This window comes from Oncorhynchus mykiss, chromosome 5, assembly GCF_057628025.1.
Source record: "Oncorhynchus mykiss isolate SJ-2025 chromosome 5, ASM5762802v1, whole genome shotgun sequence".
NCBI classification, from domain to species: Eukaryota; Metazoa; Chordata; class Actinopteri; order Salmoniformes; family Salmonidae; genus Oncorhynchus; species Oncorhynchus mykiss.
In genome coordinates, this window is record NC_143026.1 from 74,955,797 (window position 1) to 75,027,885 (window position 72,089).

Below are 72,089 nucleotides of genomic sequence, written 5' to 3' on the forward strand. Positions count from 1 at the left end.
CAAACACAGAAAATAGACATACCGACTATTGGTTTTATAAACCGGAGTGTGATTTTGAGGAGACTGACTGTCAAACATGACAGGATTTATAGCCACTTCAACAGCACCGCAGCCTATTTGATCACAAGTTTAGAGAGACTTCCAGCTCAAGCATCCAACTGCCATTCAGGAGATTCTCACAGACTCAGTAAATCCTACAAACCAATGCCTTTGAGCCCTTCAGGAGCATCAGCAGTGGATGAGTTTGAGAAATGCGTCCGAGTGAGTCCCTCTATAGAGGGAGCAGAGAGTAGAGCAAACATCAGAGAGACTCTTTAGTGGGTGGCTTTAGATCAGGTGGTGATCAGAGTGATGACTGTGGCCTCTGAAAAAAGCAATTAAATTACCTCAGGCTCCCAGCAGACTCCCAGCCAACCCAAGAATAAGGGTTAAATTAACAACAACAAAGTCAACCATTTTAACCAACTCTCAAAGTGTTTCCGAAATACCCCAACGTCAACAGTTAACCAACACGCACTTAGAATGGACAGAATAAATATCTGTTTTGTAGGTAATGAGGCTTTTATGAAGTAAAAACATGGAACTGTGATGTGAAATATTCACAGTTTGAGATGAACAGTAAAAGAGAGGGAATGTGTAACAGTCTGTGGAATACAGGAAGGCTACGGTCTGGTCATATAAAATCTACAGAGAAATAAACATAACTGCACCATCCATTAAATACATTTCCCATTTAACATACAGGATTACAAAAACAGGAATGTAAACACAAAGAAACTACTTGATCCCTCAGAATATGAAATAACCATAAAAAAAAACATTCTTCTTTTGACAAACTGTAACAGTAACTTTGACAATGGTAATGAATTGCATTTCCAGGCAATGAGTGGGCTGGAGGAAGGGAGTAGGCTGGCTGTGTTTGGTAAACATCTTTGGCTTGGAAACTCTTTGGAAAGTTTGTACCTGGTCACAATAGTTGTGGCAGAGTAAGACACCTGAGCAGAGGTGGTAAAGGCACAGCATGGTTGGCATGAGGTGGGAACCTAGAAGCAGACTGTGGGGTAGAGACTTTTTGAACTAGGCTAGTTATTGTATTGTGCTGCATAGTCTGGAAATGTCAATCCCAAACTTTCATATCAAAATGAAATTGAATGTAAATGGCAAACAGGGAGAAATTGGCAGTTTGGAAGCAGATCAGAACTGTGTGGGTCTTGTGCCTCATGCAAAAATCCCTGTGAATTGAATATCTAATGTTCATACTCCATAATTCATACGTACAGGATTTGTTTCAATATTTAAATGTATCTTTTCTATATTCTGCATTTGCATATACAGTATTTAATAGCAACAAACACTGCTTATTGCTACATATGAAATGCATAGCAAGTCATCCTGTATGTATAACACTGTAAATATAGTATACTGTATCTTTATCTTTAGTAAACTGTCTCAAATAGATGGGTTCCTTAGCCCTCTGTCTCTCCGTGAACATTCTCCATGTGCACTTTGAGGTAGTCATTCCTGGTGAACTTCTTATGGCACAGCGAGCACTCTGCCATGGGCCTGTTGGGGTTGTGGGTCAGCTTGTGCCTGCTCAGCATCTTCTTCAGACTGAACGACAGGTCACACACCTTCAGAGGAGAGAGAAGTGTGTTAGTTAGCTCTGTTAGAGATGGCAATTATCACACCTTTAATATGGTACATACAAATCTCTGTTTTAGTAGGTCTCTGGCGGATCATATTGAATTCATTCAGTCCTAAACTAAAGGACTATGCTAGAGAGGAATATTAAGCTATGAAATCCCCATTATGAGTACAGCCAGCTAATTGAACCAATCACACGAGAGAAGGCTTCAAGGCAGAACTCATATTTTTCCAGTAAAGCAAGGAGGAAATAAATTAAAGATCCATCACAAATGATACATTTTACACCCTACAAATGACTCCATCTCAAACTATCAATCATATTAATCCTGCATTGGCATGGGCACAGCAGTTCCCCACATGGACTCAGGCTTCCCAGCATGTCTTCTTCACACTCAGATACTGTATCCTCCATTCAAAATATACAAACCATGGAGAAGTACCCTAAAGTCCAGCTGCAGAGAATCTTCAGCTTCCTGTGACCGAGTGTGTGAGTGTTTCTGTGACCGAGTGTGTGAGTGTTTCTGTGACCGAGTGTGTGAGTGTTTCTGTGACCGAGTGTGTGAGTGTTTCTGTGACCGAGTGTGTGAGTGCTTCTGTGACACACGGACACACACACACACACACACCACTTGGAGTTATGGTTAGGGTTAGAGTCCAGAATAAGGTGGTTTGAGACTCACATCACACTGGAAGGGTTTCTCTCCGGTGTGGGTCCTCATGTGTTCATCCAGACCTCTCTTCTGACTGAAGGCCTTGTTACACTCACTGCATTTATATGGCTTCTCCTGCAGGGACACACAGACAAATACACACTTTACAGACAGATCACCTCTCAACACACAGCTAATCTGTATACCATGGGTCGGCAACAGGTGGCCTACGGGCCAAAACCATCCCGCAAATGTGGATTTTTATAAACTGTAAAATCACCAAGGATTCAGCCAAAAAGGAGTTCAATTTTGGAAATCTATTACCAAGTATCCCCCCCCCCCAAAAAAAAATATGTGATCGTGTCTCAATGAAATGATTGTATTTGAAAATCTGTACACAAATACTGAAACACAAATGAACTCTCTCACACATGGAAGAAACCTGGATAACATTTAGCATCCCCAAAAAGTACCAACACACGCACACTCTCATATCCTCTCACTTCACACCCCGCCGCCCCCCAGTGAGTTTATGAAGATAAGAAATGAGAAGTTGTACAGCACCTGCAGTAGGGAAGAAATGAACAGCGTAGGAACACATCTTTTTTTATTTTGTTTTTGGATCCCTAAGGAACACATGGATCCCTAAGGAACACATGGATCCCTAAGGAACACATGGAATCCTAAGGAACACATGGAATCCTAAGGAACACATGGAATCCTAAGGAACACATGGATCCCTAAGGAACACATGGATCCCTAAGGAACACATGGATCCCTAAGGAACACATGGATCCCTAAGGAACACATGGAATCCTAAGGAACACATGGAATCCTAAGGAACACATGGAATCCTAAGGAACACATGGAATCCTAAGGAACACATGGATCCCTAAGGAACACATGGATCCCTAAGGAACACATGGATCCCTAAGGAACACATGGAATCCTAAGGAACACATGGATCCCTAAGGAACACATGGATCCCTAAGGAACACATGGATCCCTAAGGAACACATGGATCCCTAAGGAACACATGGATCCCTAAAGAACACATGGATCCCTAAGGAACACATTGATCCCTAAGGAACACATGGATCCCTAAGGAACACATGGATCCCTAAGGAACACATGGATCCATAAGGAACACATGGATCCCTAAGGAACACATGGATCCCTAAGGAACACATGGATCCCTAAGGAACACATGGATCCCTAAGGAACACATGGATCCCTAAGGAACACATGGATCCCTAAGGAACACATGGATCCCCAAGGAACACATGGATCCCTAAGGAACACATGGATCCCTAAGGAACACATGGATCCCTAAGGAACACATGGAATCCTAAGGAACACATGGAATCCTAAGGAACACATGGAATCCTAAGGAACACATGGATCCCTAAGGAACACATGGAATCCTAAGGAACACATGGAATCCTAAGGAACACATGGAATCCTAAGGAACACATGGATCCCTAAGGAACACATGGATCCCTAAGGAACACATGGAATCCTAAGGAACACATGGAATCCTAAGGAACACATGGATCCCTAAGGAACACATGGAATCCTAAGGAACACATGGATCCCTAAGGAACACATGGATCCCTAAGGAACACATGGAATCCTAAGGAACACATGGAATCCTAAGGAACACATGGATCCCTAAGGAACACATGGATCCCTAAGGAACACATGGAATCCTAAGGAACACATGGAATCCTAAGGAACACATGGAATCCTAAGGAACACATGGAATCCTAAGGAACACATGGATCCCTAAGGAACACATGGATCCCTAAGGAACACATGGAATCCTAAGGAACACATGGAATCCTAAGGAACACATGGATCCCTAAGGAACACATGGATCCCTAAGGAACACATGGATCCCTAAGGAACACATGGAATCCTACTTCCTAATCCCACACCTCATCAGTCTACCAAATAACTTTTCCTCTGTGCCTTTCACAGGCCTGTCAGGGTGTCACTCAAAAGCAGTTATTGCTCTGTGGGTGTGTTATTGTGTGTGTGTGTGTGTTTCTCAATCTAGTTGTGTGTCTGACTTCAGGGAAATAGTTTTGACACTTGAAAGCTTAGTTAGAGTTAAATAATAAGCACAGAGATAGCAAGACTTCTTGTTTGGGTGTCAGTCTTTGACAAGACTCACTGATAGCGAAATCTCTACCCATTTATGGATCAGTCGTCAAGGGTACGGGGTGAATGCAGGACGTTAGGGTCCTGGGAATAGGGCTATCATGTGGGAGGGACACATTTAGTGCCCAGAGACACAGGATACAAAAGGAGGTACAGATCAGGTTCAATGCACATGTATGCATGAGTATGTTTGTGTGTGTGAGTGAGAAAGAAACATAGAGACACCTAACATAGAGACACCTAACATAGAGACTAGAGACCCTAACATAGAGACACCTAACATAGAGACTAGAGACACCTAACATAGAGACTAGAGACACCTAACATGGAGATACCTAACATAGAGACTAGAGACACCTAACATAGAGACTAGAGACACCTAACATAGAGACACCTAACATAGAGACACCTATGGGGGTGTGTGAGCTTGGGTGTGGAGGCCAAACCAGAACATAATTGACAGTCTGTGTATTGTAAAATCTGCTAGTTTAACAGGTATTGCTTTTCTAATAAAGTATCACTTTCCCACTTTGGGGAAATCTTCCCCCCTGAATGACATACAAAACCTCCCAAAAAGGATTAAAGTTCAGAGTTTAGGAAACACATGGATGTAGAGGGGTGATGTGGAGGACCCAGAATGCATCACTGTGGCCCCAGTAACATCTAACATCTGTACCTGGTGACCTTTGCTCTTCAGCAGCTGTCCACCCTAGTGAACTTTGACCTGACCCTCTGACTGGCTGGCCTCTGAATCTGGCCCCTCAGGAGTCAGTAGGGTTATGAATGGAGGGATAAAGCTCTGTTTATTTACACAGAGAGGCAGGAGGATCATATTTCATATCAAACGTGTGGTCAATGGTCATCTCTAAACCAACATGGCATGTCCTCATCTTCTGTTACCCAATACAACATGAAACCCTTGCCCCTATACCCCTAGGCACTTCGTATAGCTCTGAAAGGATTGGAGAGGTATTAGCTATATGATGATAATTCACCTAGCCTACCAGAGGGCAAAGTGGAGCACCTGCCATATTTCTAATACCCATTTCAACTGGTCTGATCACTTAATGCTGTGATTAACCAATCAGACTGCTATACTGGATCAATAGGAGCCAGCTGAAACTGACCAATGGAAAAGTATTACAGTAAAACTTTTCAAACTGAAAATAGAGGTACTTGGAAGATTATGTTGGAACTATCAGAACTCTAGGCCAAAGTCAAACAAAACCGAACTGGCACCCCCACAGAGAGAACAAGTGGAATGTTAATCAGTGTGTTTACAGTCATATCACTCTTGTCACATCACAGAACCTTAAAGAGATTAATAAAAATATCTGACAAGGCAACATGTCAGCAGCTTTATAGGAATCACATGTATTCTCATTGTTGCAGATGGTTTGGTATGTGGGATAAACACACAATTCTAAACAGATCCATCTCTAAACTATACATTAACACTGAGCTGGAGCTCCTTCAGCCAAATGACATTGTTCTGCTGAGTATTGATGTCATCGTCCAGCTCTCTGCTGTGTATCACAGCTCGGCCCATATTTCACTACTGCAGTCACCGTGCACTGAGCAAAGACAGAGCCGGGAACTCACAAAGCCATGTCTCAATTCAAACATTAACATTTCATCAAGTCCTCTCTAGAGAATTGGAGCTGATAGGAGTTTCCCGGTCCCGCCAGCTGCCTGTTTCCACTGTACCGTTTCAGGCCAGAAGCTTTACACTGTACCTGCAGCACAGGTTCAAAGGGTGCAATGAAATGGTTTGTGCTTGAGCAAACAGGAAAGGTACTTGAAACATGTCAACAAAACCCTCAGGCCGTACCCATATGAATTAATGATCATGTTAAAAGTCATAAATAAATACTGTATATATGAATATACAGCCCCATATGGCTATAACCACAAACACAAACACACACTTCAACACACATAGCTCATGGAAAGCTGTGAAGTGGTGGAGAACATCAGTGGGTAGAGAAGTAGTGCAGAGGCACAGGCAGGAAATGACCTAATGAGAGACCAGTGTGACCATGCCCTTCCTCTTACAACACTGAGCTCTGAGTCAGGTTACACGTACGGTGCATTTGGAAAGTATACCTTCCATTTTTCCACATATTGTTAAGTTACACTCTTATTCTAAAATTGAAAAAATATATATATAATCTATCTACACAATACCCCAAAATGACAAAGCGAAAGCAGGTTTTTCCCCAAAAAATGTAAAAAACGAAAGAAAAGTATTTACATAAATATTCAGACCCTTTGCAATGAGACTTGATATTGAGCTCAGGTGCATCCAGTTTCCATTGATCATCCTTGAGATGTTTCTACAACTTGATTGGAGTCCAACTGTGGTAAATTCAATTGACTGGACATGATTTGGAAAGGCACACACCTGTCTATATAAGGTCCCACAGATGACAGTGTATGTCAGAGCAAAAACCAAGCCATGAGGTCGAAGGAATTGTCCGTAGAGCTCCAAGACAGGATTGTGTCGAGGCACAGATCTGCGGAAGGGTGCCAAAAAATGTCTGCAGCATTGAAGATCCCCAAGAACACAGTGGCCCCCATCATTCTTAAATGGAAGAAGTTTGGAACCACCAAGACGCCAAACTGAGCAATCAGGGGAGAAGGGCTTTGCTCAGGGAGGGGACCAAGAACCCGATGGTCACTCTGACAGAGCTCTAGAGTTCCTCTTTGGAGATGGGAGAACGTTTCAGAAGGACATCCATCTCAACAGCACTCCACCAAATCAGGCCTTTATGGTTGAGTGGCCAGACGGAAGCCACTCCTCAGTAAAAGGCACATGACAGCCAGCTTGGAGTTTGACAAAAGGCACCTAAAGGAATCTCAGGCAATGAGAAACAAGATTCTCTGGTCTGATGAAATCAAGATTGAACCCTTTGGCCTGAATGCCAAGTGTCACGTCCGGAGGAAACCTGGCACCATCCCTACGGTGAAGCATGGTGGTGGCAGCATCATACTGTGGAGATGTTTTTCAGCGATGGGGACTGGGAGACTAGTCAGGATCGAGGGAAAGATGAACGGAGCAAAGTACAGAGAGTTCCTTGATGAAAACCTGCTCCAGAGCGTTCAGGACCCCAGACTGAGGCGATGGTTCACCTTCCAACAGGACAACGACCCTAAGCACACAGCCAAGACAACACAGGAGTGGCTTCGGGACAAGTCTCTGAATGTCCTTGTGTGGCCCAGCCAGAGCTGAACCCGATCAAACATCTCTAGAGAGACATGAAAATAGCTGTGCAGCGACGCTCCTCATCCAATCTGACAGAGCTTGAGAGGTTCTGCAGAGAAGAATGGGAGAAAATCCCCAAATACAGGTGTGCCAAGCTTGTAGTGTCATAAGCAAGAAGACTATAGGCTGTAATCGCTGCCAAAGGTGCTTCAACAAAGTACTTAGTAAAGGATCTGAGTTCTTATGTAAATGTGTATTAAGTTGTTTTATTTGCTTTGTCATTATGAGGTATTGTGTGTAGATTGATGGGGGAAAAAAACAATTGAATCCATTTTAGAATTAAGCCATAACGTAACACAATGTGGAAAAAGTCAAGGGGTCTGGATACTTTGCAAATGCACTGTACATGCTCATCATACCAACACCAACGATACCTGTCATGTTCTCCGCTCGTATACATTCAGGAACCCAATGACTGTCTTTCAATAAGACTGCATGAGATTGATATGAGATGTGGGTGTATTCTAGTCTACCATCTACATCTCTAAGTAGTCTTCATGATCCTCCCCAGTCTTAAAGAAATTCACTGTGGGAGCAGCCTAAGTGCGGGTCCTGGCATCACCGCATTGGAAATAAGACCTTCAGCGTTCATGACTGCAGAACTAGACCAACTAGACCCTGCTTGGTGGCCTGACAGAGGTGTGTGAACCTCTATTCCTGGGTGTGTTATGTTCTACAGCTTGGCTGAGCACTGAGCAGATCAACCAAAGCATAGTACTGGAGATGGAGAGATAAGACTTTACGGACACCTAGGAGTTGGTATCTCAGGAAATACTCAACACACACTCGCAAAAACAGTAGCGTGTGCAGATTTTCCTACATCTCTAAAAAGAGAAAAGTATGCTTCAGGATATTTCATGTGACTTATTGAATAGATCATAACTCATGTTGCGGTCAGAAGTTATTTCCTAATGGCCAGCTGGTTTAGAGGTTAAAAACCCCCGTCAAAGAAAACAGCTCCAAAATGTTACTGCTATTCCCTGGCTTTCATGACAGTTTTCTTTTACTCACATACATAAAGACATACATACGCGACCACACACACACACACACACACACACACACACACACACACACACAGCGTTGTGGGGAGGTGGAGGGAATGCAATAATTTCCATGCGGGCAGGGTAACACCAACACCTCAAACTGTTCCTGGAACAAAAAGAGGGAGGAGTGTGGGAAGAGTGGGTGTGGAGACTTACCCGAGTGTGTGTGCGGATGTGCATCTTCAGACCATCATTCTTGCTGAATGCTTTGTCACAGTAGGGGCACTGGTATGGGCGCTCACCTAGGGAGAAAACAGAAGGATCAACACACATCAGAGAGAAGGAAACATAAAAAACGGCCCAGAGCATACTACAAAGACAGTGTACAGATGCTTTTAATTAGTTAAGATAAGTAGTTAAGACATATATTTGTCTACATACTAGGCAGTAGGCAACAAACTCCTTGAAACACTAAATACTATATGATGATCAAACATTAGACATACAGTACATACAGTGCCTTAAGAAAGTATTCATACCCCTTGAGTTATTCCACATTTTGTTGTGTTACAGACTGAATTCAAAATGAATTAAATATTATTTTCTCACCCATCTACAACAACCCATAACGACAAAGTGAAAACATGTTTTTAGACATTTTTGCAAATGTATTGAAAATTAAATACAGAAATATCTCATTTACATAAATATTCACACCCCAAATAGGGCAGATCTGAGCTTAAAAGAAGAATTGGAGGTATAAAGAAAGGGAGGGAGAAAAACTAAGATGTTGTGCTGCACCCGGCCACATACAGACAGAGCTGGGCCTCCAGCTCTATGCAGCACCACAGACAGAGCTGGGCCTCCAGCTCTATGCAGCACCACAGACAGAGCCGGGCCTCCAGCTCTATGCAGCACCACAGACAGAGCTGGGCCTCCAGCTCTATGCAGCCGGCCACATACAGAGCTGGGCCTCCAGCTCTATGCAGCACCACAGACAGAGCCGGGCCTCCAGCTCTATGCAGCACCACAGACAGAGCCGGGCCTCCAGCTCTATGCAGCACCACAGACAGAGCTGGGCCTCCAGCTCTATGCAGCACCACAGACAGAGCTGGGCCTCCAGCTCTATGCAGCACCACAGACAGAGCTGGGCCTCCAGCTCTATGCAGCACCACAGACAGAGCCGGGCCTCCAGCTCTATGCAGCACCACAGACAGAGCCGGGCCTCCAGCTCTATGCAGCACCACAGACAGAGCTGGGCCTCCAGCTCTATGCAGCACCACAGACAGAGCTGGGCCTCCAGCTCTATGCAGCACCACAGACAGAGCCAGGCCTCCAGCTCTATGCAGCACCACAGACAGAGCCGGGCCTCCAGCTCTATGCAGCACCACAGACAGAGCCGGGCCTTCAGTTCTATGCAGCACCACAGACAGAGCCGGGCCTCCAGCTCTATGCAGCACCACAGAGAGAGCTGAGGAGGTCCACTCTGCCACTGAGCCTCCTGCTAGCTGGAGCATAGATCTGGTTCTTCTGAAGGCCCCTCTTCTCCCTCCAGCCATGCTGCCTCTGATGTGTTTCTGATGCTCTTCCATGCAGGGAAACTCTTCTTCTCCAGGATGTAGGTCCTCACAGGAACTATCGACGATGGGATTCTATGGGTCTCAGGTTTGGGGTCGAGGTTATTTTAATGAAGATGTGTTCTGAGAAGACCTTCATTGTCCAATGATGAAGCAAAGCAAACAGAACCCCCACAAGCCTTCTCAGATTAGTAAAATACCACTTTATCGTAATAAATGTAACACACATCTGCCTAGAGTTTAATCCGAGAAAAGTATTATTATTAGTCGTGTGAGAAAAGCCCCCACAATCAGTAGTACCGCTTGTCACGTGAAAGACCAGAGTCAAAGAGTAAGGACACACTACAATCCATTAGGGGTGTGAACGTTAAAACATTTAAACCAAATTGAATCTTTAACGTTAAGAAAAAAATCCCAAATTGAAATTGCAGTGCCGTTATCACAAAACTACCACTAACAGGTCCCGATCATCATCATAAAGGGGAGAATTGTAACATATAGGCCAACCTAACGCAACAAAGGTGTAACGTTAGTAAAAGTGGATGCATCTTTCAAATGATTTGCCACGGATATAAAGCGCTCCACAAATCATCGTCATTAAAATTTTGGGGAAAAAAGCGCTGATTACAGGAATGATTGCAGTTGATAAGCAGTAGCCTACTATAGTTGATAAGCAGCCAATGTCAGTGGCCTACTATAGTTGATAAGCAGCCAATGTCAGTGGCCTACTATAGTTGATAAGCAGCCAATGTCAGTGGCCTACTATAGTTGATAAGCAGCCAATGCCAGTGGCCTACTATAGTTGATAAGCAGCCAATGTCAGTGGCCTACTATAGTTGATAAGCAGCCAATGTCAGTGGCCTACTATAGTTGATAAGCAGCCAATGCCAGTGGCCTACTATAGTTGATAAGCAGCCAATGTCAGTGGCCTACTATAGTTGATAAGCAACCAATGTCAGTGGCCTACTATAGTTGATAAGCAGCCAATGTCAGTGGCCTACTATAGTTGATAAGCAACCAATGTCAGTGGCCTACTATAGTTGATAAGCAGCCAATGTCAGTGGCCTACTATAGTTGATAAGCAGCCAATGTCAGTGGCCTACTATAGTTGATAAGCAGCCAATGTCAGTGGCCTACTATAGTTGATAAGCAACCAATGTCAGTGGCCTACTATAGTTGATAAGCAGCCAATGTCAGTGGCCTACTATAGTTGATAAGCAACCAATGTCAGTGGCCTACTATAGTTGATAAGCAGCCAATGTCAGTGGCCTACTATAGTTGATAAGCAGCCAATGTCAGTGGCCTACTATAGTTGATAAGCAGCCAATGTCAGTGGCCTACTATAGTTGATAAGCAACCAATGTCAGTGGCCTACTATAGTTGATAAGCAGCCAATGTCAGTAGCCTACTATAGTTGATAAGCAGCCAATGTCAGTGGCCTACTATAGTTGATAAGCAGCCAATGTCAGTGGCCTACTATAGTTGATAAGCAACCAATGTCAGTGGCCTACTATAGTTGATAAGCAGCCAATGTCAGTGGCCTACTATAGTTGATAAGCAACCAATGTCAGTGGCCTACTATAGTTGATAAGCAGCCAATGTCAGTGGCCTACTATAGTTGATAAGCAGCCAATGTCAGTGGCCTACTATAGTTGATAAGCAGCCAATGTCAGTGGCCTACTATAGTTGATAAGCAACCAATGTCAGTGGCCTACTATAGTTGATAAGCAGCCAATGTCAGTGGCCTACTATAGTTGATAAGCAACCAATGTCAGTGGCCTACTATAGTTGATAAGCAGCCAATGTCAGTGGCCTACTATAGTTGATAAGCAGCCAATGTCAGTGGCCTACTATAGTTGATAAGCAGCCAATGTCAGTGGCCTACTATAGTTGATAAGCAACCAATGTCAGTGGCCTACTATAGTTGATAAGCAGCCAATGTCAGTAGCCTACTATAGTTGATAAGCAGCCAATGTCAGTGGCCTACTATAGTTGATAAGCAGCCAATGTCAGTGGCCTACTATAGTTGATAAGCAGCCAATGTCAGTGGCCTACTATAGTTGATAAGCAGCCAATGTCAGTGGCCTACTATAGTTGATAAGCAGCCAATGTCAGTGGCCTACTATAGTTGATAAGCAGCCAATGTCAGTGGCCTACTATAGTTGATAAGCAGCCAATGTCAGTGGCCTACTATAGTTGATAAGCAGCCAATGTCAGTGGCCTACTATAGTTGATAAGCAGCCAATGTCAGTGGCCTACTATAGTTGATAAGCAGCCAATGTCAGTGGCCTACTATAGTTGCAAGGACTGCAAGCTCCATTTGACACGTGACTCGAGCTACTGAAACAGGTGCGTCTTTCTCATAAATATTGCTTTTCACCATTTACTCCTGTTTCAACAGGGTGTTATTCACTACATAATGGGAGTTGAGACATAGTGTCCACATCACTAAGGAATTAACATGGTCCACACACACCAACACAGCCGTGAAGAAGGCACGACAACATCTCTTCTCCCTCAGGAGGCTGAACAGATTTGTCATGGACACTCAGATTCTCAAAAGATTCTACAGCTACACCATTGAGAGCATCTTGAGTGGCTGCATCACCGCCTGGTATGGAAACTGGCATTCATCTACAAGGCACTACAGAGGGTAGCGCATACGGCCCAGTACATCACTGGGGCCGAGCTCTCTGCCATCCAGGACCTCTATACCAGGCAGTTTCAGATGAAGGCCTTAAAAATTGTCAAAGACTGTTCTCTCTGCAACTGCACGGTAAGTAGTAATGATGCACCAAGTCTGGAACCAACAGGACCCTGAACAGCTTCTACCCCCAAGCCATAAGACTGCTAAGTAGTTAACCAAATAGCTACCTGGACTACCTGCATTGACCCCTTTGGCATTCACTGCAGATGTGGCCAGTGAAATGGCCAGTGAAATAAATTGCAATGTCCGTACTGTGAGACGCCTAAGACAGTGCTACAGGGGGACGGACGGACAGCTGATCGTCCTCACAGTGACAGACCACGTGTAACAACACCTGCACAGGATCGGTACATCTGAACATCACACCTGCGGGACAGGTACAGGATGGCAACAACAACTGCCCGAGTTACACCAGGAACGCACAATCCCTCCATCAGTGCTCAGACTGTCCGTAATAGGCTGAGAGAGGCTGGACTGAGGGCTTGTAGGCCTGTTGTAAGGCATGTCCTCACCAGACATCACCGGCAACAACGTCGCCTATGGGCACAAAACCCACAGTCGCTGGACCAGACAGGACTGGCAAAAAGGGCTCTTCACTGACGAGTCGTGGTTTTGTCTCACCAGGGGTGATGGTCGGATTCGCATTTATCGTCGAAGAAATTAGCGTTACACCGAGGCCTGTACTCTGGAGCAGGATCGATTTGGAGGTGTAGGGTTCGTCATGGTCTGGGGCGTTGTGTCACAGTATCATCGGACTGAGCTTGTTGTCAATCTCAACGCTGTGCATTACAGGGAAGACATCCTCCTCCCTCATGTGGTACCCTTCCTGCAGGCTCATCCTGACATGACCCTCCAGCATGACAATGCCACCAGCCATACTGCTCGTTCTGTGCATGATTTCCTGCAAGCCAGGAATGTCAGTGTTCTGCCATGGCCAGCAAAGAGCCCGGATCTCAATCCCATTGAGCACGTCTGGGACCTGTTGGATCGGAGGGTGGGGGCTAGGGCTATTCCCCCCAGAAATGTCCGGGAACTTGCAGGTGCCTTGTGGAAGAGTGGGGTAACATCTAACAGCAAGAACTGGCAAATCTGGTGCAGTCCATGAAGAGGAGATGCACTGCAGTACTTAATGCAGCTGGTGGCCACACCAGATACTGACTGTTACTTTTGATTTTGACCCCCCCCCCCCCTTTGTTCAGGGACAAATTATTCAATTTCTGTTAGTCACATGTCTGTGGAACTTGTTCAGTTTATGTCTCCGTTGTGTTCATACAAATATTTACACGTTAAGTTTGCTGAAAATAAACGCAGTTGACAGTGAGAGGACGTTTCTTTTTTGCTGAGTTTATATATGTACCTATCTACCTCATACCCCTGCACATTGACTCGTGTGTACATAGCCAAGTTATTGTTTCTCATTGTGTATTAATTCCTTGTGTTATTATTTTTCTCTCTGCATTGTTGGGAAGGGCCCGTAACGAAGCATTTCAAAGTTAGTCTACACCTGTTGCTTAAGAAGCATGTGACAAACACAATTTCATTAAATGTTATATAGTTCACAGCATTAGAAAGTTCAAATTCTTCCCATTTCAACCAGGTGATACCCGCATGTGTTTTCTTTTGCCTTGTGTTTGATTTGTGAGCTTAAGCTTTTGTTAAACATGAAACAAAGTAGACCCCTAAACTAATGAATATGCTATTTGTCTTCATCAAAACCATGTTTTTGTTGCATATTTCAGTCTGGAACCTGTCTAGGTGGTAACCTATTATAAATGGCACACTAGCAGTTCGCAAAAAAATACTAAAATAGAGGAGGCATCTTTTATTCCAAAACTGCAGCTTGTGGTTGGAACACATAATTCCATACTTCAATCAAACAGTCCAGTTTGAATTTCTGATAAAGGTGTAATGATTTGGCAAGGAATGCTGCTTGTCTACAGTTTGGTTTGACTGTTACTTCTGATTTTGACCCTCCCATCAATTAGATAATTTTTTTAGACAGTCATTTCTGTAGCCCTATAGAGCTTGTGTATGCAGCTCCCATGCGTGTAGAGGGAGCGGTTGAGTGAGAGACACGCAGCGGAGGGAAAAGAGAATGTAGGGAGAAGTTGGCTAGGTTTCTTTTTTGTTGTGAGTCGGTAATGCACATAACAAATGGAAGGAACACGAGTCAATGTGAATTAACGGTTGTCTTCGGGACAAAATTGCAGCTGCCCATTTGGGCACCAACGAAGCAGATCCAGATGCCTTAAGACTCGTACACTGATTGCATCCAACTGTAAATAACATAATGTTTAAGCATTTTAATGCACGACCCCACTGAGCATTTCTCCTTAGCTAAGATAATACATCCACCTGACAGGTGTGGCATATCAATAAGCTGATTAAACAGCATGATTATTACACAGGTGCACAATAAGTGTACAATAAAAGGCCACTCTAAAATGTGTAGTTTTGTCACAGAATACAATGCCACAGATGTCTCAAGTTTTGAGGGAGCGTGCAATTGGCATGCTGACTGCAGGAATGTCCACCAGAGCTGTCGCCAGAGAATTGAACGTTCAGTTCTCTCCAAAGTTGTTTTAGAGAATTTGGCAGTACGTCCAACCGGCCTCAACCACACACCACGTGTAATCATGCCAGCCCAGCTCCTTCACCTTCGGGATCGTCTGAGTGGGGGTAGGGGGGTGCTGAGGAGTATTTATGTCTGTAATAAAGCCCTTTTGTGGGGAAAAACTCATTCTGATTGGCTGGGCACCCCAGTGGGTGGGCCAGTCTGACATGTGGGTGAGCCTATGCCCTTCAAGGCATATTAAGAAGCTGATTAAACAGCATGATCATTACACAGGTGCACCACTGCCCAGTCATATGAAATCCATAGATTGACTGATTTCCTTATATGAACTGTAACTCAGTAAAATCTTTGAAATTGTTGCATGGGTAATTTTCAAAAAACACTCACTTGTTGATATTTAGCTAACATTATAAAAGCAATATGAACTAGAGGAGACAATGGCCTGTGCTTAAATGTTTATTTCATTACAGCTCATCGGTTTACATTGTGCTACTTTCGTCCCACCCGTCTCTCCTGTAACTTATCCCAGGCTACACCCAAGACTAGCTAGCATGATACTTGAAACCTGTGCTGTCATTTAGTCACTAGATGGGTTAAGAAAATGATATACTGTATGTTTTGGACCTTAAACAACTAAATACAACTTTTCAACTGAAAAACACTTCCGGGTCAGTTTAAAAAAATAAATGACATCGCTCAAAACAACTTTTTGTAGATAACTCGGTGAAACATTGTCAGACTGGGCTTTTTTTTGCAGGGAGGTTTTCCTCCACATTAGGAGCGTGCAACACTACATGACCATAAGATTTCCCTTCCTTGCGCATGGTGATCTTAGGCTTGTGCGGCTGCTCGGCAATGGAAACCCATTTCATGAAGCTCCTGACAAACAGTTATTGTGCTGATGTTGCTTCCAGAGGTCGTTTGGAACTCGGTAGTGAGTGTTGCAACCGTGGACAGACAATTTTTACGCCCTACGCGCTTCAGCACTCAGCGGTCACATTCTGTGAGCTTGTGTGGCCTACCACTTTGCGGCTGAGCAGTTGTTGCTCCGAGACGTTTCCACTTCACAATAACAGCACTTACAGTTGACAGGGGCAGCTCTAGCAGGACAGAAATTTGACAAAATAACTTGCTGGAAAGTTGACATCCTATGACGGTGCCACATTGAAAGTCACTGAGCTCTTCAGTACGGCCATTCTACTACCAATGTTTGTCTATGGAGAATGCATGGCGGTGTGCTCAATTTTAAACACCTGTCAGCAATGGGTGTGGCTGAAATAGCCGAATCCACTAATTTGAAGGGGTGTCCACATACCTTTCTATATATAGTGTCCTTCCATCCCGGGTCACCCTTATTTTATGACATTTTCTTATTGTTTTAATAGTAAAATATTTTTTTAAATGTAAAGAAAAATGATCTATTTGTCACATCCCTACAACCCGTACGTACACAGGCTGGCCTGGCCCAGTGTAGCTGAGCTAAGCCTGGGCCCAATGGATCAAAGGCAGGCCAGCCTAACTCCCTGAGTTCCTATCTGAGCACGCTCCGTAAGATGGCAAAGAGGATGTGACAGGCTGTCAGTCAAAGAGCCGGCAGACACGTGGATCTATTTACCCCTGAGCTGATCCTCAGCCCAGATAGCACAACCAGCACTGATTACCAACCTATATATGGAAGATGAGGTAACCCATATAAATGCAAAGAAAATAACCGTTCCAAGGGAAAATACAGTACAATACATGTAAGGAAGTATTTTGGGGTTCCACCACAGCTATGTTGCTGGTTCTGAACTATTGAAGTCAGAGGCAGAATATTCCTTTCACAGAGGCTCACCGTAAGTTATTGTTAACTACACCTCAACAGTCACGACCAGGTAACACAAGGAAACACCAAGGTATGAAACTAAAGACAGTGAAATTCGGCTCATTTCTGGGGTAATGGAATCAGTTTATTTTGGACAGAATGAGTCCCTTCTGAACAAGAGCTGCTCCTGCTGGTGTTAATGGAGCCGATCCAGGGGGAGACGTGAAACAGCTAAATGCTAACTTAATAAAACACTGCCTTAAGAGGGATACAGATGACTCTGTGTGTGTGTGTCCTTGCGGGTACAAAAATCGAAATTCTCATTCATTCTGTTGTAGCATAATCTCTCTTTAGTGACTAATTGTCAAAGAGAAAAAGATAGTTTCTTTAATCAGATAGAGGAGGAATTGATGAGGGGGATGTTTTGCTCTTGTATGTAATAAGGTTAATGACCTGAGTGTCCCAGAGAGATGGAGAGTTAACATGCAGTGATGCTTATTCAATCAGAGGAACCACAACCACCCAGAGAGAGAAAGAGTACACAGCAGAGAAATACCACCCATAACAAACATTTAGCTCTGTTTGGGTCTATTTCACCACAGACACAACTTAGACAGGTTTTAAACTGAGCTTCCAGGTGAATGTCATTCACATCCACCTTGTGCTGTACGAGATGATGTGGTTTTGGGTTAAACACTATTCCTGTCGGTCTACCAGACTTCATTGGGAGTGGACTAGCCCGCAAGGCTGCATCCTTTACAGATTCACTCATTTTCTGGGAAGGAAAAAAAATATTTGTCATGTTTCAGAATGTCAAATCTGTTTAAGTCTCCTCTAACTCAAGGGTGGGATTTTACTGGTTTGTTTTCATTTGTGTCTGTGTGTCTGCCCATTTCTTCCAACCCAGTACATTTTTATTAAAACCAGGCTAGCTATCACTTTGCTGTCCTTATAAATGTTATTTTTTTTTACTTAACCTTTATTTAACTAGGAAAGTCAGTTAAGATCAAATTCTTATTTACAATGACGGCCTACATCGGCCAAACCCGGACGATGCCGGGCCAATTGTGTGCCGCCCTATGGGACTCCCAATCACAGCCGGTTGTGATACAGCCTGAAACCAGGGTGTCTGTATTGACGCCTCTGGCACTGAGTGCCTTAGAACACTGCGCCACTCAGGAGACCCAAAACCCCATAAACCAGGAGTGGCCACAGAGGTAGAATGGGCGCACCAGACCGTCCTGTCTTATCCATCCAACATATAGCTTGTAAAGGGTTAACAACAGGCCTCATGTACAGTGTAGAATGATCACACATTCAGAAACATGAGCAGAGGGCAGCTCAAAATCACATCCCCCGATAAAATCCCTGTTCTGCTCAATTTCAGCCTCTAGGATGCCTTTGTTGACAAACAGGAAAATCTGAGTCCCAGATGTGCCATCTCTCACAGAGGAGAAATAATCTGTCTGTTATGTAGCATGATGGGGTATCAGGGTAAGGCTGGTCCTTTCCTTGGGGAGCCCTAGAGAAGGCATTTGTGTGTTCTAATATGGTTGATACAGTGTGGTAGCGTGCTCTGACTGCCTCTGCTCTGCGGCTTGCAGCGCATCCCTCTCAGTAGGGGCAGAGGAGCAGGCTGAGTATAAACTGATATACTGTACAGACACCCACACTCTGCAAACGGAGCATTAGTCCTCATCATTGTTAACAGCAGGGTACAATGTGGTCACTAGGATCAAACTTACGTAAATGTTCAGTAACGTTATCCTCCTTCCACAGTTGACTGACACACAACCCCAACCCTTTGGCACCCCTCACACCAAACCAGACCAGCTCTCTCTAACACACGCCTGACGACCAGAATACCCCAAAAAGATCAGCTCAATCCTTTACAGGATACAAACACGGACCAGAACCAATAGCGATCATTTCAGGAATAATTTCCTTGAGGTGACATGGTTCATATGAGAGGCGCTATGTCCTTTCAGTTGAACAGTAATGTAACTGGAAACCATCCACTTATTATCTAGATTGTTGGGGATTATGTGGTGAGGCTGGGCTCTGTGTGGTGGAGATGGTAACTGATTTAGTATGCGCTGAAATGGGACACCATCTCTCTGTGACCCTGGGTGTCTCTCTGCCACCCACCCCCCACTGTGCTCCTTACACCCCTTGTCTGCTAATCGATCCGTTTGGCACCCCTAACAGTGTGTGTGTGTGTGTGTGTGTGTGTGTGTGTGTGTGTGTGTGTGTGTGTGTGTGTGTGTGTGTGTGTGTCTGGTAAGCAGATGGTCTTGCTCGTCGCATGTCTGCCACACAGCGTTCGTGTTACGGAGAACGCTTTGTAGCTCCAGGCCCTAGTCTGAAAGACATTATCGCTGTCCATCAGAAATGTATTCCTGGCTTCCTCCAGTCCAGCAAGACACTGGCGCTCCCCGGCCCCTCTCTCTCTCTGCCTCTCTCTGCATGCAGGCAGGGGCCACTGAGGTAATGTGATATCGATCTGTTTTATCCGATAAGCAATTTGCCTTTGATCAGCCCCAGAAACACTCAACAACTTTACACTTGGCCTTGCCATTATTACCAGGGCCTCCAAAGACTGCTCTACTTCCTCAAACATTTCTCTTAAACTGGCCCATGTGAGAGTACCTGTATCACAGAACTTCACGCCCTGCCCTCAGCTCTACCACACACCCACACACCACAATGATCCATACCTTAAAACTACCCTCACCATACACCTTGTTCAGTGGAAACTAACCTCCTTAGGCCTTAATAGAGGAGGAGAGGAGGAGATGAGGAGAGAAACTTGTCTCTGGGACAAACTGTACTATTAGAACCAGGGGACCTCAGATATCAACATGACATCATGTCCCTACAGGCTGACAAAAACACAGAGACAAACAGCCATGAATAAGTGGTCCTCCAGTGTTTTGCAGAGGTCTGCCAGATGTACATTTGAACTGCATGTTGTGACCAGAGACACTACTGCATACTTAACAACTGTCAAGACACTGGTCTCCAGCAGAGTACATTTCCCTTAGAATTATCCATCGTTTCAGTCCAGAAGACACAGAGCCACTCCTCGCTCTGGTCTGGACTCTCAGATGGAAACTCAAGACATCTGCTTCACTGTCTTTATAATGACAAACAGTACCATATCTTTACACACATCATGCAGAGGGATGGGTCATGGGTGGAATGACTCAAACATTTTACTTCTCTTGTATCGTGCACAGACACAGATTTTTACTAAACTACTAATTAATCTCCATGTTTAACCAATAACTGCAAAGTTCACCATTTTAATGTACGTAAGTTGAGCCAATCATACATTTGGAACCCTAAATATTGCAATTCCAGAAACGTAATCCAAAATATAAAATCTCACACAAAGAACTTCTCTGTTTAGAGACACTAAATAGTTGAACTGGGTAATTCCACAAGTGACAATTTGCGAGCGTTAAACTATGACATTTGCTATGATGTCAGTAACACTCATGCCACTGGGTTTTGTAAACATTTCCTTTGGCGTAAGCACCTTGGTCAACCCCAGGACTACCATATAACATCACTGCACGCTGTAGAAAACTCAGTCACACTGACCAATTATCTATTTATGCTCATTTGCATTTACACCAGTTTTATGCCAAGATGAATCATCTGGTGAATTAATACTTAATATTCTCTGGAATCACCTGTAATGTCCCCACCCCCTTCCACTTTTCAATGTAGAATGGAAGGATTTCTGATTGGGACTTTCAGACCTGGAGTTTGGTGGAGGATGTCCCCTGGATGCCCATGACATCACCCGCAGTACTCTGAGGAGAAGTGTCCCACCCACTCTGTCTGCCTGGAATAATGCTTGTGAATCAATCAACAGCTAAATTCCATGTTACTATATGTTAGCCAAACATCCAAAATTAATGGGATGGCCATTCATTTCCTCATAAACAGGCCATACTTTTAGTGCATTCAATGGAGCACTTCGGTTGTTTTTCAATTCAAAGTGTGCTATAAATTCAATTATTAGAGTTAATACATAACCTCTCCAAAATAGTTTTTACAATTCTGTGATGACCAGAGTGTCCAGTGAAACAGTGATTACCAGTGTCCAGTGAAACAGTGATTACCAGTGTCCAGTGAAACAGTGGTTACCAGTGTCCAGTGAAACAGTGATTACCAGTGTCCAGTGATACAGTGATTATCAGTGTCCAGTGAAACAGTGATTATCAGTGTCCAGTGAAACAGTGATTACCAGTGTCCAGTGAAACAGTGATTACCAGTGTCCAGTGAAACAGTGATTACCAGTGTCCAGTGAAACATTGATTACCAGTGTCCAGTGATACAGTGATTATCAATGTCCAGTGAAACAGTGATTACCAGTGTCCAGTGAAACAGTGATTACCAGTGTCCAGTGAAACAGTGATTACCAGTGTCCAGTGATACAGTGATTATCAGTGTCCAGTGATACAGTGATTACCAGTGTCCAGTGATACAGTGATTACCAGTGTCCAGTGATACAGTGATTACCAGTGTCCAGTGAAACAGTGATTACCAGTGTCCAGTGATACAGTGATTACCAGTGTCCAGTGATACAGTGATTACCAGTGTCCAGTGATACAGTGATTACCAGTGTCCAGTGAAACAGTGATTACCAGTGTCCAGTGAAACAGTGATTACCAGTGTCCAGTGAAACAGTGATTACCAGTGTCCAGTGAAACATTGATTACCAGTGTCCAGTGATACAGTGACTATCAGTGTCCAGTGAAACAGTGATTACCAGTGTCCAGTGAAACAGTGATTACCAGTGTCCAGTGAAACAGTGATTACCAATGTCCAGTGATACAGTGATTATCAGTGTCCAGTGAAACAGTGATTACCAGTGTCCAGTGAAACAGTGATTACCAGTGTCCAGTGATACAGTGATTATCAGTGTCCAGTGAAACAGTGATTATCAGTGTCCAGTGAAACAGTGATTATCAGTGTCCAGTGATACAGTGATTACCAGTGTCCAGTGATACAGTGATTATCAGTGTCCAGTGAAACAGTGATTACCAGTGTCCAGTGAAACAGTGATTACCAGTGTCCAGTGATACAGTGATTACCAGTGTCCAGTGATACAGTGATTACCAGTGTCCCTGCTCCCAGGGGGGAAAATACCTGCTGTGACAAAACTTTGCAAATCATCCAGTGTGTTTATTGTTTATCAGGTAAATAAGTGAAGCTGTGCTGTTCCTGTGAAGGGACACTGGTAAATCAAAGAATAACAGGCGTTTAACTTTTTACCATCTAGAGAGGCTGTCAACATACAGGCTTTTGACCTCAGCTGGGGGCTTCCTTTAAGGAGATTATTGACAGGGAGAGATGCCACGTTAAAGGTTTATTTACAGAACTAGCAGCCACATGAACAAAACGACACCTAGTAGTGTACAGAGACAACACAAGTCTTTCACAAATGTCTTGTTTTTTTACACAGTTTGTTTTACAGGACATGATAAGTGTCCTTCTTTTTTAACTGTACTTAACAAAACCTAACAGACATGCTCTAGTCATACCTCTGTCTTCCTACCTGCAGAGAGATCAAATGCCACTAGAAGGGAGATACTCTACCCCAATTAAAATACCCCCATTACTGGTTCAGTTCATACAGCATCATTTGTAAGCCCACACTATGCATTCCCTGTATAGTTCATGCATAATGCTACACTAACACTTCAAAGCTGTTCTGGAAAGAACAGTATGTATGCCCAACAAATAACTCCTCAATGTAAGAGAAAAAAAGTAGCCTAGTTGAGTATTTTTTTATGGGAATAACTCACACTTTTCCTCAACTTTCTTTACACAAGAAACAACAAAAGCTTGGTCAAGTGAGTTCTGGGCTATAGAATGAGAGGACAGATTTACAGCCAGTCAAGGGTCATCCCGCTGTATGCTTTCTTGGAGTGGTCTTTTCTCTCTCTTCTCTCCTTCCTCTTTTCTTTCTTTGAGGTGTCCCCTCCGCTCCCACCCCTCACGCTGCATTCCCCCACAGCCCCGCTCTTTGGTTTGTTCTATATAAATACAAACAGCCTCATCCATGTTCCACACTGCCACACACACACACAAACCAGATACACACACACACTCTTTATTTTGTGCCTTTGGAACCTATAGAGAGGGTGAGTAGAACTGAGCTAGCAATGAAATGGTTTCAGACTAAATCCTTACCTAAATAAGTAGGAATAGGCATTAGGTTAATAGATATTTAGTCATAGATAAATTAGCACATTATAAAAACAGTCAAAAGGCATTTGATTCCTTAATCATAGAGCCCTGATTAGGTATATATGACTGGAAAACGGGACATAATTCATTCAATTGGATGGTGGTCAGTGATAGTAGTGATGGTCGTGATAGTGATTGATGCACTAGTGATTATGTGTGTACTTTGGATCTCAATGGCAGAAAAGCCCATGGAAAATCTTGTGTACTAAAAAGCTGCAAACACAATCTACAGATTATGGGGATTGGGGAATGGAAATCACCATTGTTTGTTGGGAGCTACGTAGCCTGAGAGGATGTATGTGGCATGACTGGAGTGAGGATTCAATCTCACATACAGGTAAGACAAGAGGAGAACAGGAAAGATCAGTGGGGAAAGACAAGAGGAGAACAGGAAAGATCGGTGGGGAAAGACAGGGGAGAGAACAGGAAAGATCAGTGGGGAAAGACAGGGGGGAGAACAGGAAAGATCAGTGGGGGAAGACAGGGGAGAGAACAGGAAAGATCAGTGGGGGAAGACAGGGGAGAGAACAGGAAAGATCAGTGGGGGAAGACAGGGGAGAGAACAGGAAAGATCAGTGGGGAAAGACAGGGGGGAGAACAGGAAAGATCAGTGGGGGAAGACAGGGGAGAGAACAGGAAAGATCAGTGGGGGAAGACAGGGGAGAGAACAGGAAAGATCAGTGGGGAAAGACAGGGGAGAGTCTAAGTGGGAGAGAGGCAAGAGCCAAAAAGACAAGTAGAAGTAGAGAAATAAAAAAAGGGAGGGAGGGGTAGATGGAAGGAGTGTGTGACTGTGCCAGGTCTCTGCACTAGTCTGTTGGTAAGGAAACACACAGGAATGTGTAGCGCTCCAGTTCAAGGCAGTTTAATGAACATCCACTCTGGGACACTGTTACCATTCTGAGCTCTGGGAAGCAGGCTAGCGGGCTGATAGGGTGGATCTGGTAGATTGGATTGGTCGATCTCACACCGTTTTACAGTTTGTGATGTTCAATGACAGTTGATGAATTTAACCAAACAATTAGGACAATATAGTTGAATTTGTCCAAATGACCGGTTATGGGAGGCCGACTGACCTGTATGGCTGCGGATGTGAACCCTCAAAGTTCCATTGCTGGCAAACTTCTGTCCACAATATGGGCAGATCTTCTCCTTTTCCCCTGTGTGCGTCTGGAAAAGATCAGAAAACATCTTGTTTGTATTTAGGAAAGACAATTGGAACATGCAGTGGTACAACTTTGCCTCATTACAGAGCACACAGTGATCACTGATAGAGCATACCCGTCACTTGGATACTATGAGCACTGCTAATACACTTGGATACTAAAGAGAGAAGCTCTTAAAGTCCAGTTAAATGCCCCATGGTTATATACCATTTACAAAGTATTTTTAATAAAGTGTTGGATAAATGATCAAGGTTGTTTAACATACTGTATATTGTCAACAACAACAAAAAATACTCAAAGTCGACCTCATGCAGGGTGAATTCAAGGGTGATCTTCTGACAAATATTTGATGTCAGTCATTTAACCAGAGACCCTGTTCAGCACTGGGAGCATCTACCCCACTGAAAGACCAGACCACACTGCAACTAGACACTGTTACTAGACACTGGTGTCCATGGGAACTCTACAGCTCTCCAATGGGAACTATATAGGCTCTGAACTCTACAGCTCTCCAATGGGAACTCAATAGGCTCTGAACTCTACAGCTCTCCAATGGGAACTCTATAGGCTCTGAACTCTACAGCTCTCCAATGGGAACTCTATAGGCTCTGAACTCTACAGGCTCTCCAATGGGAACTCTATAGGTTCTGAATTCAACAGGCTCTCCAATGGGAACTCTACAGCTCTCCAATGGGAACTCTACAGCTCTCCAATGGGAACTCTACAGCTCTCCAATGGGAACTCTACAGCTCTCCAATGGGAACTCTATAGGTTCTGAATTCAACAGGCTCTCCAATGGGAACTCTACAGCTCTCCAATGGGAACTATACAGGCTCTGAACTCTACAGGCTCTCCAATGGGAACTCTATAGGCTCTGAACTCTACAGCTCTCCAATGGGAACTCAATAGGCTCTGAGTTCTATAGGCTTTCCAATGGGAACTCTATAGGCTCTGAACTCTACAGCTCTCCAATGGGAACTCTATAGGTTCTGAATTCAACAGGCTCTCCAATGGGAACTCTACAGGCTCTCCAATGAGAACTATACAGGCTCTGAACTCTACAGCTCTCCAATGAGAACTATACAGGCTCTGCAATGAGAACTATACAGGCTCTGAACTCTACAGCTCTCCAATGAGAACTATACAGGCTCTGAACTCTACAGGCTCTCCAATGAGAACTATAGAGGCTCTCCAATGAGAACTATACAGGCTTTCCAATGAGAACTATACAGGCTCTGAACTCTACAGCTCTCCAATGAGAACTATCCAGGCTCTGAACTCTACAGGCTCTCCAATGAGAACTATAGAGGCTCTCCAATGAGAACTATACAGGCTCTGAGCTCTACAGCTCTCCAATGGGAACTCTATACACTCTGAACTCTACAGCTCTCCAATGAGAACTATACAGGCTCTGAACTCTACAGGCTCTCCAATAAGAACTATACAGGCTCTGAACTCTACAGGCGCTCTAATGAGAACTATACAGGCTCTCCAATGAGAACTGTAGAGGCTCTGAACTCTACAATCAATAAATTAATCAATCAATCAAATGTATTTATAAAGCCCTTCTTACATCAGCTGATGTCACAAAGTGCTGTACTGAAACCCAGCCTAAACCCCCAAACAGCAAGCAATGCAGGTGTAGAAGCACAGTGGCTAGGAAGAACTCCCTAGAAAGGCCATAACCTAAGAAACCTAGAGAGGAACCAGGCTATGAGGGGTGGCCAGTCCTCTTCTGGCTGTGCCGGGTGGAGATTATAACATGGCCAAGATGTTCAAATGTTCATAGATGACCAGCAGGGTCAAATAATAATACAGGCTCTCCATTGAGAACTATACAGGCTCTGAACTCTACAGGCACGATGCAGGCATCTCATTAGAGACAAAGAGCCAGGAGGGTGAGGCGTAGGGTGGAGACCAGATAGATCTGCTCTGCTTGCATTCCTCTCCTCCCACTTTCTCCCCTTGCTCCTCAAACACACTCAGGTCAGTCTATTCTCTGAACTCCAGACTGGGGGGCACTATACAGTGGGGCAAAAAAGTATTTAGTCAGCCACCAATTGTGCAAGTTCTCCAACTTAAAAAGATGAGAGGTAGGTACATCATAGGTACACTTCCACTATGACAGACACAATTAGAAAACAAATCCAGAAAATCACATTGTAGGATTTTTAATGAATTTATTTGCAAATTATGGTGGAAGTATTTGGTCACCTACAAACAAGCAAGATTTCTGGCTCTCACAGAACTGTAACTTATTATTTAAGAGGCTCCTCTGTCCTCCACTCGTTACCTGTATTAATGGCACCTGTTTGAACTTGTTATCAGTATAAAAGACACATGTCCACAACCTCAAACAGTCACACTCCAAACTCCACTATGGCCAAGACCAAAGAGCTGTCAAAGGACACCAGAAACAAAATTGTAGACCTGCACCAGGCTGGGAAGACTGAATATGCAATAGATAAGCAGCTTGGTTTGAAGAAATCAACTGTGGGAGCAATTATTAGGAAATGGAAGACATACAAGACCACTGATAATCTCCCTCGATCTGGGGCTCCACGCAAGATCTCACCCCGTGGGGTCAAAATGATCACAAGAACGGTGAGCAAAAATTCCAGAACCACACGGAGGGACCTAGTGAATGACCTGCAGAGAGCTGGGACCAAAGTAACAAAGCCTACCATCAGTAACACACTACGCCACCAGGGACTCAAATCCTGCAGTGCCAGACGTGTCCCCCTGCTTAAGCCAGTACATGTCCAGGCCCGTCTGAAGTTTGCTAGATAGCATTTGGATGATCCAGAAGAAGACTGGGAGAATGTCATATGGTCAGATGAAACCAAAATATAACTTTTTGCTAAAAACTCAACTCGTCGTGTTTGGAGGACAAAGAATGCTGAGTTGCATCCAAAGAACACCATACCTACTGTGAAGCATGGGGGTGGAAACATCATGCTTTTGGGGCTGTTTTTCTGCAAAGGGACCAGGACGACTGATCCGTGTAAAGGAAAGAATGAATGGGGCCATGTATCGTGAGATTTTGAGTGAAAACCTCCTTCCATCAGCAAGGGCATTGAAGATGAAACGTGGCTGGTTCTTTCAGCATGACAATGATCCCAAACACACCGCCCGGGCAACGAAGGAGTGGCTTTGTAAGAAGCATTTCAAGGTCCTGGAGTGGCCTAGCCAGTCTCCAGATCTCAACCCCATAGAAAATCTTTGGAGGGAGTTGAAAGTCCGTGTTGCCCAGCAACAGCCCCAAAACATCACTGCTCTAGAGGAGATCTGCATGGAGGAATGGGCCAAAATACCAGCAACAGTGTGTGAAAACCTTGTGAAGACTTACAGAAAACGTTTGACCTCTGTCATTGCCAACAAACGGTATATAACAAAGTATTGAGATAAACTTTTGTTATTGACCAAATACTTATTTTCCACCATAATTTGCAAATAAATTAATTAAAAATCCTACAATGTGATTTTCTGGATTTTTTTTCTGATTTTGTCTGTCATAGTTAAAGTGTACCTATGATGAAAATTACAGGCCTCTCTCATCTTTTTAAGTGGGAGAACTTGCACAATTGGTGGCTGACTAAATACTTTTTTGCCCCACTGTATGTATGCATAAAGGAGAATGTGTACAAAGAGAGGAGTGTGCTGCACCCAGCAAGCCTAAATGTTCTCACCCTCTTTCTTTCCTCCTTCATTCTCCTTCACTCCCTCTCTTTCTTACTCTCTGCTGAAAGGTAGGTATGTTGAGAATTCTGCTGCTGGCCTGATGTCAATTCAACAGAATAAACACAAGTATAAGAAGCTCAAATGCTGAGTGACAGTTTAAACAGCAGTACAACAATATAGACAGGAGTACCCCCTTTCTATCCTCCTCTTCTCTCCATCCCCCATCACCCCCTGCATCCCACGCCACCCCCTGCATCCCCCATCACCCCCTGCATCCCACGCCACCGGCGTTATGTTACATAAGCCCTTTCCTTCATTCTCCCTCTCTCTCACACAGACAGATGTCTTCCAGATGCCTCAATGTACAATTGTTTGGTTTGTTGTTTGAAGGACAAGGAGAAATATCACTGGTCTTCTTACTTCATAAAAAGCTTCATATAGTTTTCCCTATGGAACATTATGTTCCAAAACAAAACTTTTCAAGGTATTGGGGTTAGACGTAATCATTAAACCATCCTTGTAATATGGATGTGACATGAATAACTTGGCTAAAACCGCTGTCATTTCTTCACACACAAAACAAAAACAATATAGCGGTACTGTACATTCTACCATTTTACAATTGAGTCATTTAGCAGACGCTCTTATCCAGAATTAGTACATTCATATTTCGATAGCTAGGTGGGACAACCACATATCACAGTCATAATAAGTGCATTTTTTTTTCAATGAAGTAGCTATCAGCAAAGTCAGAGATAATAAAAGGGGGGGGGGGTTGAGGTGAGGAGGGGGATTATTTAAGATACTCTTTGAAGAGGTAGGGTTTCGGGTGCTTTCAGAAGATGGGCAGGAACTCTGCTACCTTCCCATGGTGCCAAAAAGGCCCAGAGGTGGCAGAACGGAGTGCTCGAGTTGGGGTGTAGGGTTTGAGCAGAGCCTGATGGTAGGGAGGTGCAGTTCCCCTTGCTGCTCCGTAGGTAAGTACCATGGTCTTGTAGTGGATGTGAGCTTCTACTGGAAGTGTAGTGTGAGGAAGGAGCGGGGTGACATGGGAGAAGCAGGGTGACATGGGAGAAGCAGGGTGACATGGGAGGAGCGGGGTGACATGGGAGGAGCGGGGTGACATGGGAGGAGCGGGGTGACATGGGAGGAGCGGGGTGACATGGGAGGAGCAGGGTGACATGGGAGGAGCGGGTGACATGGGAGGAGCGGGGTGACATGGGAGGAGCAGGGTGACATGGGAGGAGCAGGGTGACATGTGAGAACTTGGGAAGGTTACAGCGTTCTAGATAAATTGCAGTGGTTTTTGATGGCACCATCGGGGAGCCCAGCCAGAAGGGAGATGACAAGTGCCTGGATTAGGACCTGCGCCACTTCCTGTGTGAGGAAAGGTTGTACTCTACGGATGTTGTACCTGCAGGAGTGAGTCACTGCTTTGATGTTTGCAGAGAACGACAGGGTGTTGTCCAGGGTCACACCAAGGATCTTTGCACTCTGGAAGTGCGACACTGTGGAGTTGTCAACTGTGATAGAGAGGTCTTTGAGCAGGCAGGTCCTTCCCCAGGAGGAAGAGCAGCTCAGTCTTGTCGAGGTTGAGCTTGAGGTGGTGGGCCGACATCCAAGCTGAGATATTGGCCAGGTACGCAGGGATGCGTGTCGTCACTTGGGTGTCCGAAGGGGGAAAGAGAAAAGTAGTTGAGTGTCATCCGCATAGCAATGAGAAAAGAGACCATGTGAGGATATGACAGAGCCGAGGGACTTGGTGTAGAGAGAGAAGAGGAAAGGACCAAGAGACCTGGGGGACACCAGTAGTGAGGAGGAGACTATGTGGTGCAGACACAGATCCTCTCCATGTCACCTGGTAGGAGCAGCCTGCCTGGTAGGATGCAATCCGAGAAAGTGCAGAGCCCGAGACGCCCAGCCCTGAGGGTGGAGAGGAGGATCTGATGGTTCACAGTGTTGACGGCACACACTGCATGGCAGAGAGAGAGAAAACACACGCTCCATGTAGGGGAGAACGGGGGCAATTGTTAAACCTTGAATTTCTCCACAGAAACACTAGAGTGATGAAAGTCTATCATTACATCTCCATTCAGGTTCTCTCCCGGCTCTCACTATGTTTTTGACCAGCTGTATTTTTCTTTTACTGTCCTGAGCATTCATGTTCAAGAATTCAAACTAGCACCATTTTTATCACTATACTGTATGTTGACTAAACATTGGCATGATTGACATGTGTCACTATTGTTGTCTCTTGCTAGGCACATGAGGCGTTGTCATGGCTGCTGGGTTGGGGGCAATTGTAACGCAGTGTTAAAATGAACCTGAGCCAAGCAGCCAAATTAAGCTTCTTTTTTTTTACTTTAGGATTGTATGAATTACACATTCATTGTACAAAAACTAACTTTAGCCTTGGGGTCCTGTAGAGTGCCAAATAAGTTGTAAACAGATATCACTGAGCACCATCAAACTATTCAAATGTTGTGACAGGAAGCCAATGGCCATGCACAAGCAGGGGTGTTACTGTAAACACTGGTTACGTACATATAAATAATCATATTTCTTGCAAAATCATTACATGTGTCTATGATAATTCATAAACATTAATGTTTTTGAAGTGAAGTGATTTTTTGGGTTTATTTGTCATGTTCTGACCTTAGTTCTTTTGTTATGTCTTTGTTTTAGTAGGGTCAGGGCGTGAGTTGGGTGGGTTGTCTATGTTAGTTTTCCTATGATTTTCTATTTCTGTGTTTGGCCTGGTATGGTTGTCAATCAGAGGCAGCTGTCAATCGTTGTCCCTGATTGAGAACCATACTTAGGTAGCCTGTTTTTCACCATTGAGTTGTGGGTGATTGTTTTCTGTTTTGTGTCTACACCAGACAGGACTGTTTCATTTCGTTCATTCTCCTTTGTTATTTTGTTTAGTGTTCTCATGATAATAAATTATCAATATGGACACTGACGCTGCGCATTGGTCCTCACCTTCTCCCGCCAACAACGGCCGGTACATTATTTTTTAGGTGTGACATTTGGCCCCAGCCCTTGGCAAGGGGCAAATGTAACGTCTGGACATTTCAGATTGAAATCAATAATGTTATCTGACTGCTTCATGTTATAGACCTATAAATGGTATGAATGATTAGGAGACATATGTAAGTTTCTTATATCAAAAAAATGACTGGCCTAAAATACAAAACATTTGACAATTGTCCCCAGTCTCCCCTATACACAACTCTGACTTTAAGAATAATGTTGACGTCAATTGCAGGATGTTCTGAGAGGAAGACTAAACTAGGGCTGCCAGAGAAACACATCATTACTGTTGATGTTCAGAGAGGACATTCAGACTGCACCTGGAGGAAAAGAAACTCAGATGACAGGACCAAGACGATCCTTACTCTCCTGTCATGAGCGGAATAGAAAATGGAGGATAAACACTGTGCTCTCTACAGTGTTGTACAACACACAGTGCGCCATGTACTCAGTGTCTTTCCCGTCTGAAACGGCACCCTATTTCCTATACCTATATCTATATGATCTATATAGGACAAAGGGTGCCATTTGGGACACCTGGTGTTCAGTCCCAGCCAGGTCTCTTGGGCTCAGCCACCTGCCTTTAATCACTGCCGAGCAGAGCTCTCTCTCAGAAGTCCACAGTTTCTGAACATCGGCCGGCCGGAGAGAGACAACTCATGTGCCTGTCTGTCTTCAGTCCTACTGTACTAAGGCCATGTTATGTTTTAGTCTTTCTGTGGCAAGAAACAGTTTGGTCTCAATCTGATCAATAACCCAAGCGGACAATGTTATATTGAGGCTGGTAATCTGCTCTGGGATCTGTCCTGTGCTTTGAAATCCTGTGGAGCTAATGGACTAAATGTTATATTGAGGCTGGTAATCTGCTCTGGGATCTGTCCTGTGCTTTGAAACCCTGTGGAGCTAATGGACTAAATGCCATATGTCATTTACAAACAGAGACCGGATGAATCCTGGGCTGCATGGGGACCAATGGTGGAGGATGACTATATACTGTAGCCTAGTTCCTAAGAGAGATAACAAGAGAACAGCAATCTCTATTTCCTATACTTTCCTTTAACTAAAGATTGACAATGTCTAGACTGGGCTCTACAGTGTGTCAGACTGGCAGTGATTGCTGAACTCACCTTCTTGTGGCTCTTGAGAACAGAGGGGGTGACGAAGGCCTTCTCACACAGGTCACACTTGTACTTCTTGTGTCCGTCGTGTACCACCTGGATGTGCACGTTGAGCGTGTCTTTTCTCTTGAAGGTGGCATCACATTGGTCACACTTAAATGTCCTCTCACCTGGAGAAGTGACAAAAGATGACAGTAAAGAAAGACACTTTCCAATAGTCTCTTTTCTGCATCCTCTTATTTTCTAGGGAGGAAGAGAAGGATCTATTATTATGCTTCTAAACGCAGAACTTTCCCTCACAGTAGGACTGAAAACTATTTCTACGGGATAATTGTATGGGCTAAAGAACATTGTGTGTTACGTTGCTGCTCCCTATAATGTTATTTTCAAATGTTCGGGACAGTACTTATTTGTTTACCTTTTTCTAAAATGCCACTCATTTTGAATCCTTCCCTAGTAACACAGATTGCAGGAGAGGACAGAAAGAGGCGGACACTGAACATACACAGCTGCCTGCTCTTTGAATGGATCTCTTATTTAACAGCAATTACATTTTAAAAAGCAGCCAGCACTTAAATTATTCATTCATTTAAAAACATTAAAAACACCAGACATCACTCTGACATTAAACAAAAGCAGAACTCTCAGCTGTTCCCAACCAGAGCCATATAAACTGCAGCCTGGTGTTATTCCTCACGCCTTAACTCAGTGACTCCATACAACAGAGACTATTGTTGAGAAGTGCTTTACAGGGGGATCAGTGGGTTGGATAGTGTGTGTTTGCTTGGCAGAGTGAGTACTGGCTCCAAACGTGTGTTAATTCTCCCATTACAAAGAAGGAACATGATGGTCAGCACAATAAAGTGGGACACAAGTAGACGCCTGTGTCCGTTAACGCTCTAGTGGTCCCATAAAAACCTTCCACCATGAATATTCATGTCAGGGACAGGCTTCATTAATGCTGAGGTTTTAAGTCATTCAGAAACATGATTGATTATGAGAAGAGATGAAGGGCTATTGTTCATTCAATAAAGCCTTCAGAAACACACACGGATACTCAAACACACACACACACACACACCGAGGATCATAACACACACCGAGGGCTTACCACTGAGTGACATTTGACCCCACGTAAAGGTGTAATATTTATTTCAAGTTAAAATGATATGATAGCTGTTCTTCATTTTCTCACAGCGGAACACACAAGTGAACAGAGACATCACATAAACACACAGAGATTTAGTCTCTTTCTCTCTGTATATAAACAACATGTAAACTGTTGATCCTATCCTATGAGCTGAAGTAAAATATCCCAGAAATGTTCTTTATGCACAAAAAGCTTATTTCTCTCAAATGAGAGTTCTCCTTTTCCAAGATAATCCCATCCACCTGACAGGTGTGGCATATCAATATGCTAATAAAACAGCATGATCATTACACAGGTGCGCACATTGTGCTGGGGACAATAAAAGGCCACTCTAAAATGTGCAATTTTGTCACACAACGCAATAGCGTGCAATTGGCATGGCATGCTGACTGCAGGACTGTCCACCGGGGATAATGTAATGTTCATTTCTCTACCATAAACCGGCTCTAACGTTGTCTTAGATAATTTGGCAGTATGCCTATCGGCCTCATAACCACGCCAGCCCAGGACCTCCATATTTGGCTTCTTCACCTGCGGGATTGTCTGAGACCAGCCACCCGGACAGCTGATGAAATTGAGGTGTATTTCTGTCTGTAATAAAGGCCTTTTGTGGGGAAAAACTCATTCTGATTGGCTGGGCCTGGCTCCCCAGACTTTACCATACTTTCTTCCCACATGCTGTTTCTCTTATTCTCTTTGCGCTCTTCTCTCTCTCTCACACACGCACACACACACACACACACACACACACACACACACACACACACACACACACACACACACACACACACACACACACACACACACACACACACACACACACACACACACACACACACACACACACACACACACACACACACACACACACACACACACACACACACCACACACACACACCTGATACATAATACCAGTCTCAGCCTCATGGCCCAGTATCCTAGTGATTTGTGTGAATAGTGATCTGTCTCCAGAGACACAAGCAGGAAATGCCTTGAGCTTCACAATCTCTGTGTCATCGGTCTAGACTGGGAGACCATGCAGGACTCCATCCTGCCAAGACCAACTGTCTGTAGGGCTCCTCAGTCCTCAATGACCACTGTGTCTGTCTGGCTATGACACTCAGGACTAGGAGGACCACTGTGTCTGTCTGTCTGACTGGCTATGACACTCAGGACTAGGAGGACCACTGTGTCTGTCTGTCTATCTGTCTGGCTATGACACTCAGGACTAAGGAGGACCCCTATGTCTGTCTGTCTGTTTGACTATGACACTCAGGACTAGGGGGACCACTGTGTCTGTCTGTCTGTCTGGCTATGACACTCAGGACTAGAAGGACCATTGTGTCTGTCTGTCTGGCTGTCTGGCTGGCTTTAACACTCAGGACTAAGAGGACCACGACACAGAGGACCAGGAGGTTCTGGAAGCCCTCAGTATCTCATGCTAAAACAAGGTCTGAACTAAGGGCTATAGCATCTATGTGTTGTAGGGGCCCTGAACGTAGGTACTAGTGGCTACAGTCTCACATTCTGAGAGATACACAAACAAACTCATACTTACTGTTGTGGATGAGCAGGTGGCGCTGTAAAGAGAAGGGGGTGCGGAACAGGGCCTTGCACTCCTCACACTGGAACGGCCTCTCCTCTGAGTGAGTCTGGCGAAAGAACAGGACAGCATTTACGGTTAAGGTACACAGCATCACTGAAAACTACCTCTGATTTCCCCTCTCTACATATCTTGGTATAAACATACCAGTTAGCTGACCATCAAAACCTACACCTTCCTTTCTATTTAATTGACTAATATTGAGTAAATAAGTATTTAATGATGCGGTCAGTTCGTGAGAACAGCTATCAGAGCTAATGTGTGGCCCTGACACCCCCTAAATACAGTGCATTTGGAAAGTATTCAGACCCCTTGACTTTTTCCAAATGTTGGTACATTATAGCATTATTCTAAAATTGATTAAATTGTTTTTTTCCCTCATCAATCTACACACAACACCACATAATGACAAAGCAAAAAACAGGTTTTTAGATTTTTTTTGCAAATGTAACACAAATAAAAAACAGAAATATCTAATTTACATAGGTATTCAGACCCTTTACTCAGTTGTTGAAGCACCTTTGGCAGCGATTACAGCCATCGAGTCTTCTTGGGTATGACGCTACAAGCTTGGTACACCTGTATTTGGGGAGTTTCTCCCATTCTTATCTGCAGATCCTCTCAAGCTCTGTCAGGTTGGATGGGGAGAGTTATTTTCAGGTCTCTTCAGAGATGTTAGATCGGGTTCAAGTCCGGGCTCTGGCTGGGCCACTCAAGGACATTCAGAAACTTGTCCCGAAGCCACTCCTGTGTTGTCTTGGCTATGTGCTTAGGTTTGTTGTCCTGTTGGAAGGTGAATCTTCGCCCCCAGTCTGAGGTCCTGAGCACTTTGGAGCAGGTTTACATCAAGGATCTCTCTGTAGTTTGCTCCGTTCCCTTTCCCTCTAGTCTCCCAGTCCCTGCTACTGAAAAACATCCACACAGCATGATGCTGTCACCACCATGCTTCACCATAGGGATGGTGCCAGGTTTCCTCCAGACTTAACGCTTGGCATTCAGGCCAATGAGTTCAATATTGGTTTCATCAAACCAAAGAATCTTGTTTCTCATGGTCTGAGTGTCCTTTAGGTGCCTTTTGGCAAACTCCAAGCTGGCTGTCATGTGCCTTTTACTGAGGAATGGCTTCCGTCTAGCCACTCTACCATAAAGGCCTGATTGGTGGAGTGCTGCAGAGAGTGGTGTCCTTCTGGAAGGTTCTCCCATCTCCACAGAGGAACTCCAGAGTTCTGTCAGAGTGACCATCGGGTTCTTGCAGCAGACATTTTCTGGTACCCTTCCCCAGATCTGTGCCTCGACACAATCTGGCTCTACGGACAATTCCTTTGACCTATTGGCTTGGTTTTGTGGGACCTTATATAGACAGGTGTGTGCCTTTCCAAATCATGTCCAATCAATTGAATTTACCACAGGTGGACTCCAATCAAGTTGTAGAAACCTCTCAAGGATGATCAATGGAAACCGAATGCACCTGAGCTGAATTTCGAGTCTCATAGCAAAGGGTCTGAATACTTAAATAGGTATTTCTGTTTTTTATTGTAAATAATTTTGCACAAATGTCTAAAAACCTGTTTTCACTTTGTCATTATGGGGTATTGTGTGTAGATTGATGAGGGGACAAATAATTGAATCTGTTTTAGAATAAAGCTGTAACATAACGAAAAAGTCAAGGGCTCTGAATACTTTCCGAATGCACTGTACATCTCATCTATTCTCTCACTCCCTCTAAATCTCCATCTCTTCTCTTGGTTCAATCTGAGCGCTGTCTCCTGTCTCTGTGTTGATGTGGAATCAGATGTGTGAGCATTGGGGTTTGGGTTAGAGTTAGGGTTAGGCCCCATGGTTGATTTGGTATGTTGACTTGATGAAGACAAGTAGCTTGAGGGGCTAAGGTTCAAAGTACATTTGTTTATGTGTACCCCACATGTCTGTCTGAGTGACACCCTATTCCCTTAAGTAAATATGGAAGTCTTCAGGGGGAGGCAGGCCACAGACGCCACAGAAACCCAATGAACACTGAAGAGACGTCTAACAATGTTAGCTCTGAAGCAGGGAGAGTATGCTTGTATGTTAGTTTGTGTATGTATGTGCTTGTTAAGTTTCAGCATTATCTCCATCAGTAAAACTTGCATATTAAAAACCACCCATTTAAATCTGTCACATCCACCTTTTATATAGTTGAAGCATTCTGTCATTCTGAAAAGAGACTACAGCTTTCTGACCCTCCCTGTTCACCTTCTTGTGGTTCTTGTAGACGTTCCTGTGGGCAAACTCCTTCCCACACAGCTTACACTTGTAGGGCTTTTCCTCACTGTGGATGATCTTATGGGCCGTCACCTGGTCCAGACGCTTGAACCAACGACTGCAGACCTCACAGGTATACGGACGTTTCTCTAACCAGGAACAGAGAGAGAGAGAGAGAGTATACGATGTCTGAGTGTAGCTGTGTGTGTGTGTGTGTGTGTGTGTGTGTGTGTGTGTGTGTGTGTGTGCTCTCTTACCTGAGTGAGTGATCATGTGGCGCTTAAGCTGATTGGTCGAGATGAATTTCTTGTCGCAGGCAGCACAGTCGAATATCTCATGTACCTGGAGATACATAAATTAGCCAACAGACCAGATACAGGAGGGTTATGTAAGAGACAGAGATAATGGATTTCACTGCACGCTGTGTTCTGTAAATGACAATGTATGACCTTGATGTGTAACCTTTTCCACTTGCAGGCAGAGGAGTATTCACAGACACACATACACACACTCTTTCACTCCTTGCTCAATTACGTCAGCACACAGAAATATAATTAAACAGCTGAAAAGTTTGAATCCTTCTCCTGCTCTCAGCATGGTTTGAATAATAGCACATTTGATAGCTGTTCTGCCTAATGCTACAATATGCTGAGACTGAAATGCTCCTCCGCTCAGAGCTTCAAAGATTGAGCAGTCCAGGATAATTCTAATAATGACTGGTTTAAGTAGCTTTTGTGCAAACGTATCATCATGCTAAGTTGGAGTGCTCTAGTGCGAATCATAATCCTGGGTTCTGAAGTGTCTGTCTCTAGCTCAGCTGTGACATGTCTTCTGTTCTATAGAACTTTGGCCCAACAATGTTTCTCTTTCTTTGCTTCATGTCTTTTTAACCTCCGCACACGACTGTTCCAATGAAGTCTGTAACATATGAGCTGTGTAAATATGACCAAATAAACTACTTCATACAAGAGAAGAATGAATCATTGATTGAATTCAAATCTCCCTGTATCAATACACATTTTCTGTGTCTACTGTCAATGAGGAAAGAGCCTCTCTCACAGACAAAGACTGATGATTAGAGCATCAGTAATACAGGAAAGCTTATTAAACCTTTCTCAAGTTCACATGTGCCACGTATAGAATGGATAGGACTGGCACTGGCAGCATGAAAAGGTCAGAATAGGGCAATGTACTCTCCCTTTTCAAATACATTGGTTGGCAGTTTGGAGATAAGAAAAACCTGATTGATTGACTGATAGTTCTGGAACAGATCATTTAAACATGTCTAAGTGATTAACAGTAACACAACCTTTGCTGATGAAGTGTGTTCATCATGAATCTCTTATGACCCTGTTCAGTTCATTCGAGTGGATTAATGTCTTCTGATTAATCTATTGGATCAATGTTGACAGGGAACATGAAACCCCACCCAAACACCAGCTGGGTTCACGGGTCATAAATATAAAATCCTAATTTTGGATGGGAAGCCAAACCAATTGCAAGTCAATCAAATAACTCACTGCAAAAACACTCTCCAAGATAATTCACTTCAAGCATATAAAGATGCTTCACTGTGAAATAGTTTGTGATGGAAATACCTTACCTCCATTAATCTCTAAAAGTAATGTAACATAATGGTTCTGTGGTTCTGTCATTTTTCCGGGTCCATCTCTGAGAGGTAGAATCCTGCCGCCACGGTTAAAGCCTTATAGTCTACTCACCATGCCTCTTAGGTTTCATGAGAGTCTGTGGGGATGAGCTTGTGAAATTAAAACCAAACTTTCTCTACTGTCACACGGTCTGAAAATGTAACATCTTGAACATAAAGCCAACCTTCTGAGAGAGAAGAAGAGTGAGACAGGAGACAGAGCGTGGGATTAGTGGACAGGAACAAAGAAATGGAACAAAAAGAGATGGAGGGATATGGAGGAAATAGAGCTTAAAGGAACAGACATGGCCAGTGTGAAACCAACCACACACACCTGACCCAGGACACCGGAGGGCTAAGTGGACTGGGAGCCATTACAACATACACCTTACACCTATCCAGTCCTTCCAGATCTCTGGTAGGAGCCTGACCTTGCGATGTTCCTGGAGGTTCAGTAAGGAGGAACATTTCCTGTTGCAGATGGTGCACATGAGCTTCCGCCTGGAACTTCCTGAAACACAATGATTGGACAAGCAGAGTTACCAATCCTGCTCTTCATGCCTCAATCTACATTGTGATGATGTCGTGGCTAGCAATAGCAACAATGGTTAGGGCATTCCACATGTTAATGAACAGCATAATCACTCACCTCATGGCAACGCCAATTCCATCGGAAGCAAATACACACATTCTATCAGATAATCACGAGGTCAAAGTTTAACTACCAGATGTATGTTCTCTTCTGACTGTCGGGGGCAACCAAGATGTAACATAAACATGACAGGGTCACTAATGAAGGCTGTCTGCATCTATTGCCCACATATTGGTTAGATCAACGTTGTTTCCACATCATTTTGAATTTCTATGTCCCTCCATGCACCCTTTGTGACTTCTAGGAAGAGTCTAACACACTTAACCCCAACATTTCTCCAAGTTTTCACCATGATTGTAAATCCCTAGTTATTTTGTTGCTTAGACAAATTCATTTCTGAAGATGATTATTTATTTCATGTGATGAGTGATTCATTTACATCTGTCCCTCATTTTAAGGTCAACCCTGCTACACGAACTGAACTCTGAACTCTAAATATGATACAACTTTTCATTTAAAAAAAGAAAACATGCAAGAAAGATGGAGAATCTAAAAGTCAAATCATCATGTAAAAGCAGGTGAGCTGGTTCAACTCTGTTGGGCCATTTGCTGGTGTTTAGTGGAGTAAAACTGAGCAGGTCGAGCATAGCACGTCAACCATGTTACACAGAGATAGACAGGCTAGAACTGTTTTAAATATAAATAGTTTAGATATATTTGGTGAAGCTTGCATTCAATTGCCACTGCCTGTTGCACACAACAAGCTTCCATTCCCCCAGTCACAACGGGACTCATGGTTGATTTAAGGTTCACCCTGTTACGATCAACCCTGTTACCTTATTTGGCATTTAATAGGCACTTACTTTTGTAATTCATTTAATTTAACCTCGAAATGGGAAAACACATTTTTTATTAGGATAGCCATGTGCACTTTATAACAGAATGTTAACATTTTGTGAAATCAAATTTTTCTTTAGACCAAGTTACACTTCTCAAAAAGCACAGAATTGATTGAACGACCCATTTATTTACGAGTCATGTGTGCCACATTTATAGAGCTGACACCACATCCCTCTCACCTACACACTCCTATAGTGACCAGACTGTTAAAAGATCAAAACAGATACTTGTTTCAAAACTCAAAAAATAAACGTCCTCTCACTGTCAACTGCGTTTATTTTCAGAGAACTTAACGTGTAAATATTTGTATGAACATAAAAAGATTCAACAACTGAGACATAAACTGAACTATTTCCACAGACATGTGACTAACATAAATGGAAAGATGTGTCCCTGAACAAAAGTAACAATCAGTATCTGGTGTGGCCACCAGCTGCATTAAGTACTGCAGTGCATCTCCTCTTCATGGACTGCACCAGATTGACCAGTTCTTGCTGTGAGATGTTACCCCACTCTTCCACCAAGGCACCTGCAATTTCCCTGACATTTCTGGGGGGAATGGCCCTAGTCCTCACCCTCCAATCCAACAGGTCCCAGACGTGCTCAATGGGATTGAGATCCGGGCTCTTCGCTGGCCATGGCAGAAACCTGACATTCCTGTCTTGCAGGCAATCACGCACCGAACGAGCAGTATGGCTGGTGGCATTGTCATGCTGGAGGGTCATGTCAGGATGAGCCTGCAGGAAGGGTACCACATGAAGGAGGAGGATGTCTTCCCTGTAACGCACAGTGTAGAGATTGCCTGCAATGACAACATGCTCAGTCCGATGATGCTGTGACACACCACGACGGACCCTCCACCTCCAAATCGATCCCACTCCAGAGTACAGGCCTTGGTGTAACGATCATTCCTTTGACGATAAACACGAATCCGACCATCACCCCGGTGAGACAAACCTTTTTGCCAGTCCTGTCTGGTCCAGCAACGATGGATTTGTGCCCATAGGTGACGTTGTTGCCGGTGATGTCTGGTGAGGACCTGCCTTACAACAGGCCTACAAGCCCTCAGTCCAGCCTCTCTCAACCTATTGCGGACAGTCTGAGCACTGATGGAAGGATTGTGCGTTCCTGATGTAACTCGGGCAGTTGTTGTTGCCATCCTGTACCTGTCCCGCAGGTGTGATGTTTGGATGTACTGATCCTGTGCAAGTGTTGTTACACGTGGTCTGCCACTGCGAGGATGATCAGCTGTCCATCCTGTCTCCCTGTAGCGCTGTCTTAGGCGTCTCACAGTACGGACATAGCAATTTATTGCCCTGGCCACATCTGCAGTCCTCATGCCTCCTTGCAACATGCATAAGGCATGTTCACGCAGATGAGCAGGGACACTGGGCATCTTTCTTTTGGTGTTTTTCAGAGTCAGTAGAAGGGCCTCTTTAGTGTCCTACGTTTTCATAACTGTGACCTTAATTGCCTACCGTCTGTAAGCTGTTAGTGTCTTAAGGACCATTCCACAGGTGCATGTTCATTCATTCAATTCAATGTTCATGTTCATTCAAATTATCTTTGAAAGACAGGGTCCTGAAAAAGGGACGTTTATTTTTTTGCTGAGTTTACTTCATCACCAGTGTGGACTATATGTCTGTATACATGTCTGTGAGACGGAGACCAACCTGTGTGGACGTTCCCTTTGTGTTTCTTCAGAGAGTCTTTGCTCTTGAACCTCTTCCCACAACTCTCAGCCTTACAGATGAACCTGGCGTCTCCTCTGCACGCCTCCTTGTGCTGGTCATAACTACACACACACAGAAAATACAGACACAGTCACTCAAATACACAGGAACAGATGGCAGCCCCTGTATACATATTATGCTAATGTGTATGTTCGTATCTAGTTATGTAAGCCTACCTGGACTCTGAGCTGAAGGTGATGTAGCAGAGGGAACACTGGTGGTGGGCTCTGGAAGAGTCTCCTGAAGGACCCAGGGTCTCCGCACAGTGCAGAACACTGAGCGCAAAATGAAGGAGGTATACAGAGTCAGATAGGAGTAGGCTATAAAGATATGAACAGCAATACTACTACATTTCCAGGTGTCCTACATCAGAAAACTAATAAAGAGGCTGATTCAGTTGTATGAAAATGTACTGAGTGTGTTTCTGTCAGTTCCACTATATGATCCACTTGGTAGCATACTTCTGTGTAACTCAATAGAGTGTCAGGTAAGTAGAGTAGAGAGATGATGTAGGCTACACACTGGCGCTGCAGGGCTTGTTTGATGGGGAACTTCTTGCCACAGTTCCTGCACTTGTACTCCTTCTCCTCAGTACTGGGTCTCTGGTGGAGGCTCTGGAGGTGGGCTGCTAGGATCTCCTCGCTAGGGAAGCTGCTCTCACACAGCAGGCACGGGTGGTCCTCCTTCTTGATCACCAGCTCTGCACACATACAGTCATTATTACAAATTACACACACATGCAGCCGTATCAGCTGTGTGTGAGTATCAGCTGTGTGTGAGTATCAGCTGTGTGTGAGTATTAGCTGTGTGTGAGTATCAGCTGTGTGTGAGTATCAAGTATCAGCTGTGTGTGAGTATCAAGTATCAGCTGTGTGTGAGTATCAACTTTGTGTGAGTATCAGCTTTGTGTGAGTATCAGCTGTGTGTGAGTATCAGCTGTGTGTGAGTATCAGCTGTGTGTGAATATCAAGTATCAGCTGTGTGTGAGTGTAAGCTGTGTGTGAGTATAAGCTGTGTGCAAGCATTACATACTTCAAGCATAAACTGTTGGACTGACAAAACACTGTTTATGAAGGTTTAGGTAAAACTTTGTTAGGCATTTACCCATTTCAACAAGATGTTTGGCATCTTTGCTGTTTTCATCTTCATATTTGATGATTTCTTCTTCCTCCTCCTCTGACTCTTCCTCCATATCACTGTCCAGGTAGCCTATCAGCAGCTCTGTGTCTGTATCAATGTCGTCCACTGCCAGGTAGAAGATATTCTCTCCATCCTGAGAGATCAGAACCACAATCCCCATACCCCCCCCCCCCCCCACACACACACACACACACACACACACACACACAGAAAAAAAGAGTAGCTGAAGGTTGAACTCATTAAACCTAGACATTCATCTGCTGAGGCTTGATTAAGGTCGAAGGTCAAACACTCCAACTCCTAAACATGTCGTCATTAACTTCCACATCCTAAAGGTCACGGTCTAATCAAATCAAAGAGTCATTTTCTTTTGGATAAGGCATTTATAAATACACATATATATTAATTTAACAGAGAAACACAATAAATTAAACTTTTGATGTAACACAGATCTCTAACACACATGAATGACCTTTGAACAAGTGATCACTTTAGCACTGTGGCATTAATGACAGAACCTCAGCCAGAAGATCACAGGTTCTGTTCTACTTCCCTTCTAAATTCTCCCTTCTTCCACATTTTTTCTTTTTCCTCTAGCTGAGATATCCCAGGCCAAGCCCTGACTCATGTGTGTGTGTGTGTGTGTGTGTGTGTGTGTGTGTTCACGACTTTGGCCAATAGATCTGATTGTGTATGGGTTGTATGTGTTTGTGGGTTTATGGATATAATTAATCTGATCTTAATCACAGACTGACATGTTTTGTTACATTTCAATGTAAGGGATGCACAAAGCACTAGAGAAGATTTTCATAATAAGTTCAGACACTTTGAGAGAGAGTTACTTACAGCTGTGAAAGACACCTCAACTCATACAGTCATCAGACATAACCACCATCACATCTTCTTTTGATATGGCAGGCTTGATCAGTAACACATGGTGCAATCTTACAAGCTGTCTGCACAGGCAGACAAAACAAAAAAATCCACATTCCCCTTCATTTCACTCTCACTATCCATCTCAACTCACTCTCACTAACTTTCCCTCTCTTCTCTTCTAGTCTTTCTCTCTGATGTCCATCTCTCTCTTTATTTCTCTCTCTCCTTCTCCCTCTCTCTCTCCCCTTCTCACTCCGAGATATGTGCTGATATCCAGCTCTATCTGTGTCTCTCCCTGTAGATACGTCTGAAGGTGTTACTATCTTCAGCGTGGGGCTGTACCTGGATTGCTGCCAGGTTCTTCTCCTCTTGTGATGGCGCCTGATGGACAAAACGCAGCCAGTTGGCATGGCGAGGGTTACTGGCATCCAAAACATAGAGCACATCGCCTTTATTACCTCGGACCTGAAACAGAAAACAGACATGCCTATCAAGAACATGAAATACTGTTGGCTGGAATTAACGTCTCCTTTCCATACAGACCGAGCTTCTTGATCTAGCTTTGTGTTCATCTGGAGATGCTGTTTTACAAACTAAATCACAGTTGCCATGAAAAACCCTGTGATATAAAACAATGTGGTTCTATCCAATATAACATGAAAGTTATAGATTACTAGATGATTATATAACACTGAGAAAGAATATAAAATGCAACATGCAACAATTTCAAAGATGTTACTGAGTTACAGTTCATATAAGGAAATCAGTCAATTTAAAAAAAATAATTAGGCACTATGGATTTCACATGACTGGGAATACAGATATGCATCTGTTGTTTAAAAAAGGGCAGGGGCGTGGATCAGAAAAACAATCAGTATCTGGTGTGACCACCATTTGCCTCATGCAGTGCAACACATCTCCTTCACATAGAGTTGATCAGGCTGTTGATAGTGGCCTGTGGAATGTTGTCCCACTCCTCTTCAGTGGCTGTGCGAAGTTGCTGGATATTGGTGGGAACTGGAACACGCTGTCGTAGACTTGGATCCAGAGCATCCCACACATCCTCAATGGGTGGTTGACATGTCTGGTGAGTATGCAGGCCATTGTGGAATTGTGTACAGATCCTTACGACATCCTTACGACATGGGGCCCAGCATTATCATGCTGAAACATGAGGTGATGACGATGGATTAATGGCACGACAATAGGCCTCAGGATCTCATCACGGTATCTCTGTGCATTCAAATTGCCATGGATAAAATGCAATTGTGTATGTTTTCCGTAGCTTATGCCTGCCCATACCATTACCCCACCACCACCATGGGACACGATGTTCACAACATTGACATCAGCAAACACTCGCCCACACGACGCCATCTGCCCGGTACAGTTGAAACCGGGATTCAACCGTGAAGAGCACACTTCTCCAGAGTGCCAGTGGCCATCAAAGGTGAGCATTTGCCCACTGAAGTTGGTTACGATGCCGAACTGCAGTCAGGTCATGACCCTGGTGAAGACAACTGAGTTTGTAGATTCGGTTGTGCAAAACCACAGTTTCATCAGCTGTCATCTGAGACTATCAGGCAGGTGACAAAGCCGGATGTGGAGGTCCTGGGCTGGCCTAGTTACACATGGTCTGCGGTTGTGAGGCCGGTTGGACATACTGCCAAATTCTCTAAAATGACGTTGGAGGTAGATTATGGTAGAGAATTGAACATTACATTCTCTGGCAACAGCTCTGGTGGACATTCCTGCAGTCAGCATGCCAATTGCACGCTCCCTCAAAAGTTGAGACTGTGGCACATTGTGGAGTGTGACAAAACTGCACATTTTAGAGTGGCCTTTTATTGAACTCTGCACAGGGTGCACCTATGTAATGAGCATGCTGTTTAATCAGCTTCTTGATATGCCAAACCTGTCAGGTGGATGGATTCTCTTAGCAAAGGAGAAATGCTCACTAACAAGGATGTAAAAAAAATTGTGCACAATCTTTGAGAGAAATAAGCTTTTTGTGCATATGGAACATTTCTGGGATCTTTTATTTCAGCTCATGAAACCAGCACTTTACATGTTGCATTTATATTTTTGTTCAGTGTATAATTTCAGACCACACCTGAATTCTTTATGGCTGACATATAATCAATGACTTGTACTTTTAACTACACAGAAAATAAACATCATCTCACTGATCTGAAATGTAATTAAACCTGTCCCTTATCTCAGATAAATTCAAAACCTCATGATGGGGATAAAACATAATTATAACAAAGGCACACGATGCGGGTGGAGTTTGCCAAACCAAGACTCATTACAAAAACAAGACTCTACAGTCAACATCAAATCAAAATAAAATTTGATTTGATTTGAACAAGTGTATGTGCATCAAACTAGCATCAAATTAAGCATCACCTGTGCTGTATCTGAACTGCCACAGAATTCATCTATTTACCCTTTCATTTCAATAGTAGGCCTACAACGAACATAAATATTATTTATTGTATTATGTAAAAGTAAGGTAGTCTGTTTTAGTATCACCTCGAACATCAGTCTGGTGTCTGTGCTGTGACTGTAGTGTTAAAGGACTGAAGGTAGTCTGTTTTAGTATCACCTCCCACATCAGTCTGGTGTCTGTGCTGTGACTGTAGTGTTAAAGGACTGAAGGTAGTCTGTTTTAGTATCACCTCCCACATCAGTCTGGTGTCTGTGCTGTGACTGTAGTGTTAAAGGACTGAAGGTAGTCTGTTTTAGTATCACCTCCCACATCAGTCTGGTGTCTGTGCTGTGACTGCAGTGTTAAAGGACTGAAGGTAGTCTGTTTTAGTATCACCTCCCACATCAGTCTGGTGTCTGTGCTGTGACGGCAGTGTTAAAGGACTGAAGGTAGTCTGTTTTAGTATCACCCCCCACATCAGTCTGGTGTCTGTGCTGTGACGGCAGTGTTAAAGGACTGAAGGTAGTCTGTTTTAGTATCACCTCCCACATCAGTCTGGTGTCTGTGCTGTGACGGCAGTGTTAAAGGACTGAAGGTAGTCTGTTTTAGTATCACCTCCCACATCAGTCTGGTGTCTGTGCTCTCATCCAGCTCACTTGGTAGTTTCTTCTCTCCAGCAAAAGGGCCAAACTTTTCCCCCTTGTAGAAAACACACGTTGTCAGAATTTGAGGATACAAGATATTCATTTTCTTGTCTTTCTTTTTTACTAGAGGCATTTTCCATTTTGTCAGGGGCTATGTGAAGGCAATCAGATATAAATTGTGCGATGGAACAGATGCCAAAATAATGTAGTAGTAAACATTGTAAAACAATATAGGACTATAGTATTATAATACATAGTATTGTCCATGAATCCATCCTATGCGTTTCACTTTGGACCTACAAGTTGTAGTAGCCTAGTTCAAACACCCAACAAGAGGGGGTGTGGTCAAGATGTGCTCCTCGTGAATGAAGCATTCATGTTCAAAGTTTTGACCAATGTGAGATTGTAATGAATAACGTTTGGTAGCCTGGCCATGTGCAGTGTTTAATAACTTTCAGTAAAAAGCATTGTTTGCACCATTTTCAACCACCATTGTTTGTAACATTGTCAAACTTGGTTACAATATTGTGTAATAGCCTATAATACTAGACACATTTTGAGTATGCAAGTTAAATTACAGCATAGGAAACGTACATTAGAAAGTGTTCAATATGTATCAACACGTGTTACTGTGTAACACACGAGAGTTGAGTTCTAAGTGAACATTGTTATGGAGTGAGCTAGTTACAGTATCTACGTGGCACTGCACCTCAGAGCAGCATTAAAGTAGGCTATGGCTTGAGATTTTGGGAGCGACTCGCAAAAAGAACCCAAAATACGAACAGAAAACTGCCTTTCTCCCATTCACCGAATGAGTTTTGCACGTTGGTACGTTTCTTCGTGCCCAAAACATACAAAATTGTGCTGTCCAAAAAAACCAAACCTTTTTCACTTGTCTCGCCGTGTAAAGCCCGATTCCATCCTGGACATTAGATGATTTCAAAGAAAATCTATCTGGCACATACATTCCCAACATTGTCATTGCTCTGAGCGAATCCCTAATGTGATCATTAGAAACTATGCCAGCGGGGAAAGTAATGACTATTGTCTGTTTTCGCAAACACGAGAGTTTGCAGCGGGGTGTTCTCTGTAATTCGGTCCAGGTTAAATTTCCTCTCTTGCTGCACGACTAGCAGGCGTCCTGATTGGTTCAAAGTTTGTTACCAGAAGCTACATATTTTGTTAAGGATGCTCACGCACTTTGAAGTCCCTCTGTCCTCTAACTTTGGATGACGAACAGTAACCACAAACATATGCAAATCTAAAGTTGATCAGGTCTTTACATTGGTTCTTCTTATTATTATTTATTTATATATCTTTTTTATATATCTTCAATGTGCCTATGTATATATACACTACCATTCAAAAGTTTGGGGTCACTTAGAAATGTCCTTGTTTTTTAAATAAAAGCACCAGTGTCAAGGTCAACAGTGAAGATGCGACTGCAGGATACTGGCCTTCTAGGCCAATAAAAATAAAAGATTAAGATGGGCAAAAGAACACAGACACTGGACAGAGGAACTCTGCCTAGAAGGCCAGCATCCCGTAGTGGTCTCTTCACTGTTGACGTTGAGACTGGTGTTTTGCGGGTACTATTTAATGAAGCTGCCAGTTGAGGACTTATGAGGTTTCTCAAGATAGACTCTCTAATGTACTTGTCCTATTGCTCAGTTGTGCACAGGGTAGTACACAGCGTGGTACGAGATCTTCAGTGTCTTGGCAATTTCTCACATGGAATAGCCTTCATTTCTCAGAACAAGAATAGACTGACGAGTTTCAGAAGAAAGTTCTTTGTTTCTGGCCATTTTGAGTCCGTAATCAAACCCACAAATGCTGATGCTCCAGATACTCAACTAGTCTAAAGAAGGCCAGTTTTATTGCTTCTTTAATCAGGACAACAGTTTTCAGCTGTGCTAACATAATTGCGAAAGGGTTTTCTAATGATCAATTAGCTTTTTAAAATTATAAACTTGGATTAGCTAACACAACGTGCCATTGGAACACAGGAGTGATGGTTGCTGATAATGGGCCTCTGTACGCCTATGTAGATATTCCACTTAAAAAATCTGCCCTTTCCAGCTACAATAGTAATTTACAACATTTAACAATGTCTACACTGTATTTCTGATCAATTTGATGTTATTTTAAATGGACAACAAATGTGCTTTTCTTTCAAAAACAAGGACATGTCTAAGTGACCCCAAACTTTTGAAAGGTAGTGTATTGATATAGTGTATTGATATATACTAGTCCTGTCAAATATATATATACCTGACCATTTGGCAAGTGTGACCATTTGGCAAGTGTCTTCACTGACATTTTCAACTTCTCCCTGACCCAGTCTGTAATACCTACATGTTTCAAGCAGAACACCATAATTCCTGTGCCCAAGAACGCCAAGGTAACCTGTCTAAAAGACTATCGCCCCGTAGCACTCACATATGTAGCCATGAAATGCTTTGAAAAGCTGGTCATGGCTCACATCAACACCATCATCCCAGACACCCTGGACCCTCTTCAATTCATATACTGCCTCAACAGATCCACAGATGACGCAATCTCTATTGCACTGCACATTGCCTTCTTCCACCTGGACAAAAGGAATGACTGCGTGTCCACACACGACGCCAACACCATCATTACGTTTGCTGACGACATGTCGGTGGTAAGCCTGATCACAGATGCAGATGAGACAACCTTTAGGAAGGATGTCAGTGACCTGGCAGTGTGGTGCCAGGACAACAACCTCTCCCTTAGCATCAGCAAGACAAAGGGGCTGATCATGGACTACAGGAAACAGAGGGCCAATCCCGCCCCCATCCACATTGACAGGGCTATAGTGGAGCGGGTTGAAAGCTTCAAGTTCCTAGATGTCAACATCACTAAGGAATTAACATGGTCCACACATATCAACACAGTTGTGAAGAAGGCATGACAATGGCACTTCCCCCTCAAGAAGCAGATCCTCAAAACGTTCTACAGCTGCACCATTGAGAGCACCTTGACTGGCTACATCACCGCTTGGTATGGCAACTGCTTGGCATCCAACCGTAAGGCACTACAGAGGTTAGTGTGTACGACACAGTACTTCACTGGGGCCGAGCTCCCTGCCATCCAGGATCTCTATACCAGGCTGTGTCAGAGGAAGGCCGTAACAATTGTCAAAGACTCCAGTCACCCATGTCATAGACTTCTCTATCTGCCACTGCAAGCGGTACCAATGCACTAAGTCTGGAACCAACAGGACCCTGAACAGCTTCCACCCTCAAATCATAAGACTGCTAAATAGTTAACCAAATAGCTACCTGGACTACCTGCATTGACACCGTTTTTCCCTCCTTTGACGCATCACATACACTTCTGCTAGGCTAATTGGCTTGACCTACTGTACCAAACTAGCTTACCTGGGTATGGTTTGGGTCATGCCTCTGTGACAGTTATAATGACAGTTTTATGAACCCCTTATGATACAAGCTAAAAGTAATATCAGTTACTGCTGTAGGGCCAACACTGAGCAAAATCAGCAATTGTGTTTCCACTGCTTTAAAATACCCTCTCAAGGAACTATGGTACTCTGATCCAATTGCTGTCCCCATAATCCCTATATTGCTTCTGTATGTGCAAGTGTGTGTGCGTGCATATGCTCTCGTGCGTGTGCACAATAATATGATGACTTTGCTATCCTTAGATAAACATATCCCACTGGGAACAGTTCAACATTTGGTTTTGATTTACATTTGGTTGAGTTGTCAAATAATGTGAATTCAATGTGAAATCCCCCCCAACATTCACCATATCATTGGATTTAGGTTAAAAGTTGGGTGAAAAAAATACAAAATTCAGTTTTCAACATTGATTCAACATCATCACATTACATTTTTTGTTGTTGAAATTATGTAGAAACAATGCTGATTAAACCAGTTTCTACCCAGTGGGATTGCACTTTTTTGGTTGAAGATCTCATGTACCTCCTAACCGCAAATCAAATCAAATTGTATTGGTCGTGTACACGTATTTTGCAGATGTTATCACAGGTGCAGCGAAATGCTTGTGTTTCTAGCTCCAACATTGCAGTTATACCTAACAATACAGAACAATACACACATATACACAACATTTAAAGAAAATAATTCAGAATTTAGAAACATCAGGACGAGCAATGTCGGAGTCCGGAATGTAAAAATATATATAGGTATGTGATGGTGTGTATAGACATGATGGACAGTATATGACTAGTAAAGGTGAGTACAGCATTAGTTAAATAGGATGAGCCTTGACTAGGATACATTATGTGCATATGAACTGGGTAAAACATGATGTAAACATTATTAAGTGACAGTATTCAATGACTATGTACATAGGGCAGCAATCTCTAAGGTGTAGGGTTTAGTACTAGGCGGTAGCCAGCTAGTAACAGTGTTTGTTTAAAGTTCAAGGCAGGGTACTAGGCGGAGGCTGGCTAGTGGTGACTATTTTACAATCTGATGGCCAGGAGATAGAAGCAGTTTTCCAGTCTCTCAGTCCTAGCTTTGATTCACCTGTACTGTCTCTGGCTACTAGATGGTAGCAGGGGGAACAGGCCATTCCTTGGGGGCCCAAGACAAATTTCTTCAGCCTCCTGAGATTGAAGAGGCACTGTTGTCAGTGATGTGCACGCAGATGAACTTGAAGCTTTTCACTCTCTCCACTGCGGCCCTGTAGAAGGCCACGATCAGCTCCTTTGTTTTGTTGACGTTGAGGGAGAGGTCCTTTTCCTGGCACCTCTCTCCCAGGGCCCTCACCTCCTCCCTGTAGGCTGTCTCGTCATTGTTGGTAATCTGGCCTACCACTGTTGTGTCGTCTGCAAACTTGATGATTGAATTGGAGACGTGTGTGGCCACGCAGTCATGGGTGAACAGGGAGTACAGGAGGGGGCTGAGCACACACCCTTGTGGGGCCCCCGTGTTGAGGATCAGAATAGTGGAGGTAATGTTGCCTACCTTCACCAGCTTGGGTCGGCCCGTCAGGAAGTCCAGAACCCAGTTGCACAGGGCGGTGTACAAACCGGTGATTGTGTCATCCGTTTATCTGTTGGGCGGTATGCAAATTGTAGTGGGTCTAGTTTGTCGGGTAAGGTGGAGGTGATAGGATCCTTCACTAGCCTCTCATAGCACTTCATGATAACAGAAGTGAGTGCTACAGGGCGATAGTCATTTATTTTGCTTTCTTGGGTACAGGAACACTGGTGGGCATATTGAAGCAAGTGGGGGACAACAGACTGGGATAGGGAGAGATTGAATATGTCCGTAAACACTCCAACCAGCTGGTCTGCACATGCTCTGAGAATGCGGCTTGGGATGCCGTGTGGGCCAGCAGCCTTGCGATCTTCCTATCTAGGTCAGAGTATGATGAATTAACTAAATAGTATACCTTTATGTATTTAGAAACCATCTTTGCAGGAGGACTTCACACAGTCTTAGTAACTTCACACGTGAATGCTGGATGAGAGAGTATACAAAAATACATTATGCGTCTTTTCAAACTCAATCTCTGACCGTTAATGAGGGAGAAATACATCCCCCACCTCGATTGGTTGACTCACCCTGCACAACAGAGATTAGTGTTATCAAGTATTCAGGTACACTGTTTCTGTTTGTGTGTATTGTCTGTCTGAAGGACTGTGTATGTTGTTGGATGCAGACCTTGAACAAATCTCCTTTCTCTCTAATCAGCATTGTGTCTGCATTGTGATAGTGTTGTTTACTGTGTTTGTAACTCTTGCTTATCTTAATGACTTCCTACGGCATTGTGGCTCTGCGTTCCACTCTGACTGGTTCACATGACCAGTATGGGTTGGCTTGGTTACCACAGAGCCTTAAAGTCATAATGTTCTTGTTTTCTGAAGAGTCAATGAACTGACATTAATCTATGCTCTCTTTCTTTGAAAAGGGAATGAGTTTCCATGGGTAGGAACAGTTGTTTAAGACTCAGCACTCTGGACTCCATCGTCCAAATCTTAGTAAAGCTGTTGATTGTTTGTTTCCCTTATCATGTTCCATTTAATACTGTGTCTTATTTATGTAGATTTCTCTTTTAAAGAGACCAAACCTTTTTAATTTTTTATTATAACACTTTTTTTTCTCACAGTATATTCTAGTAGGAGGCTAGGCCTAGATAGACTGGAAATGGTTCTTTATTTCTGTATAACACCAGACCTGAAGTAACTCATCTTCATATTCTTTCAAATTCTTATCTGTTTCTCCATGTCTGTTTGTGTATTTGTTTCTCAGTTCACCTTTGTATTAGAGGTTGTCTAACCAGTAGCCTTGTGTCATGTTGGTGCTCTAAGACCCATTGACATTATATAAGAACAGGCCTATGAAAGTGCCAGCAGGAAGTCTAGGTGGACCTATTGGATGACGGGAGGGACAAGAGGACTGAGACGGTCGTTGTGAGCCCCCAGCCCCCCTACCCCTCCTGTCCCCTCCTGACCTCCCTGTCAGCGCCATGGTCTGGGGAGTCAGGACCGAGACGATTAAAGGCCATGACCTCTTTCTCCCCCATGCCCTCTATAGACTCGCTACCCCATTCACTTTCACTCAGCTTGACTACCCTCTAGGTGATCCAGACCAACCCTGGTCTCCTACTGTTGACCAGTGACCACACACACAAACAATGTTGATGTACCTTATTCACTAGGTGGCAACAACATTTAATTTATCTGCTAGATTCAGGTTATATTCAGGTTAGATCAGAAACAAGGCCGTGTCAGACCCTGTATCCGACCATTATAAAGGTTAATTAAAAAAACAGAGGATCACTAACACGACAACAGGACCGGGTCTTAGAACCCAAAGATTATTGAGCCATGGAACTTTGGATCCAACCATTCGCTCACTGTGCTGCCAATGGTGCCCCAGAGTGCCAAAAAGCACATAACCCACATTTAGGACATGGCAGAGGATTGCACTGAAATAAATACTTTCAGAGTTTCTTTTTTTCTAAGTAAATATTTTCACTACAGGGAAACCTCAGTTTGGCAAACACACAAATGGTTCCATACAGGATTTTCCAAATGTCTGTGCATTAGTTGAAAAACCCAAACCTGATACTGTAGGTTTAGGGGCCAGGCCACCTTTTGTTTCATGTTTCACAACCCTCCCCAGTCCCCCCACCACCCCCAACCCCCTATTTCAAGTCCGTCGTCAAACAGCCAGCAAACCATTTCCTGCAGCTCCGAGGTCACTGGATTAATGATGTTTTTGTTTGTCAACCCCTGGTCTCCAACTTACCCTGTTATAGCATGTTCTTCTGAGGGAGTCTACAGAGATTACAGTACTGATGAAGCGTGAGAAATTACAGGCACTTAGGAGTGATTTTATGAGCACAAGAAGAAATGAGGGACCACCCCTACGAGGGTCCTACTAGGGACAGGGCATTCATACTGTAATAAGAGTACACAATCACGTTGCCTTTCATGTTCATGTATTTAAATCACACACACACACGCAGCACAATCATACACAACAAGGAAAAATCATGTGCATTCATACGTATAAACAAAACCAACATAGACTTAGTACACATTGCACACATACATAGACACACTAAAACACACACACTCCTAGATGGTAAATGACTGGCAGTTAAACAGTGAATTCAGTGTTAGTGTATTATCACAGCAGCCATGCGTTGGTTGAGTCCTTCAGCTGGGGTTTGTAGATGGAGGTTGTGTGGAGCTGAAATGTCTGACTAAATCCACACTCCGTCCACATCTTTTTTTCCCATAGTAGCCAAGGTGCCTTAGCCTCATTCTGATCCACAAAGCGTATGATAGTCATCAGAGTGTCTACGGTTTCACTGCTTTCTCTGCCAAAGGGATTATCATCTCTGAGAAGCGCTCTGTGGTCTTCTTTAGTTTAAAATCTCATGAGAGTGTCATAAACAGAGGCTGTGTGTTAGTGTGTCTATGTATGTGTGTGGTGCATGGGGGTTCTGTCTCTCTGGGCCTGTATGCATGCCTGCCACACTAGCGACCGTTTCTTCTTCACAAACTCTTTGCAAGTGTCACTGAGCTCTGAGGTCAGTAGCAGGATGCACTGTACATCTAGCATAATGCATCCCATAGCAATTGTGTCTCTGACGATATAATATAGTGTCTGTCCCTGCTGCATTTGTGCTTAACTAGCAGTCCATCGGTCGTTACTCTGACTGTTGCTCCAGAGCAGTTTGCGATGGTTCACACTGGACAAGCAAACTTCCCACACCAGGGTAGTGAATTTGAAGGGCAGGCGAGTCATGCTAACCCTGGCCAGTGATCCAAGCTGGGTCTCTGGCGCACAAGTCTCACCATTCCACCACTCCTGCAGGGTCATGGATGTCTGTCTCCACTCTTCATTCAGCTGTATATATACGTAAAGCACAGATCAAAGCTCCTCGATCATTACCGTGTTAGAAAACAAACACACACAGCCCACCAGAGGGTGAGCTCCAGAACAGAGGCTTTTCTGTGTGTCTTACTTTGTGGTTTGTGCGTGCATGTGTCTGTGTGTCTTTGTGGTTTGTGCGTGCATCTGTCTGTGTGTCTTTGTGGTTTGTGCTTGCATCTGTCTGTGTGTCTTTGTGGTTTGTGCGTGCATCTGTCTGTGTGTCTTTGTGGTTTGTGCGTGCATCTGTCTGTGTGTCTTTGTGGTTTGTGCGTGCATCTGTCTGTGTGTCTTTGTGGTTTGTGCTTGCATCTGTCTGTGTGTCTTTGTAGTTTGTGCGTGCATCTGTCTGTGTGTCTTTGTAGTTTGTGCGTGCATCTGTCTGTGTGTCTTTGTGGTTTGTGCTTGCATCTGTCTGTGTGTCTTTGTAGTTTGTGCGTGCATCTGTCTGTGTGTCTTTGTGGTTTGTGCGTGCATCTGTCTGTGTGTCTTTGTAGTTTGTGCGTGCATCTGTCTGTGTGTCTTTGCGGTTTGTGCGTGCATCTGTCTGTGTGTCTTTGTAGTTTGTGCATGCATCTGTCTGTGTGTCTTTGTGGTTTGTGCGTGCATCTGTCTGTGTGTCTTTGTAGTTTGTGCGTGCATCTGTCTGTGTGTCTTTGCGGTTTGTGCGTGCATCTGTCTGTGTGTCTTTGTAGTTTGTGAGTGCATTTGTCTGTGTGTCTTTGTAGTTTGTGCGTGCATCTGTCTGTGTGTCTTTGTGGTTTGTGCGTGCATCTGTCTGTGTGTCTTTGTAGTTTGTGCGTGCATGTGTCTGTGTGTCTTTGTAGTTTGTGCGTGCATCTGTCTGTGTGTCTTTGTGGTTTGTGCGTGCATCTGTCTGTGTGTCTTTGTAGTTTGTGCGTGCATCTGTCTGTGTGTCTTTGTAGTTTGTGCGTGCATCTGTCTGTGTGTCTTTGTGGTTTGTGCGTGCATGTGTCTGTGTGTCTTTGTAGTTTGTGCGTGCATGTGTCTGTGTGTCTTTGTAGTTTGTGCGTGCATCTGTCTGTGTGTCTTTGTAGTTTGTGCGTGCATGTGTCTGTGTGTCTTTGTAGTTTGTGCGTGCATGTGTCTGTGTGTCTTTGTAGTTTGTGCTTGCATCTGTCTGTGTGTCTTTGTAGTTTGTGCTTGCATCTGTCTGTGTGTCTTTGTAGTTTGTGCTTGCATCTGTCTGTGTGTCTTTGTAGTTTGTGCTTGCATCTGTCTGTGTGTCTTTGTAGTTTGTGCTTGCATCTGTCTGTGTGTCTTTGCGGTTTGTGCTTGCATTTGTCTTTGTGTCTTACCCTTTGCGGTTTGTGCGTGCATTTGTCTTTGTGTCTTACCCTTTGCGGTTTGTGCCTGCATGTGTCTGTGTATATCAATAACAAAGTGTGAGTGTTTATATTTGTTTCAGGCTTATACCTCCTGAGTGACTAGTACAGAAAGAATGAAGGAGTGCCTTGGCTTCTTTAAAAACCCATCTACTCCCATTCAGACCTTATTCATGACTCTGTTGACCCCCAGAGCATAGCTCTAGCAGTCCCTACCTACTGGCTTTATTAGTAGGAGTTTACAGGCCTGTCCATGACATTCCCACAGCTCTCTGGGAGCTCCTCCACATTATTCCAGGGCAACTGCAGGTTAATGTAAGCCAGGTGGAGCCTCCCCCGCACTTCCTCTGAATGAGGCTGTTTGATTGACAGGGAGTTGTGGCAGTGAATCGGAGCGTTGCTGCTCAGGATCAGGTTGTGATGGAAACATGGAGACTCACAAGGAACAGCTGTTTACTTGGCCACAACAGAGACGACTTCTCCACTCACTTGTGACCATTCTTAATTAAAACGTGTGGATGTGTGTGATCAGGTCTGTGTCAGTCAGTGTATGTTGAACTCCTATTCGTCTCTTACATGTGGCAAGTATACTGTAAGTGTGGTTAAAACTGTGTTACCCTACATCTGAAAACACATGAAAACTAAACGATCGCAGACACTAATGTGACATAAGTTGTACTTTGTACCTGTGTAGACACTACAGATGTAGGATCTTAATTTGAGACAGTTTAACAACAGGTAAACTATGGCCTATTTATTGCCTTACCTCCTTACTTCATTTGCACACAGTGTATACACATTTCCTACTGTGTTATTGACTGTACGTTTGTTTATTCCATGTGTAACTCTGTGTTGTTGTTTTTGTCGCACTGCTTTGCTTTATCATGGCCAGGTCGCAGTTGTAAATGAGAACTTGTTCTCAACTGGCCTACCTGGTTGAATAAAGGTGATATAAAATAAATACAAAATCATTATGTGGATTATAATTCATGGACATTTTTGTAGAGCCTGATGCATTTTTTTTGTAAGGGAAAATCAAGTCTGAAATTTCTAAGTGGAAATTACAAACCACAGAAGCCTTTTTAAACCTCAAATACACTGCATTGCAGGAAAGTTCTCCCGCAACAGTTTTATCAAATTAAGATCCTACACCTGTACCTTTGAGAACTTTTGACACCGGCAATAAAACAACATTTACCATCATTCAAATACGTTCCTCCAAATAATTCACTCCGTCAGTCCCATTCGTCTGATGCATTATGTCCATACTAAAATGATCTTACATGTCAGTAATCGTTTGTCAACGATCATGTTATGCTTACAAGGACATACCGCAGGACTAACGTAAAATCTATAAACACTATATATCCTCCTTTCTGCTGATACACTGCTGTCTGACAAACTGCATCTATCTATGTGACGTTAACTAGCCCACAGAAGAACATGACACCCAGGGTGACACAGGGATTACTTGTTCTATATTTAGTGTTTATGTACATGAATATTGGCAGGACAACTCTGTACATGTGACAAACACGGTGATACAGTGATAACACAGACCTCCAGCACAGAACACATTTACAGACGGGCTCTTGAGTGTACCCTGGCTGAGATGCACAAGGGAATGTCTCCACAACCACAATTTCCTCATAGATTTTGAATTACTTCCTCATAAATGTAATAGTCATCATTACCAATAAATCAAACAATCAAACCAAAAGAGGCAAAGAAGTATAAAATAATTGAAATCTATCCTAAATGTGAATAAAGCAATGAGAGAACTATACAAGGCCGGTAGCTATTGTATCTCTGCAGGTCAACGGGAATTGAAACTGAAGGAACAAACCATTTTGACAAACACAAGAGTCATGCAGCAACAAAGAAACACACAAGATGAAACAGTCTCTTTTCTGAAGCTCGGAGGTCTCCCTGTTGGCAACGAGATGCTAGGTCCCCAAGCAAAGGTGACAGAGCACCTCGCTATGGATCGCCCAAAAACGTGCCAACAATGAAATGTAAACATAAATATGCAGGTTGATATCTCTACAAACAGTTCAGTCTCTGCCACAGGCCCATCAGCTGTGTGAGTAGTCAGTCTGTATTCACTCCTTAGTAGAATATCACTTAGAGTTAAATAAAACTTTTTTAATATATATATTTATAATAGATTTATTCTATGCAGTCTTTTAGCAGTATTTCCTTGTTTTCACCAGTTTGCTCTGGTATTTGACTGAGTGACCACTGTGGCCCACAACATAAACGTCCAGCAGGTAGGTCTTGCCCGGCTCTAGCCCTGTGATGGTTTCCGTGGTAACGGCCTTCTGCAGGTTAGGGCTGTGGAAGTACTTGCAGAGGACCTTCTCTGACTTCCTGCGCGTCTCGGGCCCGGCACACTGGTTCTGCTCACGGCGCCGCTGCTCCTCGCCGTAGCTCTCGGACACCTCTTTTTTGTAGACACAGTACTTGTTGCGGTCCTGCGTTCCCAGCCAGGCCACAGTGGCAGTGGAGCAGGTACGCAGCTTGTCAAAAGCCTTGATGCGCGTGTCCTCGGGAAGCGAGGGGAAGGGCTGCTTGCTGCTGGGCTTTGTGGTGGCCAGCACCTTCAGGGTGGACGCTCCTTTCCTGCTGCCTCGCAGACGGATCAGGTACTTGGCCTTAGGCTTCCCCCGCAGCTGGAACTGTCGTACCCCTTCCACATTCTGGGAGAGCAGCAACTTGCCGTCACGCCTCACCTGCACCTGGACAGAGTCCAGACAGGTGTGCACAAACAGAGTGACCCTCTGATGAGAGGAGACCGGGGCGAAGCGTAGGAACTTACTGCCCTTCCTCTTGATGAAGACATCAGACACCTTGCCATCCTTCAGCTCCACCGTCTTCTGCCGAGCCTCCTCCTTAGTGCGGGCGAACGTGCCCACGTAGGCGGTGCTGGTGTTGGTGGCAGAGTTCATAGCGAATACGTCAAAGTAGTACTGAGTGTCCGGCTTCAGGTCCGACACGGTGAAGATGTTCTTGTTACCGATGCAGACTTTCTGAATGTCCGAGGCCTTGGACTTGGCTGTGTAGGAGCGGGAGATCTTGTTGCTGGTGAGACCTCGGTCCTTGTTAAAGTCATTGTCTGAGCGGACAAAGCCAAAGTGGGCAAAGTCAAAGGGGCTGAAGTCCCGGCCTGGCTTTGGAACGGCCATGAAGGCATCGTCAGCGCTGATCTTAGCCTCGGCAGCACACAGACTTTTGAAGTTGTGCTCCTTGTTGATGACAACACAGTACTGGACGGGCTGGCCCATCAGAACGCCCGTCGGGGTGGGCTTCCAGGCCAGAGTGACAGTGGTACGGCCCAGGGCAGTGACGTCCACCCGGGGATCGTAGGGCAGCTCGGGGTAGGGCTGGTCAGACTCTGGGGTGGTGGTGGCGTACACCTTGAAGTTGCTGTCCTTCTCTGTGGAGAGCATCTCCAGTTGGTAGAGGCCGGAGGGAGAGCTGGTAGCCATGTAAGACTCCACATCATTCCCCTTGTAGGAGAAGAGCTCTGTGCCCTCATCCACTGTCACCTGCTGCTGCTTCTGCTGGTCCAGGGGCTCCGGCTTACCTGGAAAGCACACAGAGACACAGGAAGACTTAACATTACTTATTTTCATATCACAGCAACCACATCATCATCTCCTGAGATATTTTTTGTTAACATCCCCTAATGTTTTTGTTTTTTATGTTTTGTCCTGAAGTAAAATCATTTCCATAGGTGACAAATAATGACCCATTTAAAGTGTTGATCATGGTGAGGTCATGGTGAGGCAATCTCCGAGCCAGACAATTAGCCCCTTATGAGTCAGCAGCCATGCTTTCACTCTAAACATCTCTAAACATCCCAAAAGATCACAGGCCAATATTCACTTGGCCCTTCCTGGGAAGTTCTGCTACAAAGAGGCCCAGCCCTTATTTCAGTTGTGCTTAGAACCATAATATTATGTTTGTCATCCAAAGAGTGGGCTGAACGGTGTTCTAAAGGAATGATAAAAGATCCAATCTGAGTCTGAGACCTTCAGCAAACAGAGGAGTAAACAGATGAATAGATAGAGAAGTTGGGCATTTGTGGATTTACAGTGTTCACTGGAAACTCGTGCACATACATCGCCTTCTACCTATATGTGAATGGCTCCTTGGTCTACGGTAAGATGCCATGTGTAGCAAATATGTAGCACATTACTGTGTTACAGTATTTAGTCTCTATTCTGTAATATATTAGGACAGTGAACATCAAAAAAGTAGGTAGTATCAGGCAAAAAGCCCATTTATTAATTGGCAGAGACACACGTGCATACGCATAGTCATACACGTGCATACGCATAGTCATACACGTGCATACGCATAGTCATACACGTGCATACGCATAGTCATACACGTGCATACGCATAGTCATACACGTGCATACGCATAGTCATACACGTGCATACGCATAGTCATACACGTGCATACGCATAGTCATACACGTGCATACGCATAGTCATACACGTGCATACGCATAGTCATACACGTGCATACGCATAGTCATACACGTGCATACGCATAGTCATACACGTGCATACACATAGTCATACACGTGCATACACATAGTCATACACGTGCATACATGTACTTTCACACCCTCACATATGTACACTCTAAAACCACCGCTGCAGTCCATGTCTGTGCTCTAATGGGACTGGGCTTGAGGGAGTTGATTGATTTTTTGTGTTTCAAAGACACTGTCCAGATGGAGAGAGTCCGAGTGTGTGTGAATGAGAGGGGAGGGCGAGAGAGAGAGAGAGAGAGAGAGAGAGAGAGAGGGGTGGGGTATTCAATTTGAAGGGCAAAAGGAGTATATGTTAGTAGTGGACAAGGGGATTATTGTACCTAGCTATCTACAGATGTTATGGGGGATTCATGTAGAAGGCTTAATCACATTCTAAACTCTTTACTTATACACTGTATTTGTCTGCCAGCCAACCAACCAGCCAACCAGCTAATGAGCCAACCAGCCAGCCAACCTGCCAAGGGCAGTCTCTCCTATTCAGGGCTCTGTGCCCTTTTCACAGGCTACAGACATCAGGTGTGGTCAATCCAGACATCAAGTGTGGTCAGTTCATACACTGTGTTAGTTAATAACCATACCACAACCACAGCAAAAAAGCAGACCACCAATGCTGCCCAACCACAACAAAATGTAGAGTGTCTTTCCAATTTTATTCAAAACCACATCAATCAAATGTTAATGCTAGTTACTGTTCATCCTGATACATTTCTGAAATTATTGTTTATGTATTTGTTGTACCTTAATCATATATTGCACGTTTTACAACTTAATTACATTGTAATAGTCCCATTTACATTAGCTAATAGTTCCATAAATCATATTTATATGAATTCCCATTTACACTACATTACCAAAGGTAGGTGGACACCTGCTCATTGAACATCTCATTCCAAAATCATGGGCATTAATATGGTGTTGGTCCCCCCCTATGCTGCTATAACAGCCTCCACTCTTCTGTGTAGGCATTCTATTAGATCTTGGAACATTGCTGCAGGGACTTGTTTCCATTCAGCCACAAAAGCATTTGTGAGGTCGGGCACTGATGGGTTAGAGGTGTTCGATGGGATAGAGGTCATGGCTCTGTGCAGGCCAGTCAAGTTCTTCCACACCGTTCTCGACAAACTACTTCTGTATGGACCTCGCTTTGTGCACAAGGGGGCATTGTCATGCTGAAATAGGAAAGGCCCTTTCCCAAACTGTTGCCACAAAGTTGGAAGCACAGAATCGTCTAGAATGTCATTGTATGCTGTAGCGTTAAGATTTCCCTTCACTGGAACTACGGGGCCAAGCCCGAACCATGAAAAACAGCCCCAGACCATTATTCCTCCTCCACCAAACTCTACAGTTGGCACTATGCATTGGGGCAGGTAGCATTCTCCTGATATCCGCCAAACGCAGATATGTTTGTCAGGACTGCCAGATGGTGAAGCATGATTAATCAGTCCAGAGAACGTGTTTCCACTGCTCTAGAGTCCAATGGCGGTGAGCTTTACACCACTCCTGTTGACGCCTTGACATTGCACAAGGGGATCTTAGTCTTGTGTGCAGTTGCTCAGCCATGGAAACCCATTCCATGAAGCTCCCGACAAACAGTTATTATGCTGACGTTGCTTCCAGAGGCAGTTTGGAACTAAGAACTGAGTGTTGCACCCGAGGACAGACGATTTTTTATGTAGTACGCGCTTCTGCACTCGGCGGTCCCATTCTGTGAGCTTGTGTGGACTACCATTTCGCGGCTGAGCCGTTTTTGCTCCTTTACGTTTCCACTTCACAATAACGGCACTTACAGTTGACCGGGGCAGCTCTAGCATGGCAGAAATTTGAAGAACTGACTTGTTGGAAAGGTGACATCCTATGACGGTGCCATGTTGAAAGTCTACTGCCAATGTTCATCAATGGAGATTGCATGTCTGTGTGCTCGATTTTATACACCAGTCAACAACAGGTGCGGCTGAAATAGCCGAATCTACTAATTTTAAGGGGTACTCACATACTTTTGTATATATATTCTAATTGGTGTTTACCTGATCCCTCTCCGCTGGCCTCATCAGGCAGCTCCTGCAGAGTGAGCTTCCACTCCAGAGGAGCATCACATGGTGTCACCGTCACAGACAGCGGGGTATTGTCCTCCTCCACCACAAAGTAGTACCTGCAGGAACAAGAAGTAGTGCCCAGGTAAATGATAGGGTTAACTACAGGTTTAACTACTGAAATCATCTATGGTCACTGTATGGTTGTCTCCGGGTGCTAATGACCCGAGTCTCTTTCAGCAGACATTATCTCAATTACATGAACATCTCTTTCTCATCTATTATGCATTTCCTCATCCTAGTATCCATTACAATGCATTCCATATTCCCAATGCATCCACTTACAGTAAGTCATTATACAGAGCCTACAGTACTATTTAGTGTGGGAAAGCTACAATGCTGTTTGTTTTCGATCAAACACAGCCTGGTCTCATGTATTTGGTAAGATAAGACATACAGTACATGTACATGTTTGGAGCAGTAGACCTACATGTTGGTAATGGTTGTTGATAGTGATGGTGGATTTATAGCAGGTTAGTGTTTTTTGTCATGAATCTTGTTCTGGAGGTCACCAGCTAGCACAGCCACAAAGTCATACAATCTGATTTTAAACCTAACCCTAACCTTAACCCTAACTTTAGCCACACTGTTAACCCTAATGCCTAACCATAACCTTAAATGAAGACCAAAAAGCTTTGTTGAATTATTACAAAATAGCCAATTTTGACTTTGTAGCTGGCCTATCTACAGGGAAATCACTGTTCTGCCTCCAGGACAAAGCTTATGGCAATAAACGTCAACTTGCGTATTGCTATAGACCTGGAATCGTTACCTTTTAGGTGTGTCCCTGAACAAGTATCCACTGATCTCGGCGCCGTCTGGGATGACGGAGGAATCATGAAACAGGGTCTTGTCTCTGATCTGCATCTGGAACAGGCCCTCATCTCGTGTGGGCAGCTTCTGGCCAAATACAACCCCCAGCACCAGAGCCAGGCCCAGAGGCCAGCCCTGAGGTCCCAAGCACAGCCTCATCCTCCTGTAACACACAAAATAGTAATGCAGGAATGTCAGAATAGTTAGAAATGCCAAAGTACACTCTTGGAAAAAAGGGTTCCAAAAGGGTTCTTCGACTGTCCCCATAGCAGAACCCATTTTGGTTTCAGGTAGAACTCTTTTGAGTTCCATGTAGAAGCCCGTGAAAAGGGTTCTACATGGAACTGAAAAGAGTTCCACCTGGAACTAAAAGGGTTCTTTAAAGGGTTCTCCTATGGGGACTGCCGAATAACCCTTTTAGGTTCTAGATAGCACCTTTTTTTAAGAGTGTAGTGAATATTGGAAATCTTTCAATCAATACTTGGAAGAAGAACTTGAAAATGTGTTTCCAGTTTTGCCTGTTAAGTCTCAGAATGGAAGGGAAACCAGTAACATGCTGCCAAAGAGAGGAAAGTGAGAGACAGAGATGGACAGAGAGAGGCCCCATCTCTTCAAAAAGAGAGTGGAAGGCAGACAAAAAAGAGAGAAGACACTTTGGACCAGAAAGGGGGAGAAGATAAAGACAGTGGCTAGTGTGAGAAGGGTCAAAGAAACTTCATTTAAGGGGATAGAAGAGGAGGAAAGATTGGCACTGGTAGCTACAGTGTACTGTTCAGTAGATATCTCTAACAGCTATGGGATGTGACTCAGTACACGGGTCTATGCAGCTTACTGAGGCTCAGGAACACAGAGATATCCTCTGTCTATTGATTTGACCACATTGATTCCAGCTGATGGGAAAGCCAAATCCCGGCTGATTTAATCAGGGTAATGATGGCAGATTAGCCAGATACTTTACTGCCATTTACTGCAAGTGAGAGTGTGTCCTTTTAATAACCCCTCTTCCCTCTCTCTCTCTCTCTCTCTCTGTGTGTCCCTCTCTCTCTCTTCCTTGTCCTCCTTTTCTCTCTCCTTCTTTCTCTTCCACCCTAGCTCCATGTATTTTTTTCCCACAAATATAGCTCATCTTTTTTTTCTTCTCTCGCACACACATGTATAGTAATCTCTATCCCACCCTCTTTCTGTCCTTGTCAAACAGACATTCTCTCCTTCCTCTCCTCCCTCCCTCTGGAGAGACATAAGTCAAACCAGAGAACCCAAAGCTGGTCATGCTTCCATGCTACAAACATGGCTTCATTACTACATGATCTTCCTTTTAAAACACAATGCAGAGAAAAGCCTTCGGCAGCTCCTGTCAGTGTGTCCATCTCCCCTGTGCCTGAGCTGAGCCTCCCATCATCCTGTCAGACTTCAGAGAGGCGGAGGAAAGCCATCTAAGTGGTACTTTGAGGTTTGACTCACAGAGAGGTGATCCTTAGCTCCTCAGCTTGTCTCATTCCATTTCAGAAGAGTGTCAGGCGGAACAAATGTCTATTAATACTCAAGACAGCGCTGAGGTGGTATGTACAGAGCTCTACAGGGACCCCAATACACAGCACAGAGGCTCCCAAAAGACTCTCCCAGTCCCTGCTGCACTAAGCCCACGCAATGACACTATCAGACTGATGTCATCCGATATGGGATATGTGCTCTCTCAATGGTTAGTGTGGTATCGTCCATCAGATTTGCCTGCCAACATATTTAGCATAACCCAACATGCACTTGATGTGCTGTTTCCAATGTAAGCAACTTGCCCACCGCGTGTGGTAATACTGATTTAAACCAATGCCTTTGGTTTGAGTTGGTCAAAGTGCTGCAGTATCCCAAGTCTGAGAAGTGTTACCACTAAATGCTACGTTCCTCCATCCAGACTCAGATCCCATGTATGAGCCATCACTGAAAGATGACACCTTCACATTAATATAGTTGGATTTGACTGTGCTAATGTCTGGGCCATGTGGTTGTGTGGAGCAGCACAGACAGACTGGAATTTGGAATGGTTGTGCATGCATGAGACTGCTCAGGCCATGGAGTTAGCTCTCTTTACCAAAATAAAACTTCAAAAAAGCTGCATCTGGAACAAATAAAGCCTAATGTTTAATTAGAGTGAGGGATAATGTATGATGGTAATTCGGGGGAGGATAATTTGAAGGCAGAGCCGGCCACAATCGTGTCAACTTTGTTTTGCTGCCGTTTATTTATTTATTTATATATTCATTTATTTTTCACTTTCACTCCGACTGGAACTTTGTTCAAAACTTGAAGCACTTTTGGTCATTAAAGAAAAAAGCCTAATGCCTAATAAATGTGAAGTTGTGCATAGCCGCAGGAAGTAGTTTGGGGGTGGGGGTGCTGCGATTCTTTTGCCAGGGGGCGGAGAAAAAACTAATATTGCCTGCGCTGAAGATGTCTTTATCTGTCCACTAATACAATACACTACTTTTGTGAATAAAATTTGACTAAATGTAAGCCTATTTGAGTGCTTACCAGCATTTGTAACTTGAGTCTGATAATGTACAAAACAGTTAATCTGATCATACTTGTTGAATATAAAAATACTTGCTTGGTATATGTTTTCACGTTTCTTTAAATACTTTGCAAATGCAACTTATTTCTATGTGAAAACTGAAATGGTCTATTCATGACTTTTCCATTTTAGTAGATGCTCTTATCCAGAGCAACTTACAGTATTGAGTGCATACATTTTCATACTTTTTTGTACTGGTCCCCCATGGGAATCGAACCCACAAGCCTAGCAACTGAGCCACATAATCACATTACTTCATCACAAACAACTTGATGTCTCAATGTACTCAATTACTGTATTGTGCATGGTTTTTCTTCATAGTGAATAATACTGAACAGCTTATGCAGAAAGCATAATTAATGATAGAAATATAAGTATGTCTGTCACAATTTAACTGTATAACCTGTAGTAATAACTATGTAATAACCACCTAAATTATATGACTTTACAATGACAGTTAGTTCCACCTGAATTCCTATATGGCAACAAGAACATGAACCATGCAGTGTTCACTCTGTGCCTTTAACAGAACTACGTGAATGACAATTTAGCCAGATAAAAATATTAACACAATAGACTAACTATACTATCACTTCCCAGGTGGAGAGTCGTTGGAATAGCACCAAATCATCTAGTTCATATAAACGCATCAACTAAGATTAAAGCAAAGTGAAGAATAATCTCATTAACTAATCAATCAACCATTTACTCACTCAATCCATACATCAAACAACTGAGATGTTCAAGAAGTCATCCCGTGAATGGTCAGTTTGGTTGTAGGATGTAGGTGTTTGTTGTGGTTATTGGTGTGTGTGCTGTTTGCTCCCAGTTGGTGAGTCAGTGTGCGTGATTGAGCTGGTATTCCAGCAGTCAGTCAATGTGAAGCCAGCACACACTGATGACTAGCACATATAATCTGTGTATAGAGCCATTTCTGAGTGACAGCGAACATGTGTGCACAACAAAGCAGCTTACACCTGTCATTCACAGGGCACTACAGTAGTCCTACCCTCCAACTGTCCAACATGAAAGAACCATGTGGAGTGTGTGTGAGGACCTCTGCGTGCATATGTATATGAATGTGCTCACATGTGTGAATGTATAAGCATGTGTATGTAAAGGAAGATTGTGCGTGTGCATGTCTGTGTGCTTGCCTGCCTGTGTACGTGAGGCCATGTGCACCTGCAAGTGTGTATACTAGGCACCCCTTACACTGCCACATCCCCCCTCCATCTCTCCATCCCTCCAATGTGTTCTTTGGGTTGCCCTGCCTACCTCCTTCTGCAGCCTCAGCCCCAACCCCAACCCCAACCCCAGTCCTGCAGCTCCATCCTCCCTCCAGCCTCCCGGCCCCAGCTCCATGTCTCTCTGTCAGGACGGGTGAACCTCCTGCCTGCTCCCACATGGAGCTCATTAGCAGGACAGGAGGGAAAAATACACTAATTTCAACACAAATAAAGAAACATTTGGGATTCCTCACAAAGAGACGCCTGGCAGGGCTCAAAGGACCTGGAGCCGCTTTGTGTTTTCTTAAAACCTCTCTGAAGGCAGATTTATGGTCAGTAGGTCTTCGGTAGCAGACTCCATCACTGATGTGCTGTCACTTCAGGGCCAACCAGGGGATTGGGGATACAGACAGGCAAGCAGGGCTGAGGGCTCAGAGCCTGAGATGGAACCAACCACACATAACCTGGGCCCATGCTGATGGACAGCCAAACCCAAAGCAGGTCTGGTGCACTAGGAGAGCCAAACAGCTCATTAATGAATTGGTAGAGACTGTGGTTTAGGGCCTCTGTCCAGGAGCAGAACTTTTGTCTGCGCAGAATGTGAGTTTATTTGCATGTGTGTGTGTGTCTTCTAAACTGTCAAATTCCTCTCACCCAGAGTGTATATAAGTCTACATTATCCCCCACATTCTGTCTCTAAACCATCTACATCATCATCAGCCCACAAAGACTATGCTGCTGCTCCTGGCAAAATAGTATGTTCAGAAAGGGGAGCCTACTGTATTTTCCATCCTTGCCTTTCGCTCTGTCTCTCTGTTTTATGGTCCATTTCTGAGTGAGGCCTGCAGTTAGCACTGCATCCCGGAAGGATGCATGGTGGAGCATGTCAGGTCGCAGGGGCAGTTTCTATTACTGCGCTACAAATAAGACATTCAAATTAGGGGTGCAGTTCTGACTGATGTGCAATTCATTGCTGTCATTGTGAATGAAGGGCAGATCACACAATATTAGCCCTACAAAAAGCACAATGGGAAAGAAATCGTCCACTCTCTGCCAATCAGTATATCAACGATAAGGGCACAGACCAGCATCATGGGAAATGAGTCAATCATGTATCCGCTGGACAGAGAGCACAGACCCCTTCTTCAGGAGAGAGACGTCCACCAGTCTGATGGCACTGTCTCTGCTTGTGTCCATCTAAGGAGGCATAATGAGGTCTTTGCAGAGTGAATGTCCTGGACACTGGGAGAGGGTGTGGATATGATGAATAATTTAAGGAAGGGAATAAAAACCTGTCGCTATGGCCTTAATCTTCCAGCAACGACTCTGGACGTGACATCCCACTCCAGCGGTCCGCACAAAGCAAAGGCAGTGAGGAGACTGTATATACACTGCAGCCCGTCACTTCTCCGGACGCATAAATGTTGTAGCAACACTGGCGGAATTCTTTCAGCCCGGAGTTTTCATATGCAAATCACTGTTTAGTTACGGTATGCAACACAGACCTTCCCATTTTCATACTTTTGTTCATTATTCATTCTCCTGAGAAAGTACGGGAGGCAGTGTGGCTTCTCTCTGCAACTAAATACAGTTATTCAAATTCCCAGTCTATTTTGCCTATATTTTATATAGGCTACAAATTTATTTTTTAAACGAATAACACTTTTGATCAATAATATATATATTTTTTTTTTATCAACTTAAATACATGTTATTATCTACAATAAGATAGTAAGTAGCCTGTCTAAAAACATCGCGAGAGACAAATTAATAAGTAATTATGTAAAAATGCAACACGAAATTATGTTTACTACTTTTCATACATTTCAATAGCAGTAGGCTACTTTGTCCTGATTTTAAGAGGGAATTTTGTGTAGGCTCCCAAATGTGAGATGGTGTGTGGGTGAGGAATCAGAGCAGGATAGAGGTAGGCAACTTGCAGGTGCGTGGGCTTGCTCATTGGTAAAATGAAAACTCTGCTGTTGTAAAACTGACGCCCCAGACCAGACTAACATTTTCCCAACATTTGTGTCATGTTCATCCGCAGCACCACTATAAAAAAAAGGGCCATTGAAGAGAATTTATGCCACGTACTATAGAAGGGGGCGAGAACGCATATTGATGAATTGCGTCTGGCGGGTTTAGAGGGTGCTCCGTCACCCCTGAGAGCATGGGAACTCCGTTATGGGCACAAAGCAGGGCTCCTCAGACTCAGAGCCCCGAGTGCGCGGACACTGCCTTCCGCGTGTCCTTTTCAACTCCCTCAAAGGTTCATCCTTTTCACGCGACATTCACCGTGCCTTGTGAAATACAGCCAAACTAAGCGAACCAAATTAAAAGAGCATGCGAGCCCAGGCTTGATTGAAATGTGTTTTGAAATCCTTAACTTCCCGGAGTTGTAAACCACAAAACCCATTCCCCTCTATTTGGCAGACGTTTCAAAGGCAAGCGTTCTTTATTCGGAGAGTCCCTCTCTGTTTTTCTTTTTTATGGAAAAGTCTCTCCAAAAAGCGCTCCACAAACCATTTAGACTTAATAGGCTACAAAAGCGCAAGCTTATTGCTTTATAGAACCGTTTTTTTTTTATCGATGTGGTTTATCATAAGTTCACTTCATGGAACATGTATATAAAGCAGTGATCATATGGATAGCCTAAATATAACATATTTTGTGAATGAGCCTCAGTCTTACCTTTCAGATTTAGGGATGATAAAACAAGCTGGAAAGTTCCCTCAACCGTATCAACACTTCTGAGACCAAAACAATACAAAAACTAAATCAAACAAAAAAATACAATAAATGTGTCCTTTTTAGTGTTCGATAGATTCCTCGAGTCAGTTATTGTGTGGTGAAAATCGGACTACAGCTGTGGTGCGTGTTGGCAGTTCTGGAGGGTTGAACCTTGTCTGTGTATCCTGAGTTCTGGCAGCGCGTCCGTCCCCTGCCGTGTGGCTGCTATTGAGACTGGACCGACTGAATTGGAAGACAAACTGATGCGAACTTCTGTCTATGCGCTTCCCTAGGAGCACTCCGATAACCGGCCCACTCCTCCCCCTGGACACCACAGCCCCAACAAGTAAAAAAAACAACCAGAGACCAGGCAGAACCAGCAACGGACCTATCACAGACACGGACTCAAACTGACAATCCTTTATGAATGAAAAACCTATATTTCAAAAGCACCTTTAGGACTACTTTGAATTGCTATAGCCATAAACAACCCACTGTGGAAAAAAATGGCAGAATCAACGTCATTTCCACCTAATTTCAACAACAACAAAAACTCGTGGTGAGGTTGAAGCAGTGTGAAAAACTGATTGGATTTGCAAAAAGTCATCAATATAAGTAAATATTGTATTTGTTTCAACCAACTTTTAACCTAAATGCAATGACATAGTGAAATGTTTTGTTGATTGCACGTTGAATTTCGGTTAGGTGACAACTCAACCAAATGTAAAACTAGACGTTGAACTGAAG

General features: G+C 43.9%; 2 protein-coding genes across 8 annotated transcripts; both read right to left on the minus strand.

Moving 5' to 3' along the window:
• Positions 1-540: 540 nt before the first annotated feature.
• Positions 541-48,725, minus strand: LOC110524526 (PR domain zinc finger protein 5). Of its 7 annotated transcripts, none has more exons than XR_016496307.1 (18): positions 48,483-48,720; positions 47,571-47,654; positions 44,867-44,989; positions 43,613-43,781; positions 43,031-43,208; positions 42,685-42,783; positions 42,449-42,570; positions 39,715-39,794; positions 37,893-37,977; positions 37,627-37,784; positions 35,350-35,443; positions 32,649-32,809; positions 30,284-30,411; positions 29,903-30,150; positions 24,718-24,811; positions 8,928-9,013; positions 2,328-2,432; positions 541-1,631 (listed from the first exon to the last, which is right to left on the minus strand). XR_016496307.1 is itself a non-coding variant. In XM_036978340.2 (16 exons), the coding sequence occupies exons 1-16, from the start codon at positions 48,579-48,581 to the stop codon at positions 1,467-1,469; spliced, it is 1,902 nt and encodes a 633-aa protein (XP_036834235.2). In that variant the 5' UTR covers positions 48,582-48,720; the 3' UTR covers positions 541-1,466. The 7 variants fall into 7 exon arrangements, 5 of the variants coding, with proteins under 5 accessions (XP_036834235.2, XP_090092043.1, XP_036834236.2 ...); XR_016496308.1 differs by having other exon boundaries at positions 30,284-30,460; XM_036978340.2 differs by lacking the exons at positions 29,903-30,150; positions 30,284-30,411.
• A 10,092-nt stretch (positions 48,726-58,817) lies between these two features.
• Positions 58,818-71,686, minus strand: LOC110524527 (protein NDNF). The gene is made up of 4 exons (XM_021604258.3): positions 71,304-71,686; positions 64,780-64,983; positions 63,942-64,066; positions 58,818-60,936 (listed from the first exon to the last, which is right to left on the minus strand). Exons 2-4 carry the CDS (start codon positions 64,977-64,979, stop codon positions 59,537-59,539), a joined length of 1,725 nt encoding a protein of 574 aa, XP_021459933.2. The 5' UTR covers positions 64,980-64,983; positions 71,304-71,686; the 3' UTR covers positions 58,818-59,536.
• Positions 71,687-72,089: the final 403 nt, after the last annotated feature.

Excerpts from the sequence above, each read along its gene's own strand:
- LOC110524526 (XM_090235917.1), bottom strand. The coding sequence starts at position 48,581 with ATGACAATGTTGGGAATGTATGTGCCAGATAGATTTTCTTTGAAATCA. Across the intron at positions 43,209-43,612 it reads CAAACATCTTGTTGAAATGG|AGCTGGTGATCAAGAAGGAG; the intron begins GTAAATGCCTAA and ends GTATGTGTGCAG. Across the intron at positions 1,632-2,327 it reads AGAAACCCTTCCAGTGTGAT|GTGTGTGACCTGTCGTTCAG; the intron begins GTGAGTCTCAAA and ends TCTCCTCTGAAG.
- LOC110524527 (XM_021604258.3), bottom strand. The coding sequence starts at position 64,979 with ATGAGGCTGTGCTTGGGACCTCAGGGCTGGCCTCTGGGCCTGGCTCTG. Across the intron at positions 64,067-64,779 it reads TTCAGGGACACACCTAAAAG|GTACTACTTTGTGGTGGAGG; the intron begins GTAACGATTCCA and ends TTGTTCCTGCAG. Across the intron at positions 60,937-63,941 it reads GGCCAGCGGAGAGGGATCAG|GTAAGCCGGAGCCCCTGGAC; the intron begins GTAAACACCAAT and ends TGTGCTTTCCAG.